The 72,089-nt window shown below is 39.2% G+C and overlaps 2 protein-coding genes across 2 annotated transcripts; one reads left to right on the top strand and one right to left on the bottom strand.

Annotated features, from left to right (window-relative positions):
- Positions 1-29,249: 29,249 nt before the first annotated feature.
- nup35 (nucleoporin 35) lies at positions 29,250-35,517 on the bottom strand. Its single transcript, XM_062431897.1, has 9 exons — positions 35,232-35,517; positions 34,021-34,176; positions 33,802-33,929; positions 33,661-33,718; positions 31,637-31,745; positions 31,477-31,546; positions 29,791-29,919; positions 29,569-29,703; positions 29,250-29,475 (listed from the first exon to the last, which is right to left on the bottom strand). Exons 1-9 carry the CDS (start codon positions 35,242-35,244, stop codon positions 29,398-29,400), a joined length of 876 nt encoding a protein of 291 aa, XP_062287881.1. The 5' UTR covers positions 35,245-35,517; the 3' UTR covers positions 29,250-29,397.
- A 5,364-nt stretch (positions 35,518-40,881) lies between these two features.
- dnajc10 (DnaJ (Hsp40) homolog, subfamily C, member 10) lies at positions 40,882-55,936 on the top strand. The gene is made up of 24 exons (XM_062431605.1): positions 40,882-41,094; positions 41,227-41,389; positions 41,500-41,550; positions 43,259-43,341; positions 43,489-43,620; positions 44,389-44,482; positions 44,592-44,669; positions 44,881-44,924; positions 47,012-47,077; positions 47,340-47,405; positions 47,489-47,578; positions 47,715-47,825; positions 47,898-48,012; positions 48,414-48,541; positions 50,316-50,432; positions 50,533-50,634; positions 51,196-51,256; positions 51,426-51,520; positions 53,399-53,532; positions 54,314-54,367; positions 54,482-54,629; positions 54,835-54,957; positions 55,361-55,468; positions 55,543-55,936. The coding sequence occupies exons 1-24, from the start codon at positions 40,882-40,884 to the stop codon at positions 55,552-55,554; spliced, it is 2,388 nt and encodes a 795-aa protein (XP_062287589.1). The 3' UTR covers positions 55,555-55,936.
- The last annotated feature ends 16,153 nt before the right edge of the window (positions 55,937-72,089 follow it).

Genomic DNA, 72,089 nt, shown 5'->3' with positions numbered 1-72,089 from the left:
GCCCATGCCAACTCAGTACCCACGATACCCACATTTAACCCATGTGGGGCCCATATGTACATCTTGGATGGGACCTGTTTATTTAGTTTTCTCACTCCTCGCTTGAACCGGATGTTGTTCTGGTTCGCCATTTTGACGGCCGCCCTAAGTCTCTTATTTCTGTCCCGAGGAGCGAGAGGTAAGGAGCTATGAAGAAACACGCCTCCAAGTTAGTGTTTTACCAGACGACACGCCCCTGATCAGACTGATATAATACACATCACAACATCTTTGCAGTTTGACACCAAAGTGGAGACAGTTTACAGATTAATGATGTGTTCCCAGTCAAAAATTTCAACTGGAGCGCCCCCTGAAGTCAAATTGCCAACTCGGAAAATTGGAAGAACCTCACCAGCCCCGAGCTCAAAACCCAACATGGCTGCCCCGTGTATCAACAGTGTGAAAGTGGTAGTAATATCCTGTTTATTAGCACTTCTGTCTTATTTGTGTCTCATTAAATCAGTGGTACACATAGCACTGTCCAACTTCTATCTGTGGATATATTTGTATGAGCAGAATACAACTAAATATGTTTTTATTAACTTGTATTGCTATCAGTGGCTAACCTGGCTACAACTGGTTTCCTGACTTCCAAACAGGAACAATTCAAACTCAGGTGTTACGTCATTCCCAGCTCAGAGTTCCGAGTTAAATGTAACACAGCATAAACTCAAGTGTATCACTCTCAGCATTTATAGGCTGTTTGTTTCCTGGATCACTAGGCAGATCAGGGGTGTCAAACTAATTTTAGTTCAGGGGCCACATGAAGCCCAATTTGATCCCAAATTGGCCGGACCAGTAAAACCATTGCATAAAAACCTATAATAACCTCAATATAGTATACAATATATATATGTATAAAATACATGTTATAACTTTACTGTAATAAACCATTTAGGGTTACCCTGGCAAGAGATACTGATAAAATGTGTCCAAGGGAACTTAGGCAAATTTGTCCTTCAAATCTGAATCATGTGGCAAGTCAGTTATTTCAAGTTGGACGTCGACAGGAAGATCAGAAGCCTTGACTGTGAATACTGGCAGTGTGCTTTATTGAAAAACTGTAATAGTTTTCTACAATTTTCATACTACCCAGTGGACTGGATTGGACCTCTGCGGGGGCAGATTCTGGCCCATGGGCCATATGTTTGACACCCCTGATCTAGTTAAACATTTGTTCATTGTCGGTCTGATCGATAAAAGAACCAAAAACAACTTTCTTCATTTATTGGAAAGATTTTTCTCCCTGTTAACTGTTATTATCGATGGATGTAATATGTTATAATTGATCAAATGAACGTAAGGAAGAGTCTGTCTGTCAGCAAGAGACACATGTTTAACTTATTTATATTTTACATCATTTGTTATTTGTCACGTGAGGCTGAAAATTCCTGAGCGTCAGGTTTGACTAGTTATTTCAATTTTTCCTGAAACATTTAAGCCTCATAAACAATTTCCATTGTTGAAAAAGACACTCTGATCATAATCTGTGTAATTAAATCATCTGTGATTGTTCCTCTTGTTCACAAAGTGACTGAAAGAATGTAAACAGGATTACTTTGAATACACCACATGATGATGTACAACACATGTATCAGTGTGTGCAGTGCAGGAGATAAAACACAGTTCCTCTGTGGACGTGCATCACAAGACGGATGGACATATATGATGTTCTGTCCTCCGCTTTACAGGAGGAGATGCAACATTTTTTAACTCATATCAGCTCCTTCCTGCCAACCCCCCCCCCCCCAGAGTCCTTGGTGATGATGTCACATCCTGTCTGGAACAAGAGCCATTGTGCTCCTCGGGAAGTGAACTTCCCTGCCGACAACCTGTTCTTCCCTCTGAGGGTCAATCAGTTCAGTCTGACTATCCAGTGTGCTGTTCTACAGGAAGAAGATTGTACACCCAATTCTATCACATAGATACAGGACTTTACACGCAAAATATGAGCTCATAAAATATGATGTACTTTGACACATTAAACTAGGCCTACTACTATAAAATAGTTACACTTAACCAGCTGCGACATTAAAATGTTAGTCACACATTTGTTCTGACCGTTGTTCTGAAATATGAGTAGCCAATTTATTTGAGATATTTTAAGTACATTTTTTGGACATTATCAGTTCTTTACTTGTACTATAGTCTTTATGTCTCCATATCCCCACAGCCCCCCCCACCTCAGCTCATCATTTTCAGACGGTTCTTTTTGTCTCCACAGAGTTTGGCAGTGTGCTGTAGGACGAACGCTTCATATTTACAGTGGTGTGTGTCTGATTAGATGAGAAGTTCTCTGGTTATGGAACAACAGAAAGGATAAAGAGACTTTTGTTCCCTGTGTTTGATCTGATAACAATGCTTCTCTGTGTCCTGGCAGTACCAGCATAAGTCAATATAGCACTGGCACAATACAGGTAGAGCTGCAACTAATAATTATTTTTATTATCAATAAATGTGCTCATTGTTTTGTCCATTAATCGTTTAATCAATACATTGTCAGAAAGTAGTGAAAATTACCGTCATGGTATCTCAAAGTTAATATCTTTTCTTTTTTTGTTGAACCAACAGTCTAAAAACTCAGATATTCAGTTATGAATGGCAAAGAAAAAACATGACATCATCATCAAATTTGTTGGCATATTTGCTTAAAAAACAAACCAACAATAGTCTAATTATCACAATAGTTGCTGATCTAACCTGTCGATCGACTGACCAAATGATTGACTGATCATTGTAGCTTTAAATACAGAGTTAACTTTACCCAGTACCCATGAGCTAGAAAACGGTAATATCAAATATAAAAAAAATAGCACTATCACAGGGTCAAGTGTAAGATGAATAATGTCATGGATCAAAAGTGTGTTGTGTGATTAATCAGCACACATAACATATTTGTCAGCAGTAGACTCTACAAGATTACACTGATGATGTTCATGTGTAGGTGCATATGCTGTTAATCCCCCTCTCTGATATATCTGTGTATATACACAACACCATAAAGCTGCTGTATCTTCACTAAGTGCAACTCAGACTATTCAACACATCTGCAGATACACAGTACAACATCTGCACAGTAACATTACAACATTTCATGGCATTCTATCCTACAGCTGTGGAGATATTTCATCAATGTGACTATCAAATAAGATAGGATACGATATACATATACATTAACAGTATTGCAGTAGTAAAGTGGGTAGAATATCAATAAAAAGAATAGAGAACAATGAATAATAAGTGCATAACTGCAATAGTAGTAAAATATATACACAACACAGAGATTGTTTACTGTATATAATATTTGATCTTATTCTATTTTATTTTATATTATATGATGACTTTCAACCTTATCTATCTAAAATCTTATCTTATCTTATCTGATCTTATCCTATATACTACTACTACTACTACTACTAATAATAATAATAATACTAATAATAATAATATATAAAGCTTACAATTAGAGTGACCAAAGCAACTTCGGAGCTGATGTTGTTTTAAAATCTCTTCATTGCAGAGAGGTTTCATTAAGGCTCTGATGAGTATCAATATCATTTACCTCATTGTGGTTTCAGTGGTTGCCATGGTCCCACAGTGAGCCATAGTGATGCAATTCGAGAATGAGTAACAGACTACAGCAGATAGCTCTCTCTCTCTCTCTCTCTCTCTCCCTCTCTCCCTCTCTCTCTCTCTCTCTCTCTCTCTCTCTCTCTCTCTCTCTCTCTCTCTCTCTCTCTCTCTCTCTCTCTCTCTCTATCTCTCTCTCCCTCTCTCTCTCTCTCTCTCTCTCTCTCTCTCTCTCTCTCTCTCTCTCTCTCTCTCTCTCTCTCTGTGTCCTCACTGCTGGCTGCCATTAAGTTTACATAGGAAACTATGGAGGGAGCGGCCACCACTTTTTGCTGCCATAAAGTACACATTGTAAAGTTCTAATAAGGACAGCTTCACAATTTTTTAAGTCTGTCTTAAACCCCTTACATACTGTTCAGGTCAAATTTGACCAGTTTTGACATTTGACATCTGTAAAAACACCCCGAATGTTCTTTTACCCTGAAATTTTGTCCATTGAGGCTGTTCTGGGTCAAATTTGAGCCGTACTTATTGACATGTGTTTTAGTGAAATGAATAGTTAATAGTTTGAATAAGATAGTAGTTATGAGGATTTCTTTTTATGATGTAGCAGTGAAGACTGATGGCTCTAATGGTTATACAATAAACCCCACACTTCCATAAAGTTCTGCTCATTTTCACTTTACATAAAATACATTTACATCATTATTGCTTTGTTATATTTTCATGTCTTAGGTAAAATAGGACATGATATTGTGTGATAGGAGATGTTTGTTCTCCATAAATGAGTAAAATACACTCTCTCTGGTCTCTGAAACATGAATCAAGGTTTACTCACATTAATTGATCAGTCAGATCCACTATTGATGCTTTCTAAACACATCTGTGGTTCAAAATGTGGTATAGACACTTTTTATGAGGGGATTTTTAGACTGGGTCAAAACCGAGAACACAGTACGAGGGTGTAGAATATGAACAGTATGTGGGGGTTAAATCAACAATCAGGAGCCCAAATGAATATTGAAACCCATTTTTCTTGCTGTAATCATCCCTCCTGTTCATACTGACCATTAGAAGATTCCTTCATAATGTACTTACAATGGAAGCGATGGAGGACTAAATCCACAGTCCTCCTTATATGAAGCTTCATTGCAATGAAAATTCAAAAACACTGTTTATTTTTTCCTCAGTCTCTGTTTTATTTACTGATGATTGGTTTAAAGTCTGGGATGAATCACAGAAAAATGTGAATTCTTCAGTAACTCTTTCAGGACAAATATTCTTTGTCTGAACTTGAAGTGAACACAGTTAACAACAGCTGTTCAACATTTCAAACCACTTATGAAGTCATTGTTTACTGCGTCCAGACCAACGCTGAATTAAAACAGTGTGAATCATACAAAGTAGCTCTTGTGTAGAATTCACTGTGTAGTGAATATTTACACAGAAGAGCTGAAGGATCAGTTCAGCTCTGATTAGCTTACTGCTACCACAGAAGAAGAGATACATGGTGATATACTAATGCAGGACTTCACTACTGTACTGTAAATCATTCAACTGTTATTCTATCATCATGTCAGTCGAGCTCAACAGTGGTGCTTTGAGCTAAATGCTAACATCAGCATGCTAATGTTGTGTTCCATTTAGCTCGGAAGTTGGAAGTTGGAGCTGGGAATGACGTCACACCCTAAGTTTGAATGGTTCCAGTTCAAGAAGTCAGGAAACCAGTTGTAGCCAGGTTAGCTACTGATAGCAATACCAGTTGATAAAAACACATTTAGCTGTATTTTGTTCATACAAACAACGCAGCAACATGTCCACAGATAGAAGTTGAGCAGTGCTGTGTGTACCACTGATTTAATAAGTGCTAATAAACAGGATATTACTACAACTTTCACACTGTTGATGCACAGGGCGGCCATGTTGGGTTTTGAGGTTGGGACTGGTGGGGCACGTCCAACTTTCCAAGTTGGCATTCCAGTTGAAATTTTCCTGGAAATTTCAACTTCAACTTCAAATGGTACGCACCATGAGGTATGGGGTTTAAAGGATGGGTTCACTTTTTTTTTTTTTTTTGGTCAGGTGCTTAAATGAGCACTGAAACCTGTTTTTCTTGCTGTAATCATTCCTCCTGTTTATACTGACCATTAGAAAATCCTTTCAATGTGCAGTAATACTGTAAAAGTTAAAAGTTTATCTGAAGCAAATATGAAGCTTCAGCTGTCCAAATGAGTCAAATGATTCAATGTTACAGTGTTTTTAGTAGCAAAGTTCCTCTTTTTGTTACTATACTTCCACCACAGCTCAACAGGGAATCACTAAGAGGGAATTTGATGCTAAAAAGACTGTAAATGTGTCAGATATCACTTTATATGACTAACTCACACTGATGAAGCTCAATAGAAGCTGATCATCTACTTTTAAATGACTGTGTGGACACACTGTTGATACAGTCCTCCATCACTTCCATTGAAAACACATTTGAAGGAGATCTTTTAATAGTCAGTATGAACAGGAGGAATGATTACAGAGAGGAAAACATTGTTCACTGTTCATATGAAAACCTAACTGCTGCTTTAAGACACACATGAAACACTGTGAACATATCTTATAATAGACAAAATATTCTCCAGCCTATAATTAGCCCACACTTGGACAGTAGGGGATTAAGAGTGTTTACATCCTTTTAACATGTATTGTATCACTAAGGTATTGTTTGTTCTTTCCACAGTCATTGACAGTACACTACCAGGTCCTGTTGTCATGTTATTAAACTGTTCTGAACACTCACTGAGTTCATTTTTCAGGCTGTTTAATTAACACCTCAGAATCACACGACAGCCTGTATGAACCTTAAATGAACACTGAGGACTTTTTTCTGTCTGTTAACTTGCAGCTTCATTAAGCTAACGAGCGACAATTAATTATGTTAATGAACGGCAGTTAAAATCTCTCCTGGAGGGAAACTGATAGTCTGTTAATGAGCTGAAGGCTGAGATGCGATCTGATTGGCTCAAACAGCCGTTAGAGCCAGGGTGTGTGTGTGTATGTGTGAGCGGTGGTAGTTGTGGGGGGGTTTCATGCTGAATTTTATCTCTCTGTGGCCCTGACCTGCTTATCTCTGACAAGTACACACACACACACACACACACACACACACACACACACACACACACACACACACCCCACACACACACACACACACACAGACACACAGACACACACACAAGACCTTGTCCTTCTTTGGTTCACTGCCAAACAGGAAAAGATCTAGTTCTGTGTGTTTGTGTGTGTGTGTGTGGGGGTGTGTGTGTGTGCGCGTGTGTATGTGTGTGTGTGTGTGTGTGTTGGATCCAGCTGTTAGGTTTCTCTCTGTGACCTCCTGTGGTGTGTGTGTGTGTGGTTTGGGGCCGAGGGAGGAAGTTATAACGGGCTCATCCCTAATGAAGCTCCTGTGTTTGTGTGTGTGTGTGTGTGTGTGTGTGTGTGTGTGTGTGTCAGCTGGAATGAAGTTGGATTTGTGTTCATAGACAATTTAACAGCAGGCTCACGAGGTCCTCATAAACCATTAAAGCCAAAAAACATTATAAAGCAGTATAATGTGTTCATTAGCTAGACAGAGCAGGTGATCTAAACCAAAGTTAGATTCACAACCATCTAATGGCATTAACACTGAAGTTAGAGGATGCCCAGATAGCCTATTGGTTAAAACATATACAGTATAACTGCAACGTCAACACTTCTCAACACTCATTCTATTTATGCACCTTTCTTGCACGCCTCTCTACTCATGTTTCCTGACTCTCTCTATACTTTCAACTAGCAGTTAAATGTAAAAATCCCCAAAATAAAATCTAAAAGAAGAAAAAAGACCCCGTCAAAGTTAGACCCACAATCAATCAATTACACATCTTTGCTGTCATTCATGCTGCTTAGTGCAGAATTCTATCAATGTGTGATCACTCTGCGTCTGTGGCTCAGGAGGTAACCAATTGGAAGATTGGAGGTTTGATTCCCGGCTCCTCCAGTCCACATGTTGATGTGTCCTTGGGTAAGATACTAAACCCCAAGTAGCTCATGATGGCTCCACCATCAGTGTATGAATGTGTGTGAATGGGTGAATGTGACATAGTGTAAAAATCACTTTAAGTGGTCAAAAGACTAGTGCTGTAGTGCTGTAGAAGTGCACTATAAGTACAGTCCATTTACACATGGCTCTCCATTGACTTTGTATGGAAAGGGGTAGCGTCTCATTTTTATTAATAGCATCAAGTCAGAGTTAGATCCATACTGAAGTTGGATCCACAACTGTCTAATGGCATCAACAGTGAAGTCAGACTGACAATCGTCTAATGTATCAGCAATAAAGTTAGACTGCAGTTGACTTTGTATATAGATGCATTGCATTTAAATTATCTTCACATTCAGTCTGAGCAAATGTAATCATACTAACATAGAAGTTATACCTGTAGTCCTGTAGAAGTTAGACCCACACCACCTAATCATTCATCTGTGCCTCAGTTTGCTTCGTCCAGAGCGAATAAATGTATATTCACAACCACTTCTTTCCATTACCATCTCTCTGTATACATAGACTAGTGTGTGCGGTGTGTGGTGTGACTAAATTTAACCTGAGTTGCACTTCAGCACCACAGTTAGACCCACATATATCTCATCACTTGTAGTATGCATCACCTTTAGCAAATGTGCATGTTTGCAACCACTTCAAACTGCATCAACTTCCACTGACTTTGTAAACAATCATACTGAGTCTTCAATTAAACTTCATGTTCATTATGAAAACACTGAATTTTCCAGATATTCTGACAAAACAAACATGTTCATTTCAAAAAGTCTTTTCATTATTATAACTTTTTTAGTTTTACATGATGCCGTTTTTAACCCTCACCTACTGTTCATATTCTGACTCATAATTACTATCTACACCAATTCAAATTCATCAGTCATTAATAAATGTCTGATTAATCCTTCTGTTTGATTAATGTTATAGAAAAAGACATTCATAATTACTATATTATGGTCCAGGAGAACATTTTACAGAATATGATGAATCCAACATGTTTGAATGGTGATTTAAAAAAAAAAAAAAAAAAACTCAGGTCAAACTTTACATTTGCATATGTAAAAATGTGTATCAGCTGCACAAAAATAATGCATTTTATTTCCATTTGTGTATACTGTGGGTCACATTAGGAAAAGTCCAGCTAAAAGGAATGTGTATATGTTGTTTATACAGCTGTCAAATGTAAAAATAGGTCAAATTTGACCCTGAAGGGTTAAATCAACACTGTAGCCCACAACTAAATGTTTTTGTTTTTTTTCCTTAAAAGAACTGGAATAAAAGTCATGAAATAAAAAAAACTGTTAAAAACTGTGGAGGCACATTAAAAACGATGTTTCTAATTATTCCTGACCTTTATGACAAATCAGAGTTTCTTTCCATTGACTGGGATCCTCATCGCTCATCTTATGTGGGACGGGAAATGATGATGTCATTGCAAAGAGGACAGAGACTGCAGTGTGATGTCTCAACAAGGCTTTTAACTGCAGAACACCCCCCCCCCCCCCCCCCTCTCTCTCTCACACGCACACATGCACACACACACACATGCTCACATTAACAGCCGAGTTATCTCCCGCAGCTCTCTGACTGCTTTCCAACTGTTGCTGATTCATTAACACCTCTGCTGGAGGTGGAGTGATGCTTTGTGTTATAGAACTGCTCTCTTAGGTTCCATCCTCTAAAGCGTGTGTGGTTGTGTGTGTTTGTCAGGCGGTATCTAACACACACAGCTGTAATTCATCATGAAATAATCTTATCTGCTCAGAGGAAGTGCCACTGCGGTTGAGTGCAGGCTTCTGGCCACATCTGTTAGCTCATCTTGATCTGTTGTGGGGTTGTTTGTGTCGTGTCAAGTTCAAACTGTCCTCCCAACCAGCACACAAAAAATATGTCATTTAGAACTGCTCTGCAAAACATGACACTCTTATTTGTTGGTGCCTTCCAAAACTGTTACAAATCACCGCTGCAAAACTGCTTTCTGATTGGTCACTGCTATGGTTAAGGGAAGGGAAGGAGGCAAGAAAGTTGTTCACTTTCAGCCTCTTCATACGTGTGATAGAGCCATCTTTTCATTCCTCACAGGTCGCTTTCTTGTAACATCATTATCAAAGTGCTGCTGCTGTTTCCTGCTACTTTGCTCTCTCCTTCAGTGATCATGTGTAAATAGTCTAAATCTCCCAGCCTCACTATGCTGCTCACCAACAGCCAGATGTTGCACTTAAATGACATCTCCATTGGACAGACATTTGGCTCTAAAGTGAACGGTGGGGAGGTTTTCAGTGACTTTGGTCTTCCTATGAAAGAAGAGCTGCTGCTAACAGTGAGTCTTAACTTCCTCACCATCACTGATGTACTTTTTGTGGTTGTTATCTTATTTTAGTGTCGTTCAGTACGTTCAGAAGCTTTCCTGTCTGCTTGCTAGTGTGGCAAATGTTGTGACATGTTCAATTTGATCTGTGGTTGCACATCTTGCTCTCTTGCAGATTATTCTAATTTGAAGAGATGATTAAGATGATTTGCCAGTAATCAGTTACTGCTCTGACTTGTTATACGTTTTCATCTTTACCAGCATGTGCTGAATTAAAACCCAGCCAGCATGTCCATGTGGGCCACAAAGGGTTACATTTGGGCTGCAAATATGGGTCCCAAGTGGGTTTGTCCGCAGTTTCCATGATGGCCCCACCTGAGTTTGTCCATATGAGCTTCAAGTGGATTCTGACTAGTGGTGGCTGCTGGTGTTTTAAACAGGGGAAGCTCACTTTATGTCTTCATCATAAAACTTGTCATATCGAAGTGAGGCAGTTACAAATAAAATAAGTGTTTAATTGAGGCTGTTGTATGCTTCATCTATGCCATAGAACTACAGCAACACACACCTGAAAAAGATTTTCAAAATAGTCGATAATCGCTTTTGAGAAAAAAAGTTGAGCTTCCTTTGTTGTCTCAGAGCAATCGCCCCTGATTCTGACTGGGTTTCAGGTGGGGCCCATCTGGATGAGACCCATGTAGGCCCCATATTTGCCCATATGGGGTCTAAGTGGGATCAGAATGGACCTTAAATGGGGCCCATTTAGCCAGCCCACATGGGCTTCACATGTGGGGACCATGTTACTGGAACCATGGGACCCACAAAATTTGCCCAGTTATAGCCCATGCCCACTCAGTACCCACGTAGCCCACATTTAAACCATGCAGGGCCCACATGGACATGCTGGCTGGAAATATGCTATGAAGTCAAATTAAGCTTAATTTATTTTAATCCTTGGAAACATTTAATCCTCTTATTTCTAGAGTCTGGACTGGACCAGACTGGCATCAGTTCATCAGACACTTTATTTTGATAATCCTGATGCCCGACTCAGAGAAGGAATCGGTCTTATGGTTGGTTGATATGTGTGTTTGGTGTCATCCTGTCAAGTGACCTAAATACCTCCAGGACCTTAAACTTATGACTGAAGTTAGACTGTGGTGTAAGAAGCAGCTCAACAGTGGACTGACCTCTTTCTGCTGTTTGTCCTTCAGGAGTCACAAAATCACATGATGACCTGGATGCAACATGGCTGTCACATGGCGCACACACACACACACACACACACACACACACACACACACACACACACACACACACACACACACACACTCACACTCACACTCACACACACACACACACACACACACACACACACACACACACACACACACACACACACACACACACACACACACACACACACACACATAATCAGATCATGGCCAGTTTTGGGGACATTACATAGATTTAGATTTATTCCTGGAGACTTGGAGACACGGCCAACCCCAATTAACTCATCCTAAGTCTGAAATTTGTCCCCAAAATAGTCTAACACAGATCTCACACACACACTCATACACAGGAACTGCCTCCTGATAAAGACTTTGATCCAGAGCAACAACACTTATCGATCACGTTTCTGCTGTACACATGACCTCTTCATGGACTTCCATGACATTTCCTGAATAGTTGCCTGATGATGATGGTTTCTCATTTGAGGATGACTCCACACCTCACATATGAAACTGCCCTCTTCACACCCCATGAGTGCTCACTCTGGTAAGGTAGCAGGACAGAAGGTCTCGCAACATGAGATGTAGTCTGTGTCTCTCCCTGTTTATTCTCCCAATATACAATCAAAAGCTTCACGATCTGGCTAGTAAATAGTGAAGGAGAAGTAGGCCAAAAATAAACAAACTGAGACACGTTATTGTCTATTTGTATATCATTTTCTTACTAAATACAATACATATAGGTGAAACTCTCAGCTGTGGCCACACAGTATATTTCACATGCCAATGAATGCTGAAATGTCCACAGTGACACAATCTGAGACCAATTCACAAATATCAAGCATGTTTGACAGACTGACATCAGCTCTGTGTGAAATAAAGTAGCCTTCTCATTCATTTGCAAAGATGAAACAGTGAAAATCTTCTGAAGTTGTATATGTTTGTGTATCTAGTGTGTACTACAAAGTTCTGTGCAGTGTTTCAGCATCTGATAAACCTTTGAATACATTAATCTGTGACTCCAATTGAGTTTCGTGGATTATATTTCATTGTCTGGCCAGTATAACACTAACCCACCACCCTGTGCTGTTGTACTCATTATATTGTATTCATTTGAATGGGGGTCTGTTTGTGCGGTGGACTACTCAGGATCATATGGCAAAAACGATGAACCCAGCTCAACTTTTGCTGCAAATGTGACATCATCCAGCATCTGCAGTGGCTAATCACATACATACACACATTCCTGGAGCATTACTGGTGTTGGGAAATGATGAAAAATGAAATACCGGTAATTGGTGCTTTAAAAACTTTACAGAGTTGTTCAATTCTGTCCATGAGTACTACAAACAGAATTTCACATCTCACTGGTACCTGAGGCAACACGCTCCCACCAAAGCAGTTCGTTGTGAACGCCCCACTTCATCTGTTTTGTTCTGATTTTTAAGTTAAACACAAAATTCAACACAACAGAAAAACTTGCATCTAGGTTCAGATGAGTGATGGTTATCATTCGTTTCTCTGTCAAAAGTGATGTACAAATGTTTCTTTATATGGTCAAAAAATGCTGACTGTGTACAGTTGAGGTTGAGGGTTTGGAATTTTTTTTTACGGTTACAGTTTTCCAGACTGAGGAAATATGTCGGAGTTGGAAAAAATTGTATTAGTCACATTTCTTAGAAAATCGAGTAAGAGGTCAAAGGTCACCACGCTTCCAGCTGCTTCCTCTCAGCTGGTTTTGGTTGTCCCCATGGCAACTGTACCACACTTCCTCTTTTTTTGATAGTGAGGTGGAAAGGTTGTGGCACTCGTTGCTCCCGGTGACAGATGTTGGCTCATCTCTTTCCGTCGCTCCCTGTTCCTGTCGTAACAGCGAGTTCCTCCCTGTGAAGACCTCTCCTGTTAAAGTACGTCAAAATTAAAGCACTGATGGATGACCTCTTGTCAAAATCAGAGTTTAGTCCTTAACTTCTGTCGGAGAAAATAATAACATCCTGGATACACACACACCCACAGCTCTCACTTATATTCTCTGGAATGGAGGACAGCTACGGCTCTGCTTCACTCTGATTGGACAACGGAGAGAGAGGGTCGCTGTGACATTGCAAGCTACAGTCATCTCTAGAGTAATGAGGCTGGAAATCTCAAAAACCCAAACCATCATTAATCCCCAAATCATTAAACCTCTGTACAATGTACAATAAAATGTATTAATACAACTCTGAAATGAAGGGTTATGGACAGTGGGGTGATGTGCTGTTTTGGATTGGTTGAGGACCAGACGTGCCACCACATTTTTGATCATCTGCAGAGGTTAGGGTTAGGGAGGCCTGTCAGTGAGTGGTCAATGTATGATATTACATGAGTCTGTACCAGGAGGTTAGGGCTGGGGATAGGGTTTGCTCAGACAGGTAGGGTATCATCCTCCTGATGTTGTACAAGGAAAATCGACTTGACCTGATGAATTGAGTCCATATGGACCTTAAAGGTTAGTTGATTATCAATTATGATGCCAAAGTTTTGGGCAGACATTGTAGGCATGAAATGGGTGCCAAGATATTGGCTAGGCATTTAGAGATGTGTCCAAAGACTGTGAGGTCTTCCAGCAGTAATGAAAGGAAGACATGGGTATCATCAGCATAGCAATGGTATGAGAAACCATGGAAGTAGATGATTGCACCAAGTGAGGTGGTGTATATTGAGAAGATAAGGGGACCGATTCAGGGGTGAGCACTTGGTGCAAGGGCCTTGAGAAACCCCTATGGATAAGTTGTGTGGTTTATGCTCTTACTCTCTTTCTCTATCTCTTCAACTGTTAAGGCTTGTGAGGGTTGAATGAATGATATTGAATTTCTATTAAATGATATCAAGGGCGAAATCTTCAGTCAGACATTGGTGGCGCTATGTGGGTATGGGGTTTTAGGTTTATCTTGGATTATCAACAATTCAAAAATAAAAGTGTCCTGACAGCTCTGATAGAACTCAGGATTAATTCATAAGGGCTGACCTTTATAGAAGCGTAGCAGAACACAGAACGTTAACTACCATCAGATCCTGACTGATCTGATGTCAATGAAGTTATCACTGCTGTGCTTCGTGCGTAAATGCACACTGCCTGTTTTTCAGTTTGGTGACGCACTTATTGTTTCAGCTGCTGTGTGATGCTGCAGCCAGCTGTGACACTCAGCCAGGCGTGGACAACAAACAGAACATCAGTACTGATAGTTCTCCAAAATCTCAAATACATTCACTTACACCTATCCAATCTCAGTCACATTAATAGCTGCATTCTGATATTTCAGTAGATTATGTTATAGTTGTAGAATACTAGAGAAGTAAAAAAAGCAAAATACATGAAACTTGATTGTGGAAGGCTCTGTGTGCACACCTCTAATCTCTGCAGTTTTCATTATGGACCGATCTGTGTGCTGAAATGTGGAAAAAAGTCTGAAACACTGGAAAAAGCTCCACTTACTCAAACAGACACAAAACAAGAGAACATTGCACTCAGCTGCAAAACTTTAAGGCTCTTGAAATGGAGCAGATTGCAGGTGCAAATGCTGCACAATTCACGGTGCTGTTAGTACGCACAATCCATTCTTTGTGGATTTGGCCCGATATCTTGTTTTATTTAATAACTACCAAAATCTCTCCAAATGTATCTCAAATTTAACTGAATTTCCACATAATCTGTAAAGAAAACTTTTTGGAAGTTTCCATCCACTGCTGTTACACACACTGTGACAGTAATGGATGTTACTTGTGGAGTTAGGTCATCAAGATAAACAGCTGGTGGCGTTGATTTCCAGTAAGGAAACCAAAAGAAGAGGATGCAATGAGATGCTGTAAAGAAAATAGCACCAGTCAAAACAATGAAGAAACATGATGGAAATATAACATAGAATAGAATAGAATAGAATAGAATAGAATAGAATAGAATAGAATAAAACTTTATTGTCCACCATGGTGGAAAATAGTTTTTGGCTACTGTACAGATATACAGTAGACAGAAATGACATGAGATCCATAGAATCCATAAACTCCACACAGATCTGACCTTTTTCGTCTGCCGTTATTTTTCGTCTCTCAGTGAAGCAGAACCTTTAGTGGACATTTAAGTCACATGCTTCATGTACGTCATCATATATTCACTGAGGCTGTCTCCACTAGAGCATTTGGTCTCTTTCTGCTTTATTCAGTAATATTTGGATTTCTTGTTTAATTCTTGGCGTTTCCACTCAGGAAAATGTGAATAAAACAGGTGAATGGAAACACACTTACTTTGCTGAAATCAAGCGATTAAAATGACTGACCAGTGCAGGTAATGTAATCATCCACCTCTACAGACATAAATCCCGAAGAGTCCCAATGGAGCTTTACACTCTCTAAGGTTTGCAAAGAGCAGAAGTTATTTAAGAAGGGTCTTTATTTTAGTATAGATCAGTAAGAAAACAAGACTTACACACTTATTTGCCACACTGCTGATTCCTAATACACATACAATTCAATATTCAGTTTGGTGTCATTCATTCTGTTTGTTTTTATTTTTATAACTTCACAGGATGGAGCAGATAATCTCATTAAATGTGATGTTTACCGAATGCTCTCCTAACAATATCTCCAGTGTCTGTCTCTGTTCATTCATCCCTCCCAAACAACAAGCACCCGTCCTCTCAACCAGCTGACAGCTGTATTAAGTGTGTGTGTGTGTGTGTGTGTGTATGTGTGTACAATCTCCATGGTAACAGTTTCCAAAAAAATAAACTAAGCTAAAATAAACAAACAGGAAGTGAGACAGAATGGCAGGAATGGGACGTCCTGTAGGACAGTCACAATATTCACCCCCAATAAGAGACTAGAGCTGTAGTGAGGTCACTTCCTGTCAGCTCAGGGCCCTTGGAGGGACAATCTCAAAATAGTATCTGGTTTCTCTAGAAATAAACAGCTTTCTGATGTCAGAGGTTTCTGATTACTGGAAATACACACACACACACACACACACACACACACACACACACACACACACACACACACACACACACACACACACACACACACACACACACACACACACACACACACACACACACACACACACACACACACACACACTCAAATACACTGATGACCCTGTATTTATGTTAATGAATGTATTCATGTGGTTGTGTGTGTATGACAAAACTGTATCCTCACTGTAGAGACGATGTTGATCAAATGATGTTTCTTCATCATGGTTGCCAGTAGCGATTTTGACATCAGGAAGTAGAACAGCTGGCGTAACTGGAGGCATCGCCACAGCAACGCAGACCCACAATGCCTCTGGAGCAAAACAGCTGTTCTGTCCAGGGGCAAGAGACCTAGACAGAGACAGGCTGTCTCCTGTAGTAACATGATGCTCTGATATCTTCTTCTAATGATAAAAATCTTCACACAAATGGAAATTATGTGGAAATGTAACAAAAGTCGTTATATTTTTTTACTTAAAGTACAGCTTCACAATTTGTCATGTCAGTCTTAAAGCAGCAGTCATGTGTCCATATAAACAGTGAAAGCGGTTTTCCTCTCTGTAATCATTCCTCCTGTTCATAATGACTATTAAAAAATCTCCTTCAAATGTGCTTTCAATAGAAGTGATGGAGGACTGTATCAACAGTGTGTCCACACAGTCATTTAAAAGTAGATGATCAGCTTCTATTGAGCTTCATCAGTGTGAGTTAGTCATATCAAGTGATATCTGACACATTTACAGTCTTTTTAGCATCAAATTCCCTCTTAGTGTTTCCCTGTTGAGCTGTGGTGGAAGTATAGTAACAAAAAGAGGAACTTTGGTACTAAAACACTGTAACGCCATCACTTCCATTGTAAGTGCAGTATGAAGGGATATTCTAATGGTCAGTATGAACAGGAGGAATGATTACAGTAAGAAAAACTCCTGACTGTTGTTTTAAGACACACTTGAAAAAATAACTAAACATTCACCCTTACTTTATCTCTGACTTCTTGTTCCATAATAGTGGCACTCTGACAGAATAAGCTCCGTCAGTCATCAACCTTACATTAAGTACAGCCAGGAGTTTCCTGCCCAAGGATATCAAACTGTGTGCATGTTGATAAGATACAAGTAACTCAGAGATGTAATCTGGGACCAGCCCATGAAGTACTTAAAATGTAAAGAATAGAGTCTTCTAAAACCAACTGGTAGCCAGTGTAAGGACATTAAAGGAAGAGTTATATGATCTGTGAGTGTGTTTGATTAAGTCCGACTGGATAATGTGCTGGAGTTTATCAGTCAGTGGTCAAGTGTGTCAAAGGCAGTGGACAAATCTAACAATTGTAGGATGAAGACAAATTTTCTTGTACACACAAATATTTATCTGTAGCTGTGTTTTAAATGTGTTTTAAAGGGAAGCTAGACAAAATAAAAATAAACACAAATTCCTCTTGATAACTGAGCTCAAAGCTTCACATCTGAAACATGAGCTAAAATAAACCAAACTGATTTATGTCATGATGTGTATTCGGCAGACAGACTCTTTGCCTCCATACTGTCTGCAAGGGGCACTGATAGAAAAAGCTTATAGTTGCATTAAATCAGCTGAGCGATGAAGTCATGAGAGTTCAAAGAGAAACATACACTGACAACCACCGAGGTCAATGTGAAATATGAATCAGGACATACAGTGTGTGTGTTTGTGTACATAAATACCATGTCTAATTAAAGTTCAAATTCGTCCTTCCTGTCCACAGTTCCCATGGTGACCGTGGGAGAGACTAAGGGGATGTTTGATTGTCTAGACACACACAAATACACACACGCACACACACACACACACACACACACACACACACACACGCACACACACACACACACACACACACTGTACATTCACACAAATAGCAGATATAGACTTTACCAGAGAAGACCTAGACCCTTCTTGTTGTATTAAATTGTTTTATTACGCTTTATTTTGGCGGTTTATAGAGATCCTTTTAAAAGTTAAGTTTCAATTAAACTTATGAATAACCAAAGAAAGAAAAATCTAGTAGGAATCAGCATAAAATCCTCTGACATAATGTTTATGTCTCTGTCTCTGTTAGCTTGCTGTCTCTGCACTAAACATATTTAGTGCTCTGCTAGTGCTACATTCCTAATCAGTGCACTGATTAATAAATATATTGTTTTATTTTGAAACAGTAGCCTCATGCTGTTGTTATTTAGTCTTTCTGAGACTACTGTGTGGTTTATTTGATGGAAAAAATGACCCCCTCGCATTTTTTAAACTCCCTGTCATATTAAAAATTGGACATTACTGTGGCGTTACAGGAATGTTGAGGGATCACCATTGTTCAATTCACCTTAAATGGGAACATGAATGTCTTAGTATGGCATCTGTCTGATAGATGTAGATGAAAAAGGAAGCCAGAACAATAAAATGAAATGTTATGTACTGATGTATGAAAACAAACATGAACATGGAGGTTTATCATGGTATAAAGTTGATGTTTTCCAGCTCCAGCATTTAGTCATAGCTTTCTTACTTACAGTGCTGGATAGCAACTAGAAAAAGTTCGATATTTTGGGAATATTGATTATTTGCTTTCTTGTTAAGAGTTAGATGAAAAGATTGCTATCACCCTCATGTCTGTTCATTCATTAAAGGAGACGGTAAGCTTAGCTTACAGGGGGAAATGACTAGTCTGGCTTTGTCCAAAAGTACAAAATCAACCTACCAGCACCTTTAAAGCTCACTAATTAACATGTTATATCTCATTTATTTTATCCATGTAAAAGTGTAAAAATATCAATTTATATAGTATGCAAATATTCTTCTATATTCTTCTTCTTCATACCTCTACTACATTTAAAAGTGTACTTTTACTCCCATACATTTACTAGACAGTTAGTTACTTAGTAGTTTGTTAGATAGTTACTTGTGAAAATACATATTTTTCATGAAAATCACATGATCTGATATGAACAGTAACATTTTAAATATATTTATAGATAATAAATAGTCCAAGCGTATATCATTGTTGCCAAAAAACTCCTTGCTTTAAATGCATTTATAGGGCTTATAAATGTATCGCTTCATGATCTCTAATCACGGATTGGTTTATGTGCAGATTTGTGATAACTTACTTTTGTAATCAATAATGTTCCATAACTGCAGCAGTAGAATCTGAGCCAAACAGGTCAGGAAACAGTAAGATACACAGAACAGTCTGTGTATTGTTAGTGTTTCAGCTCTATTGTTCTGTTGTGTCCTAGATCTGACACAGTTAACTGTATTAATGATAAAGAGGCTTGCTTACACACACGCACACACACACACACACACACACACACACACACACACACACACACACACACACACACACACACACACACACACACACACACACACACACACACACACACACACACACACACACACGCAGTGCTGTGTTTTTAATTGGTGGACAGCAGAATGGAGCTCTGTTGTCACATCTGCAGCTCTCTGCATTTTCCCTCTTATAGATGTCAAGGGTTATTCTACCACTGGGAGGTCAGAGGTCAAAGGTCACCTCAGCCTCATCCTACAGCCGCTCTTTTTCTGTGTCTCAAACTGTAGTTTGTGTTCCTTCTTTGAAGAAACAAAAAACTTTTCCAATCCTGAGCAGACCATTACTCTGCTGACTCAGGAGACGACACTGAGCAGGATTCAGTGTGGAACCCCTCACAGACCAAGTTAACTGTTAAATACACAGACCATGAGCACCAGACACCAATGATCAGCTGGCTTGTTAGAAGTCCTTCTGTGTATCCAGCACCAGACGTTCTTTCATCCAGAACTTCATTTATCCCACTGAGCATGCTCAGAAGATTCACCATTCACCAGCTCCTTCTTTAAATTTGAACCCTTTTCTGTTCTCTAAAAATCTGTCAGCTGCAAAACTCACAGTGACACAAACGTCTCTGTTTGTCCCCCAGCAAACTAAACAAACAGCTGAACCAAACTATCCTCTCAGGACATCAGAGACCCAAAAGATCCATCCATCCAAAACACTCTCAAAGCCAAAAATCATCAGAACAACACAAAAAAACAAATACAAGTCTGGTTATTGAAGGCTTTAAAGGATAGGTTAAAACAATATTCACATACCCATGCACTTTGAGTGAACTGTTGGTCACTTTAATTGTTCTTCTTTTCTATTCTGGCTGCAAAGAGATGCTGTCTTAGAATAACAGTAAATGATGAGGGACTATATTCATCGTCCTCTTTGTGAAACACAGAAAAAAAACATGCAGGTTAGATTAACTGGTGACTCTAAATTTCCTGTTGATGTCAATATCAGTGTGAATGGTTGTCTGTCTCTATATGTTGACATTAGTTTTGACTGCAAAGAGGGATGATTAAATGGGATGTCAGTTGGAATGTAATAATTAGGGATGTCCGATATTATCGGCCCTCCGATATTATTGGCCGATATTCACTTAAAAATGTAATATCAGGAAGTATCGGTATCTGGTTTCTATAACCGATATTGTTCTGTAGGCTTCAGCATTTCCGAGCCTGCATGAACGCAGCATGGGACGTTCACCGTCAGAGTCCGGTGGGTCCTATCTGGGTCCTATCTGGGTCCTATCTGGGTCCTATCTGGGTCCTACTCTGGGTTCTACTCTGGGTTCTACTCTGCTGGAGACACAACAGCTGAGAAGAGCGAGTGAGAGGACGATCCTGTAAAGGTCCCGCCTCCAGAAACGGGGCTTATGGTTTGGAACTATTTCCAAGTGTTCCCTACGGTGAGTAAATTTGTAATTTGCATTGACTGCAAAGCAGCATAATAAATATGGCAGTGCCATATTGGCACTTTTTTCCATAACTTAAGTTGAAGTTGTTCTCTTATTTTGCACATTTGGAAAGCCATGTTGCATTTATGTTTGCATCCAGTGGGGCATCACAATAAAATTAGGCATAATGTGTTAATTCAACAATAGGAGATATGTTATGTTGTTACCTAATAGTTTTGGTGTAAAAAGCCTGCATCGGTATGCAGGCTTTTTACGGGTGATATCGGTATCGGAAATTAAGAGTTGGGGAATATCGGAATATCGGATATCGGCAGAAAAGTCAATATCGAGCATCCCTAGTAATAATACATTTGAATGAAAATACAGAACAGGAAAACAAAACCTGCAGAGGAGTGTGTTTGAAAGAAAAACAAAAAGAATAAAGGAAAACAAGAAAGAAACAGTGTTAGTGCATGTACGTGTGCACAGTATTTATGCATGCTATACCAGTGGGACTGTATAAAACAATGCAGTATCATAATAACTGAGCCAGATATTTATCACCTACAGTGTCAGGCCTGCGTGTGTGTGTGTGTGCTCTCATTAATCACAGCAGAGTTGTTCCTCCAGCGGGATGCTCTGATCTCAGGAGGGGAACCATCTGTTGCTTTACAGCTTTTCTTCTTCTGTGGTGCAAAGAAACAACAGAACATCATCACCAAGTCTGTTATGGGGAAAATACATGATTTTACAGAATGACATGCAGGTTGAATTTTAGCTTCTGGAGATGAGAAAATAAAAAATATGTAAATATGTTTAACAAGATACAACAAATCCAAACTGACACATCTTTCTCAGATATTAGAATAAACACTATACAAAGAGTACAGTACAAAATATTATATGAAAGCTCCAAGGAAAAGCTGGGATGCATTTTTTTCTACATAACTGGATTTAATTGATTTAAATAAGTGTTATTTAAGTGTTTATTTTTTGTGTCTGCACTTTAAAGACAGCATCTCAATTTCTTTGTGCTTTGCACAATGACAATAAAGACTTTCTATTCCAGACCCAGATAGGATCCTAAAATTATTAAAAACAGAGGGATCGAGGTTTGATTTCTTCTTCTAAAGAACTGTTAATAATCATTAAAATAATGGGTCCAACTGTATCAATGACTTTGAGTGAATGACATCAAGGCTGCACGTGGTGGGCTTCATGTGGGCTATGATTTCAGTTAAAAACACAAAGATATGGGTTTAAAATGACTAAAATAACAGTGGATGTCTCTACTGGTATGTAAAACCTGGGCTGGGGGGCTAATTTGTTTCCGTATGTCTAAGACTTTTTTGTTAAAAGAATCTAAAAAGCTCTCACAGGTTTCTTGTGATCGATAAAATGACAGGGGGAGGGGTTGATGACAGAGTCTAAGGTTTGAAATCAAATTCTGGGGTTAGAATGATTTGCTAAAATCAGATTAGAAAGGTTTTTGTTTAACTGCTTTGTGATAAAACCTCATAGTGTCTTTCCACATTTCATAAAATACATGTAGACCTGTCTTTTTCCATTTACGTTCAATTCCCCTGCAGTCTCTCTTTATTTTTTGGGTGGCTTCAGTAAGCCAAGGTTGTTTTGATAATTTTGATTTTTTCTCCTTATAGGGGGCGACAGAGTCCAGGATGGACTTACACGTATGATTAAAAAGGAGACCAGCTCCTCTGTATTAAAATGAGGATTAAAAGCAGTTAAAAGGCGGAAGTAAAAAGCTCAGAGAAGTTGCTAGCAGACATACTGTTAAAAAAGCTGCAGGTGTATTTTGGTTAAAAGTTAATTGGTTTAAGACCACATTGAATAAAACTGCTTTATGGTCGGACACACAGATATCCTTAGTCTCAAATTGTTCGGGGCTGAGACCACAGTGTAAAACCAGATCTAAAATGTGACCCTTGGAATGTGTTGGTTGTTGAACTGCCTGGGTGAGGTTAAAAAAAAAAAAGTCCATAAAATATCAGGCCAAGTCTGTGATTAACAGTCATGGAATAAACCAGACTTTAATCTGCTCACGTAGCTCCAGCTATCTTCATGAAACAGATACATTTGGTTCAGTTTATTAGGTTCATTCTAGGCTTTTAACAAGAGGCTGCTTTACTGAGAAGTAAGAAGTAACATTCCTCTGGTTTGTTTTCAGACTTAGCTTCATCTCATGCTGATCCAGTATTAATGTCAATCTGTTCTGAAGCTCTTTCCTGAAGGTTCATCTTACTGCTGCACAACAAAGGCTATCACTTATACAAATCAAGTAAAATAATCCGTCTTAAAAAGAGCATTATTTTCTAAAAGTGCGCATATCTTATTTTCTTGCTATGAATTCAATGAACTGGCTGGGCTCCTATTGGACATTTCAAAGTAGTTTAACGGCATGTTGCACCTTCTACATCTATATGTTAATTTCCAGCACTTACTATATATATGGGTCAATGACGTGCCTATGACATTTTCAGTCTAACTGCATTTTTTTCAGTTAGAAAAAGGTTTAAATTGATTTAAAAAAATACCATATATATGTAGTACCTTTCCTTTATATGAAATCACTTTAACTTTTCAAATAAAACAAGTTATTAGTAATTTTTCTGTTATTTAAAGTGACAAAATATCATGTGGTGCGACCAATAATACCAATAACTGTATTAAATTCAGAGTAAAATATCACTTTTAATATTAATCACTGATACAGTATGCTTAACTGAATTGTATTTTTAAATTTTTTCAATCATTTTTAAGCAATTTACAGGAAAAATAAGTCTTACATACATTTAAGAAGGCAACTGTGACATAATAGAACATAAATATGAGATTATTATTTACAAAAACTTAAAAGACATGCAAATAATTTGTTTCGAAACACTTAAATTCATTTATTTTAAGATAGATCACGGTCGCACCACATGACTTTTTTAAGGTCAGTTCTAATTCATCGAGATGGGAAAACACATAAAACACCTAATTTACTATTTTCATATGTATTTATGTGTACTCAACCTTTCTTAATGTTTGAATTACTGCAATAGATATTCCCATATTTATTATTTTTAAATAAATCCTTATACGTCATTGACCCATATATATACTTACTACAAAGTTCACATTACAGTGTGCGAAGGGCATATCTCTGCCTTTACATGTCCTTTTTAAATTTTTTTTAAAAGAAAACAAATGAATCCAGGTTTGGTTTGTTGGACTCATTCAAGACACGATTCAGTTTCACAATAAGTTCTGCTTTTATGACGCTGCCACTTTTATGATCCACTCGTCAGATGATGGGTGGAAACTCAGGATGTGTGTTTCACTAATTCTATTGGTCATGTGTGTGCAATTTTACCGTGCTGATGATAGGATATGACTCAGCACAAGACAGGAAGCATTTCAACAGTGGTGTGAACAGCATCATCTTTCATAAGCCAAGAGCATCATTTTAATTTACCTTATGAAAGACTGAATCAGAAGCAGGACAGCAGACTTACCCAGAGGCAGTTTGTATCCTTAACTGCTTAATTACCAATGTGCTTACTCTATTCCCCAAGATAGTCTAATGATATTATTATTTAATGCATTAAATATCCAGTATATATCAGTCTATTTATACATTCAAATACAATACCTATAATGTCAGGTCTCAGGCTATTATAACATCATCTGTACCTCTTGTAGACACTGAACTTGGTAAACTTGGTTTTAAATATTTTGCTGCACATAAATGGAGCTTCAGAAGATTTTAAAACTGGATTCTCGTTTCATTCAAACTTTTTAAAAGGTTGTACTTATGTGTTGGCAATCATGCTTGCACATGTTTCTCTTAATGTGTGCAAATGATTTATTATCTGTATGTGTGAACTTTTTGTGCATAGGTCTCTCTTGACAAAGAGGTTTATATCTCAATGAGACTACCTGGATTAAACAAATAAAGAGAAGGAAAGAGAGAAAAAAAAGTGTTAACATCTCTATTGCACAAACTAACAACTACACATATTTAGGAATTAAGATAACATCAACTGGACTAAAAGAAAAAAAGGTAAAGACAGCATTTTACTCCAGAAAAAGAGCAGTAAAAATAACACCCTGGTTCACATCTGGCTGAAAATACTCAAAGCAGATATTGAACCAACCCTTCAAACTGAACACACAACAATACCTGCTGGAAGGAGTTAGGTCTGCTGCCTCAGAACACTATCATTGAACAAAGGAACCTTAAGTTTAGACAACACCTTAGAACAAGTGACTCTCAAAAAGGTCAATTATTATCATGGGCATTGCTCAAAATGTCGACGCTCTTCATGGTTCATCTGTCACTTTCCAGATCTCTCCTGTTGCATACCCTGAGAAGACTTTCACCTCCAACCATGGCTTTACTGCAAACCAGACCACACTTGTACTACTATCCTGTACTATTGATCTACGAGGCATTCTATTACCGTCCATCCACAAAACATCACCGCCGCTGCTCATAGGCCTCCTGGTTCACCTGCAGCTGTCAAAGTGTTTATGCATGAAGCACCATTTCCCATTAATCATCATAGAATGTGGCAGTTCACCATAGTGTAATTTGTGCCGCCACAGTTTCATACAATACATACATACAATCTAACAATTCCATAGGACTCCATTAAAAGAGCAGTACAAATAAACATCCTGATTCAAATCTGGTGGAAACTATTCAAAGCAGATATTGAACCAACCCTTCAAACTGAACACACACCAACACCTGCAGGAAAGAGTAAGTTCTGCTCCCTCTGAACACCTAAAAAAAAAGGCGACCCTCAGAGCTCAGAGTAAGTTAATCCTGAGTTGAGGGAAACTCTGTGTTATCCGTTCCAGAAAGAGAGGTAACTGAAACTCTGAGTCAGTCACCATGGTAACTGACTCTGTGAACATAACATCTTTAAGAAACCCTGAGTTTCTACCTGTCTCCTCCCACCTGAAGCAAGCTGCCACACATGGGTTGTTCGTTTCTTCGCAATCCGATAGATATCGAGGCAGAATTAATTTGCAATGCCTTATGTTGGGAGATGTATTCAGGGCTCAATTAGGTGTGCTTTCATTCCGAGATGAATATCTGTTAGAACGGTATCACTGTTCATTACACTCAATCATTTCTTAACATTCTCCGGCCATATCTTCCTTCTTGTTAATCTAATTTTTAGGAAGTATTTTATTTAATATTCATGTACACATCGTCACATGTTAGTCTTATAATCAATGACTCCAATATGTATAATATGTAAAATTGTGTTAAATAAAAGTGTTAAAATAGTGTAAAATTTATCTACTAAGCAGGATATTAGATGAGAGGACAGTGTGTTAAACAGCTTTCTGTTGGGGGTTTAAATCACTATGTTGAAATAGCCACTGAATTAATATTTACTTAGTTTAATAGCCTATGTCAACTATGAATAAAATCAAAGCGAGGTACAATCACAGCCAGCAAAATGTGCCTTACTTTTCTGAATTATGTTTTTTTATTTCATTTTTAGCTGCTTCCAAATACGTTACACCACTTTTTCACCTGCATGCTACAATTTTAAGTGAGGTAAGTTAAGTCAGTGGAGTAGTGCATTAAAACGTAAGCATTGACTCGGGGTTGCAGCGGTGTTACTTTTTGTGAAATATATGTTCATATTAACCACAGGCCTGCAGGGGGAGCTCCAGTTACAGTGAGGTGACGTAACTCGAGCTTTTTTTCTCAGTAGTTGCCATGGTGAATCAAGGTATCGGGGCTCCATTGATGATGGCTTTGTATAGTGGTCGCGCACGCGCCAAACTCAAGGTGAACATACTCAGAGTTGATTGAACTAATTCAGATCAGCTGTTCTGGAACCGGATACTCAAGAGTTTCCCATCTCAGAGTAAGTCAACTCAGAGTTCTGGGTTAGACTCAGAGTTTGACATTCCTACCTGGAATACCCCCCTGTGCAGAGATTTTAAAACAGCAGCTGGGAGAAGTCATCCTTCAAATCTGAAAGACTTGGAGCAGTTTCAAAAGAAGAGTGGTCCAAAATTCCAGTAGAGAGGTGTAAGAAGCGATTGATTCAGTTATTTTTTCCACAGGCTGTGCTATTAAGTATTAAGTTGAGGGTGCCAATAATTTTGTCCAGTCCATTATTTGGGTTCTGTGTGGAATTTTATCAGGTTTGATTTTTTTTTCTCAGTTTTTTGTGTTTGTTCAATGCAAACAACAGAAATACACATGTGAACACCAACGCATTTGTAATTACAATACAGAAGTGCAGGGGTGCCAACATTTTTGGCCATGACTGTAGGTAAAATAAAACAGTAGAAACATTAATGAGCACAGCCTGTATATCCACACAGGCAGACTAACATTGCTGCTGACAGAAGACAGCCTGAGTTCTCAAGTTCAAACAAGAGAAATTCCTTCACCGTGTCCAGAAATCCTCCAACGCACAAATGAGAGGAAAACTACATCCCTACAATGTGGGAGAAAACCAAAGAGAAAACATAATCATTCATTCCACTTAGTTCAATCATTTCATGTTTGGATTGTCCTGTTTTAAGTGTATTAGTCATGATGTGATGACTAATACACTTTATTAGTCATTTTGTTATCTGGTGGGAACTTGAACTTGAAGATGGAGCTTTTCTTGAAGCTCTATCTTTGAAAGCCTTAACACTTGTAGCCAAACTGTATGCACGTTCTCTGCTTTACATTCAGTGTGTAATATTAAAACACACTTCCATAAAACTGTTAACATTGGTCTCTGCATGCTATACTATTTTGCCAATTGCCTAGACCAACTGGAAGAAGGTTCTTTGGTCTGATGACACCAAATGGAGTTTTTTGGCATAAGACTAGACGCTATGTTTGGCAGACACCAAACACTACACATCACCACAAACACACAATCCCCACCGCGAAGCATGGCGGTGGCAGCATCATGCTGTGGGGAAACTTCACAGCTGCAGGCCCTGGAAGGCTTGTAAAGGTAGAGGGTAAAATGAATACAGCAAAATATAGCTAGGGAAATCCTGGAGGACAATCTGATTCATTCTGCAAAAGAACTTTGACATGGGAGAAGATTTATTTTCCAGAAAGATAATGACCTGAAGCATTCAGTGAAAGCTACACAGAAATGGTTTGAAGACAACAAGGTGAAGGTTCTAGAGTAGCCGAGACAGAGCCAGACCTCAATCTAATAGAGAGTTTGTTGCGGAACTTTAAATAAAAGGGCTGTTCACGCCTGATCCCTATGCAACCTGACAGAGTTTGAGCAGTTTTGCAAAGAAGAATGGAGTAAAATTGCAGTGTCCAGATGTGTAAGCCTGACTGAGATTTATCCACACAAACTCAGTGCTGTGATTGTGGCGAAAGGTGCATCTACTAAATACTGACTTGAAGGGGGTGAATATTTATGCAATCACTTATTTTACATTATATGTTTTTAATCAATTTACATTACTTTGTAGAATCTGTTTTCACTTTGACATTAAAGAGGGTTTTTTTGTATTTTTTTTTTTTAAAGGCCATATTATATAGACCATAAGTCAATTTATAAAAGGGAAAACATCCAAGTGGGTCTATACTTTTAAGGCACTGTAGCTTGCCATAAGGCTATTAATTTTGGGAAAAGCCAAACATATGTGTTAAATTGGCTGGTGTTGTTCCACAGCGATCACAGTTAGGATTGATGTTTGGTGTAAACTTTACTTTGTTTTAAATAAAGTGAAGATGAGTGTATCGTATCTAATGTTGATTGTCATTTGTCGTAATTCTTCTTCCCATTAAAAAATAACTTTTCCCCCTTATTTGTATTGGTAGTTTATGTTCATAATACACATCCATACTTTACACATTTGGATACCTGTGTGTATGTGTTTACTACATGTATGCCAAACTGCTGCTCTGCACACAGAAAAAGCAAAAGCCACCAGTGTCTTAATTTCTACTGTCATTGTGTAGTTGATGCATTGTGTAGTTTCAAGAGTTTTGCAAGTTATGTGTAAGGTTAAGTGGTTAGTGTCTAGAGTTTTACAAAATAGCCTATAGTTTCAAATATAGTGTCTAAACAATCAGAAAACTGTAATAGTTTGTATCATTGGCTGGGCAGTGATCTCCTAGTGAGTCATGTTTAACTATCACACATACAGCAGGTGTACAGTGCCACCGTGTGGCTGCTGACAGTACTACACCACTCACTTTAGAACAGAAAAACTTTATTGAGACAGAAACAGTAAAAACAGATTATAAAAGAAGGGAGACACAAAGACAACCAATCATTATCAGCATACACTCTCTCTCTTACTCTTACGCTTACGCACAAGCACACACGCACGCACACGCACACACATACAGTGTAGTGAGTCTTTAGGCTGCATGTCACCAGCCAAACATGTATTCCATCGCCTTGGAAACAAAACTGTCGTCCTTCCTGGGGGTCTGTCTGTCTGCTACCACCTGAAGACACACACAGATGTTTCTTCAGTCAAACACAGCTCAGATTTGTAAGTAGATTTAAAGTGAATGCTGATGTCAGGGATGAAAGGTCACCTGGTAGTCGCTGCCGGAGCTCCTGTAGGCAGCGCTGAGCGGTCTGATGGCTGAGCGAGGGGTGGAGGGGAGGAAGGAGGAGGAAAAGGAGGAGGAGAGGGGAGAGGAGATGGCTTCACTGCAATCCATCACACTCTGATAGAGAGAGAGACAACATCACACACCTGATGTGAAGAACTTATCAGACAACATACTGACAGACAGGCAGATTGAGGTACACACCTTGTCTATGCAGGGTTTCACTCCCACCATGATGGCATCACCAAACACTTTCCCATCTTTAGACAGAGCTTTCCTGGCCTGAAGTCTGGACTGATACTGAAGATGCATCCAGTTACCAGGAGACGCCATCTGTCAATACATCATCAATACAAACAACATCTATAATAACTAGTTTCGTTATACTGGCCGATAATGTTATATGTACAGAATATATACATTAACACACTGTTTTTTGTCATGTTCCCTCAAATGTGGTTATCAAACACACAAAGAGATGTTATCGAGGAATGACATTTTACAGTCTAACAATAAACTTTATTGTATGAAATGACATCAGTGCACTGATATAGTAAAAACACAGCTGGGAATTTAATCAGTATAAATAGCTATGAATACAAAACACACAGAACAAAAAAAAAATACACATGTTAAACTTGAATTAAGAAAAAGGATCAAATATACCTAAAATGCTGTTTATATAACTTTATATTTTTTTTAAAAATGTAATAAAAATCTGCCAATATTGGACAACATATTCACTGAAACTAATATATCTGTGAAAGGCCAAAATTGGCTGATAATATCGGCTGACTGATATATCGGTTGGGCTCTATTAATGTAATAAAGACAAACATCTGTAATCTGACACTTTAATGTAGAATCCAGTATTTATTTTCAATTGAACCAGAATCTGAAGAGCAAAAGCATGTGTAACATTCAGAATACTTATTGTCTGAACTGTATGTGTATATGTACACAAGTATATACGCTGAATATATACTACCTGTCCACACTGTCCAAACCCACAATTCATCAAGTCCATAATCAAATCTCAAATGTACTTCCTGCAGACTTTCAGAGAGTCTGCTTGGGTGCATATTTCACCAGACTTTGCTTGGAAAATTACCCATAATCCTGGGTTAATTTATATATAATAATTAAAACTAAATAATTGTCATAATAATAATAATAATAATAATAATAATAATAATAGCCAATGTAAAATATAATGATGACATTTGTTTTTTAAAGGTTTGTTATATAAATTGATAAACAGAATAACAGGCTTATAGGTTTAATTTCTTCATTATAATCTAAATTATATGAGGTAAATGGTACAGTGTGAAGCACAATGAGGATGTAATGTGAATATATAATATTAACAGTGTTAAGCAGCTCACGTAAAGACAAAATCTCACTAAGTGTTCTCTTCACATTTGTTGACAGTAACTCAGCCGACACAGCAGAACTGTCGGGAGACCTTCAGAAAAACACTAGGGTCAGGAATTTTAATTTATCTCCATGGAAACACTGGAGGTCTTTAGTCTGTCTCAGAGCACAATTTATCACAGCCCAGCACCTTTGCAGGTTCAGAGTAGAGCATCTTTCTAAACAACCAGTTTTGATCAAATTCTTCTTGTGTTGAGAAACTCCAGCACAATGTTCTGATCCAACATTTGTCTCAGTAATAAAAACCACAGCAGTTAATGTGTAATATACAGTCTGCTGCTTGTATTCATGTAACTGAGCCTTCATTTTATTTAACACTCATGTCAACATGAGGTGGAAGTTACTGCACACACTGATTCAAAAAGACAAAAAGGCCCACTTTCCTAACATCACACTGTGAAGAACAGGACTGTGTGTGTGTGTGTGTGTGTGTGTGTGTGTGTGTGTGTGTCTCACCGTGTGTTTGAGGATGTTTCCGTACTGAGCGAACTGCAGGAGGATGTAGGAGGCTGAGGCTGGAGGAAAACTAACAGACACACAAACACACTGTTGGTATATATATATATATATATATATATACACACACACAGTATCAGGAGTATATGAGTATAAATACCCAAACACAGTGACCCAGGTCTGGTCGAGCTGATCATCAGCAGACAGAGACTCTCCTTGACTGTAGAATGGATCCACCTGAGCTGGAGACAGACACAGCTGCTGCACACCTGGACACACACACATACACAGAGAGAGACAGGTAGGTGAATACAGGCAGGGGGAACAGCTGTAATCAGGTGATCACAGAGACTGTTTGACCAATCAGATCACGTGACCCGAGTGTGACACTGACATGTTTTAAGAAAGAAGTTCCTGACTGTATTTCCCAACCAGAGGTATTATCATGGACATTACGTTATCATTAACATACAATACATACTATATCATACATATTATTCATATGTGTGTGTGTGTGTGTGTGTGTGTGTGTGTGGGGGGGGGGGGTATGATTTAATAAATTAGTCAGCTGTAATATAAATGCTTCAAATATTATCTTAAAATATTTGATAAATAGTTTAAGCAGCTAAAAATAATGCATCAATAACTGAATAGTAAGGTAACAGTAATGGATGAGTGGTTGATGTGTAAACCTGAACACTGACAATCCAACTGTGTGCAATATATATTAGAACAATATTAACTTTCATTTAGTCAAATGATGTTGAACTATAAATCATGCAGTGATAGAGAATAGTGTACAGGAAGTGTATAGTCACATTTGAGATGAGAGAGAACATTTCAGCAGTAACATCATTAATATGAATTATTAGAATGTTCTCCTGACATTTGTCATTTTAACCAGCAAACTAAAACTCACTAAAAATGTTCACATGTAAAAATTCACTGATGAGGAATTTCACTGATAATAATGTTCTGACTGTTTTTGCCAGCAGACATGCTGAGTGGTCAGAGCAGGAAAAACACAGGTTTAATTAACACCAGTAATGATGACTCCATTCTATTAACTGACCCATACGTGAGCATGTTCAATATCACAGCAGGAAGTGTCTCACTTAAATATAATACAACCTCAATAAGGCTTCATTATTTACACCTTTAAAGTCAGAATAACCAATCATATTATTACACATGTAAACATCTGAAGATGATGATAAATATATATATTTTAGATGAGACTATGACTGTAATTTTAACTAAATGTTTAATTTGCTGTTGTTTTATCGTATTTATTTGTAACTTTGAGCTCCATGCCTTATATATATATATATATATAAAATGCTCTATAAATAAAGTTTATTATCATTATTATTATTAATAATAATATATCTAATCTCCTTAAGTGACAGACTGCTGCATCCAAAGTGTGTGAGGGAGTGATAGCACAGCTTCTTTCTTCCAATCAACACTGCACCCGGTAACACACACACCTGACAAACTACACTTTCTAATATACACTACTGAGCAATTTCAGTATTTCAGGTGTAATATTACTTAAGTTCAACTGTGCAGTATATGTTTACTGTTGATCATTTATTCTTCTTTATTCTGACACTAATAAAAGACTATCTTATCTTATCTGCCACCTGTTTATTGTGCTGTTAATTACTGCAAAGCAAGTGTAGGATGTGATTGATCCTGAGCTGCTGAACTCACTGGATGAAGGTTCAAACATTCATCCTTCACACTTTACTCTTTGCTGTGTGATGTGGTGTCTCTGCTTGTTTCCACTGAAGCTCACATATTACATCAAAGAATGGTGAGGTTTTTTCTGATGTTAGTGAAGGAGCTCTTATATCATTTCAGGCGAGGCGTGTCACCTCAAATTATGATACACTGCTGGAAAAACTTAGATCAGCTGTTACCTCTAAATTGGGAGGAACATTATTGTCTAAAATATCTTTGTTGCATTGTGTTGCTGGAACTTCAACTTTTCCTTTCAGCCCAAAATCAAACTACTGGAATAAACCATTCCATCCTACTTTAATAGGTGCCTTTATATTTAACTACAGTACATCAGCATCAGTATCAGTGTTGTAGAATCAATACTACTACTAATACTATACCAGCAGTAGAAAAGCCAGTGTTAGTAGTGTCAGTACTAACGTTAGTATGAGTGTGTACCTGTTCCTGGTGTCTGGGCCTGACGTGCACACAGAGGAGACTGCATCATGGGAAAAGCCTGGAGACAGACAGTGATAGAGAGAAAGATATAAAAACTGTTCTCTCTTTATTAACCTTCACATCTTCTGCCTCTGTACTGACCTGTCTGTGTGCGCTGAGAGGTGTCCCTACATTAACCAGGTCGTCATGGATACTGCGGACAGGCGGGGCTCCACTTTTATCCTTAGGGGTGGGGACGACGGGCTGCGGGGCGGATCCTCCTCCTCCCCCTGATAAAACAGAGAGTACAGTATAATCAGAATACATTGATACATCTATAGAATGAACAGTATCTATCAGCAGGTGTGTCTTCCTGCTCACCTGTGCTCTCTGTGATTGGCGAGACCAGGCTGAAGGGGCGGGGCTGCGGGCTGGCCGGAGCCGGCAGGTCACCCATCAGGAAGCCGGGTAAGAACTGAGCTCCGGGGGTCGGTTTAGGAGAGGTGGGAGAGCCCAGGGTCATCGGTTCAGATCCCACTGAGAGACAGAGACAGTTAGAGTGGTTTAAACAGGTCAACTGACAGACAGCTCCAGTCTACACTACTAGGCAGCTGTATATATTTCTACTACTTTAAATACCAGGCGCTCCTGGACTGCTGGCTTCTCCTTTCCTCTCTACACTTCCTCCCAAGTTACTTCCTGGCAGGAAATCAGACTTCTTCCCAATCCAAGAAGTAGCCACATGCAGAGGTGGCAAATCTCCATAAAACACATAAACATGTTCCTGTAAATCAGGGGTGTCAAACATGTGGCCCGTGGGCCAGAACTGGCCCGCTGAGGGGTCTAATCCGGCCCACTTTCCTTCTTGTCTTCTTTTCCTTCCTGTCTTCTTTACCAACCTTTCTTTCTTCCTTCCATCTGTCCTTCCTTCCTTGTTTCTTTTTCCTTCCTTCCTTCTTTAAATATTTTACTTCTTTACATCTTTTCCTTCCTTCTTTACATAATTTCCTTCCTTCCTTTACATCTTTTACTTCCTTCTTCTTTCTTTTCCTTCCCTCTTTTTACTGGTCCTGCCCAAATGAGGTCAAATTGGGCTGTGTGTGGCCCTTGAATGAAGATGAGTTTGACCCCCCTGCTGTAAATGAAGATAAGACTTTATGAAGCATCATGAGATACTTGGTTGTAATTTTCACTATGTACAATCTGAGCAAAGCTTTAGGTCAGTTCTGGCTACAGTCTTTATAGGATTAAGAAATACTACTCCTATTATTTTTGGCAGATTGTAGAAATAGCATGAGAACAGAGTGAGTGTTAAAGCAGCGTGTGTGTTATTAGCAGCAGTTATTATTCACTTCTCACTGGTGCAGTGTGTTATAATGTGTTTCAGTGAGAGTTCACAGCTACTTTAACCTACTTATAATCTGCTGTGTGATTTCTAATAACACGTGTCACATTTAATACAACAACCGCAGCTAACGAGCTAGCTCACAGTTAGCATGCCGGCACAGTGGAAACATGAACATATAAATAACAACATATCAGTAGAATGAACGAATGAATGAACGAATGAAGGTTTATAAATCTCTACTTGCCTTGTAGCTCCATATCTGCTTCCAAACTTTGTCGCCGCGATTTTCAAAAAGTAGGAAGTGACGCCAGGCTAACGGGATACGTTAGCTAACGAAGCTAACGCGGCTAGCAGTTAGCAAAGCTAGCGGAGTTTTCACTAAAACGTACTGATAAAGAGTTAATACTCAACCAGTGTTATGCTAGCTGAGAAAACAACCAAGCAGCTACAGTTACGTGATGTTGAACAGGGTATTTGTCAGTTCTCTGCAGTGTGTTTACAGCTGGGAGCTGCCGGTGGAGGCTGACAGCGCTGCAGCTAACACTGTCAGTGTCGAGATGCGTTCAGAGGACTTCAGGATATAATGAGTAGCATCAGAGTGAAACTGATCAAAAACTTCAGATTAAAAGATAGATTCACGTGTTACCATTTCCATGCTCAGATGGGTTAGGGTTAGGGTCAGATTAATAATTCAGATGTACACTGAATTAGTTTTTGGACGCTGTAAAAATTCCTGCTTTTTATACTGGCAGTGAAGTCTCATACAAAAATATCTGTTTGTGTTACTATCCTTCTACAGTAGCTAAAGAGAGGAAAGTAAATACATTAATATATATTTATACATATTTATAGATTCAGTCATTTTTAATGAGGGAGGAAGGAGAAATGTCATTTTAAAGTTTTTTTTAATAAGATAATGTAACTTTTTTTGAAACCACAACAGATCATTCAACATACGTCTTAAAACATGTCTGGAGTGGATCTTTAAACTCGGTTTTAAGGTGAACTCAGAGAAACTTTCAACAGATGAATGTTGAAAATAGCATTCTATTTAATTTATTTAAACGTTTTATTTGTATCATGCATTTCATGTATCCAATTCAATTCTTAATTCATTAACTAATAAATAAAAGAAAGAAAAAAACAAGCAGTAAGCTGGAGGAAGTCCACACACCAATAATAACAGAGAAAAGGAAAAAAAGGAAAGAGACAGAAAGAAAGAAAACATATTCTAATGAGACACAGCAGTTAAAAATAGCATTCTAATGTTAAACTGTGCTCACACATCATTCTGTTCTGTGGAGCTCACACAAGAAGAACAAACACATTTTAAGTGAAAGGGAACTTTATTATTATTATTATTATTATTATTATTATTATTATCATCAGACTTAAACATATAATAAGGGACGTGCTCGTGGAATGTTTGTTATGTGAACGTGCAGTCTAGAATGCATCAAACTTTACTTCACGCTACGTCATGACAATGACCAATGAGATCTATTTTTTTTTTTATTAAAAATGGGTTGGTCACATTTTTTCAACAAGACATCATCACTCTGCTTTCTCCAACATGTGCGCCTCTTCATGTTGGCGCACATTTTTAGGGTATATTAGTTAGAAAATAATATTATTTGACTAATGAAATGCTTCACAGGTTTTTCATGATTTTACGATTTAAACTTCACTGAATGTGACAGTCATCTCTGTTTGCAGTTCTATTTGATTCATTTACTTACTATTTACACAAAATTATGTATTCACAAATCCAAATAAGCAGACTTCTCAGAGCTGACTGTCCACATCAAAATATACATCTCTTTAATAACTGAATGCGCAAACAAAACGATGTTAAAATGTAAGATGTAAGACATTTATTTAACCTTTCATGATTATGATTATGATCATGATTATATTTTATTATAATCTTTAGTCCAGCCGGCGTGTTTGTGATTGTGGGCGTAAGATTTGTACACCGGCTGCTGTAAATGTTTTCTTCACTTGTTTCAATAAAGCTGTTTCGAACAAAAGAAGGAATTTGATAAAGGTAGCGCAGACATCACGGTAGATGTGATTATCCCGCTTTCAAAATAAAAGCACAAAGCCATCCAATCAAATTTTGAGTCGTAACCTGACAGATGAAGTTTTTGTAACACACTATCATGATTTACATAGAGATACACTCTATCTTCAGCTGCGTGTAATAATCTGTGTTACGCTGTGCTGCTGAGCTGAAGCTTTACAGACATGACTGCTGAGCGGATGTGAAGCGTTTCATTGCGTGCAGCTTGATACCGCCGATGTGAGCCGGTCAGCCGGACGCTCACAGCTGCAGTCAGTCACACTTTAAGAAGTTCAGACGCCTTTAAGGTAAGCAAGCTGCTGTTTCATGAACCTGTCTCAAACAACGCTTAGCAGGATGTTAGCTTTAGCCTCGTCGCGCCACAGAAAACTGAATGACACGGTGAAGCTAAGCAGCTAATCAGCTAAACGTTAACTAGCAAGTTAGATAATTGCTGCTGGTAGCTAATTTAGCTTAGCTTAGAGAGAGCTTCTCTGTTGGGTCTGGGGAACACGCAGAGATTTGCATGCTATTTACAGGTTTTGTCTGTCTGGGTCTCATGTAATGTAACTTCACCTGCAGTTCTATTCACATGAAATGAAGCTGTTCACACATGCTGCTCACTATGCTCTGTAATGCATGTTTTCCTTCATGTAATACATTTCTAAATGCTGACATTGCTGTGATTCACAACCGGCAGTTTATTTTGAAAGTGGTTTCAAAATGCTGATATGCTCGAGGACTAAATATTGCGTTTGTGTTTCTGGATTGTTTTTGGCATAATTGGATACGTTTTTTTGTTTGGTTACACTTAAAATAATATGATCATAATCGAAGGTGTTGGTCCTTCCCTGGTCTCCTTATCCAGCCACACAGCTGCATTTGACTCATTTGTTACAAAAGGGTCTTTATGGATACATTTGTTCTGGTCCACCTTAAAGGGACTCTACTATGCTTTTCCTTATTTTCATTATTATATATAATGCTATAATGTCGGATGCTCATATTAAACGTTGCCAAAGTGTCAGATAATGAGATGAACAGATGTAGAAGTGATCCCTGGAATCAAAAAGCGCTGGCTTCAGACTGCTCTAAACGCTGGGTTTCCAACGTTTTTTCTACTTTCAGCCTGAGCTGATGTCATTTAGTGACACATTTCTCTATACTGCTCCGTTCTGCTAACATTATTGCATTTTTTCATTGTTTTGGGTGTAATCACACTGAGCCATGACTTGAGTTCAGCTGGTACGCTGTGAGTGTTTTACCATTACACAGCACAGCAGGAAAATAAGTTGTTTACATCTGTTGGAGGTGTGCTGGTCATCTTCAGCTCTTCATCAAACATCATCATCATCATCACTGTGGCTGTTTCTGCTGGTAGTCTTCCTGCATTACTTCTAATTGATCCTGTGAGCTAATATCAAACAAACATCTCCATTTATCATTGTTTTAACTTTTTTTGTGTGCTGCTAATGTGTTCTTCACGTATCCGGTGAAGAACACGTTTCACCATTCTTCACAATAAAAGTCTCCCATTATCGACGGCAACTCAACACGACTCTGATATGACTGCCCCTTGGCAATTTCTGGAAAACTGGCCAGTCAGAACAGAGTGGGCTCATCAGGATGGGGGCTTTAACCCTTACATACTGTTCATATTTAGGCATTTCACAGTATCTCCGCATAATTAGTCTCTATACATAATTCCCAATCCACAGATTATTCATGTGTACCTCATCAGTCATCAATAAATTGGTGATTCATTCTTAATGAAGCTTTCAGAGAGTGTATAATCTTTAGTTTTTATGTTTTTTGTTGATGGAAAAAACATATTTACAATCACACTATCACTGGAGAACATAACACTTTCAATGACTGATGATGATGATGATCAATCAATCAATCAATCAATCTTTATTTGTATAGCGCCAAATCACAACAAAGTTATCTCAAGGCACTTTACACATAGAGCAGGTTCTAAACCAAACTCTTCAGGTTTAATTTTAAAGAGACCCAACATTCCCACATGAGCAGCACTTAGCGACAATGGCAAGAAAAAACTCCCTCTTAACAGGAAGAAACCTCAGGCAGAACCAGGCTCAAAGTGGGAGAACATCTGCCTCGACCGGTTGGGGTAGAGGGGAGAGAGAGCAAGAATAGGAGGGAGAGAGAAGCACATAGAAAATAAACATTGAAGCTAGAAGGTCCGGGACTGGAGTCTGTCATCTGGACGTCTACAGGCCCAGATTACCTGTGAGATGAGAAAGCACAGACAACTCCGGGGAAGAAGTGTAGGTTACTGAATGCATTAATAGTACATGAATGTTATTGGATATAGATGGATGGATAGAGAGAGAGAGAGGGAGGAGGAGAGAGGAGCTCAGTGCATCATGGAGGTAGGAGTCCCCCGGCAGTCTAAGCCTATAGCAGCATAAACTAGGAGCTGGTCCAGGACAAGCCTGGCTGGCTCTAACTATAAGCTTTATCAAAAAGGAAAGTTTTAAGCCTACTCTTAAAGATAGAGAGGGTGTCTGCCCTCCGGACCCAATCTGGGAGATGGTTCCACAGGAGAGGAGCCTGATAACTGAAGGCTCTGCCTCCCATTCTACTTTTAGAGATACTAGGTACATGATGATGGATAAACATTATTTTTGAATGGTGGTTTTTGAATTTTTGAATAAATATGAGGCAAACACTCCATCATAGTCCAGGTTTGTGTACCATCTCCACAAAATATTTTTAGAAAGTTGAAATATTTCCATTTCTGTATATTCAGGGTCACATGAGTTCAAGTTATCAAACTTCTGACTAAAAGGAAAGTTTTTAAAGTGTTTTTTCTTCTCTCAATTGTGAAAATGGGTTAAAGACACACGAGCTAAAACTGCCTCTTAGAGGCAGAGGCTGAACTCAGAGGCTGCAGAAAGGGCCAGCACAAGATAAATAAGGAGTTATTTGAACTGTGACTCACACAAAGCTACTCTAGTGGAGTGAACCCAGAATACAAATGAAAATGAGCAGAATAGATCCTCTTTAATAGTTTTTTGATGGCTGTAATTGTTCCCCTTGTTGATAATGGCTTTACATTTCTATGTCCAAACAAATCAAGTATCTTTCAATGTTACACTATTTTTAGTATAAATTTCACTTTTTTTATTGGGACAGTGTTTCCTTGTTAAGCTGAGGTGGAGAAACAGTGACAAAAAGAGAACATTTCATACTAAAAACACTAACTCTTGAAGATACCCACTTTTTTTTGGTCTAAATTGATTGGTTAATGCTCATCAACTTCAACTCAACCTTAGAATGTATTTATACAGTAGGAGGACTGTGGGCTTTTCCCCCTCAAGAGACAGAAGGACTACAGTCACTAATAACTAGACTTGAAGTATCTGGACATAACATGAGAATGACATAACACAGGAAGTTATATATTTACAGTGAACCTGAGCCAACATGTATGTACGAGTATCAGGAGATATGAAACCAAAATACAGTCAGTGGCATATCAGGAGGGAGTATTAGGACGTAGTAGGCAGCCCCTCCCATACCACAAGCCAATAAACCAGTGCCACATAAGCATGGAGACACACAGAGAACAAAGTGGAACCCAGAGCAACTAATGCAATTAGGAAAAGGGTTGTAAAATGTTTTGCTGTTTGTTATCTTCTGTCTTCCATCTATCTATCTATCTATCTGGCTGCAGGGTTAGGTGGACTACTAGCTGGTAGCAGTGACCTACACAACAAGAATAGAATAACGTTTTTCCTGTGTCTTCCAGTTGCTGCTCCTCTGGAAGTAGCTGGTTACTGCGGCTGGAATGGGAGGACTGGGGATGGGTGACAAGTTTGCCCTAGGGGTCCGGCGGCCTCGTCCCATCCATCTTGCGCTGCCACTTCTGCTCCTCCTCGTCATCACGCTGGTGGCGGTTGGGGCGGAGAGCCAAGACTACTACGACCTGCTGCGAGTCAGCAGGGAGGCCACGACCAGAGAGATACGACAGGCCTTCAAGAAGCTAGCACTCACCATGCACCCTGACAAAAACCCTGTGAGTCACACACATTACAGACTGTAACAAAACCCTCAATGTACCCTGGAATATGATACTACCCCTGATAGCCTGCTAACCTCTCTGTCAGCCTTTACAGAACCCTAACTCTGATTAAAAACTGTGTTTCAGGGAGACTCCTCGGCCCATGACAAGTTCGTGCAGGTGAATCGTGCCTATGAGGTTCTGAAGGATGAAGACCTCAGGAAGAAATACGATAAATATGGAGAGAAGGGACTGGACGAGCAGCAGGGAGGACGCTACGAGAGCTGGAACTACTACCGCTACGACTTCGGTGAGTCTCCATGGTAACCAAGCACACCTGTTAGTTGTCAGAAAGCTTTGTTCTTACAACTTTGTGTATTGAAAACAGTATCTTGAATTGAACTCTGTCTTTCTGTCCAGGTATCTATGACGATGATTTGGAGGTCATTACGTTGGACAGTGGAGACTTCGGTGAGAACCTGGTCTTCATCTTTACAAGTCCCCAAAAGCGTTTTATGTACTATCATTGCTCTGGAGCCTGTAATTCTAGTACTACTTCCTTACTACCATGTCATTTACTAGTTAATTACACCTCATTGAAACAGCAGCAGGTGTTCATACATGATGCACCATCACAGAGATCTGTGGTTTGATTCTCTGGGTGTTCTTGTTGTTCTGGACCAACAGTCCACAACTTACAGAAGATATTCACACATAAGAAGCTGCAACCAGAGGATTTTAGCTTTTTTTCTTCTTAAAAATGACTCGAAACAATTAATCGATTATTAAAATAGTTGGCAGTTAATTTTCTGTCAATTGACTAATCGATTAATGGGCTTATTCTTGCAACTCTAATGCCGACTTTTAGTCCCTGGCATGTGTCAAGCTCCAAAAACACTGGATCCTACATTTCCCATAATGTAACTCAATAGTGTTTTTTTTTTTTTTTTTAAACAGCCCCACTCCCTCCTAAATGCTCACCTCTTTCAAACCCCACACTTCCAGTTTATAACACATGCTTTTTGTTAGGATGAGATAGTCGGTACAGTGTTACAGCAGCAAAGTGGATAATAAAAATAGAAAGAGCATCATAAAAACCAACAAACAATAAATATTAAGGAAAAAAATCTATATAAACAATAGGAGACAATAGGAAATACTGTATATTTGAAACATTTGAATAAATAGTTAAACATTTGAAGTCTAAGCTAACATTTAAAAAAAAATCTGATGATGTCATCAGTGTTATTTTTTCAAACTGTGGAAAGTTCAGGTGATGTTATATATTTTCACTGTTAAAGCAGGACTTCTTGTGACAAGTAAACTGAACCTCTTGTAAACTTGCTGGGGTGTCTCTTCCACACCTTAAACACATCACCTTTAAAAAAAACAACATAAAAAACTTTATTAGTATAGCACCTTCACATGAAAAGAAGATAAAGCAATGTTAAAAAAGAACAAAAAAGAAAGATGAAAAAGTTCAAATACTACTGTAATATAAGATGGAAAATAAAAATATTACATAGTAAAAGTAGCTAAAAAATAGAATAAACATACCATAACATGGCCAAAAATCTGTTTATGTCGTTTTAAAGGGGCCCTTTGTCTTGTGAACAAACATTATGTTAACATAAATTGTTTCTGACCAAACTTATAGTGTACCCCTGAAATCTGACAAACAAATTCATTTCCTTCCTCATAGAACATTTGCAATGCAGATTTTTTGCTGAATCCTGCTTTGTTTACATCCTGTTTACTCGCCAGCACACTTCTTTGTCACTGCCTCTGCCTGCACATTGCTGCATTTCGTGGCACATTACATGCATGCACACACACAAGACAAAAAACAATTTCATAGGGTACCTTTAAGTTTATATACAGGTGTTCAATTCAACAGAACATAAAGCAACACAAAAACCAGTCCCTGCATAACCAGCCATTTATTATATCTTTATATATAACTTTCACAACCATTTCTGCATTCCCTTTTAAACTTTCCCTACCACTCTTCCACACATTATATTTACCTCTCTGGCTCTATCACTGAGGTTTTAATGGCTGTGAGGTGACAGCAGAGGCAATAAAAACACGAGAGCTATGTGTGACATGGGAGACATGACAGGTAGATGGGTAAACAGGCGGTGACTGGTGTGTGTGTGTATGTGTGTGTGTGTTTCAGAATCAGCAGTGAATTCTGGAGAAATCTGGTTCATCAACTTCTATTTCCCACGATGCTCACACTGTCACCAGCTCGCTCCAACGGTAACATGACACCAAAATACACACTCACTTGCAAATTAAACACACACTAAATACACCAAACACAGAACATCCGCCTGAGATGCTTTAAGCTCATTTTCAGTTCACCAAATAAAACAATATCTGTCTACGTCTCTGTGTGTCTCTCAGTGGAGGGACTTTGCAAAGGAGATGGATGGAGTGATGAGGATTGGAGCGGTGAACTGTGGCGACAACAACCATCTGTGCAGGAGTAAAGGCATCAACAGCTACCCCAGTCTGTTCATTTTCAGAGCAGGACAGGTTTGTGTCGTGTGTGTTATTCTAATGAACTGATGTGATTGAACAGTGGACCACTGCAGTACAGAGAACTGCACTGGAAATGGTCAGTGAAGGTAGAAGACTGAAAGTTTTATCCAGCATGTGTGTTGTGTCAGCGCCATTTGAAAGCAGTCCACATCTTGCTGAGTTTACACATAGTTATAACATCCTGGACCGCCATTTCCAGTTTGAAAAGTGGTCCGTCCCCTTCTGCTACATAGCTAAGATGACTGTTTGACTGTTTTGAGTGCACCATCTGGGTACTCATGTCAGTGTGAACACGCTCATGCACTCAAAATATTAAGAGTAAGTGCAGAGAGATATTTGAAACACAGCATAGGTTAAATGATGATGTCATCATGTCAACCTGCCTTGTAAAGTGATTTGAATTTGAATGGATAACTGATAATGTTGAAGGTTTTTTTTTAACACAACAAGCCAACTTGATTTGGATTGAAATATCAATATTTATTATATGACGTGAAACTTAGTTTAGACACAAAACTGCTACACTGACAATGAATTCAGCAGAAAGAGAGACTGATGAGTTTGTATCGAATAAATAGATAAATCTCATTGAGCTGAATTCTGATAATTCTGCTATCATCAGAGGCATTTCCTTTGGTTATTGTTCCCAGATGGATCAGATTCAACTTAATCCCCTCATGCTGCTTTCAGTGCTTCTTGTACATTTCAGTTTCAGAACCATTGATGTACCTCATGATGACTCATGACTTTGTTCTTCTGCAGAAACCAGAGAAGTTTAATGGGGAACGTTCTAAAGACAACCTGGTCCGCTTCTCCATGCAGTTCATCACAACAACCATCACTCAGCTCTGGCAAGGTAACCCTGAAATGTTCATAGTGTTACAGTTTACAACTAACCTGGTTACTATAAATGGCACTTCAGTCTGATTATGAGACTAGCTGATATCAATCTATGTGGTTGCTAGGTAACGTGTTCAGCGAGATAGAGACTGCGTTTTCGACAGGCCAGGGCTGGCTGATCACCTTCTGCTCTGACACTGGAGGTAACACACACACACACACACACACACACACACACACACACAGACACACACACACACACACACACACACACACACACACACACACACACACACACACACACACACACACACACACCTATATATGATGCCTAAAAGTGTTGTCTTATTTGCATACATGGTCTTGTCTAGCTTGTTCTGTAGCATTAATGGTTGGACTTTGTATTTCTCTCAGATTGCCTGGAGCCAAGAACAAGACAAAAGCTGGCTGGAATGTTGGTGAGAAGACACGTCATATTATCACACAGCTATTTCTAGCTGAGTCGGGCCTCCTCCATTTAACTCTAGATGTCCTCTGCTATTAAAAGAAGAAATGACTACTCAGCTTTCGTAACTGAAAATGATCTGAGATGCTATTTTACACAGCAAGTGTAATATATTTAATGAGTGAGGAGAGACTGTCTTGTAGAGAAGTGGTTTCTAAGTGTTTTGGCTTGTGACCAATCAAAACAAAGCAGTGTCTTTTAGCTCTTCGTCAGTTAAACCAAGAGTATTTTTTTCTTTTGCTATATTTGAATAATTTTACCTGAAGAAAAAGTTTATTCCATTTGAAGAATTTAGATATTGACCAGCATGTGTAGCTCTGTATTGATCTACTTTATCAACACACCTGCAATTTGGTCTGAGCAATTAATTGAAGTATTTTCTGTGCGGCTGGCTTTATTTCAGAAGCTGAGGGTTTTTTTTCCACCTGCAGTTTTAAGCCATGTAATTGTGTGTGTCCAGTCAATTTCATGTAGAAAAAACCCCCAATTCAAATGTCAGAGAAACTACAGCTGGAGGCAGGTGCAGATGAAAAAGAGCTGCTATAGAAAAACGTTGCTCTGGAGGGCACTTTGGCTTCAGTGGGGCAGAGAGATGAGTGTTTGTCACCAAATAAATGCTACAGCTCTTTGAGAATGAGTTCTGGAGCTGAATATATGGACTGGAGTTATCTACACCTTAGTCCTGGACAGTGTTATTCATATAACAATTATTTAAATTAGATTAACGATATAACAATGATTATTATCATAATAGTCAGAAGAGATGTGAAATAGAGCATATTTTACTTGAGTTTGCTTTTTTAACAACAGATTATTTAACATAAACATTACTCTTCTACTCTTCGTCTTTATGATTTTGTTCAGTATTCAGTGTATTAGACATTACCAAGATAAGTATGGCAAATAATCACAATGTCGATTGTTGACTGTTTGTCTAAAATAGAACATGCAAGCTCAAAAAATAGATTTTTTTTAACTTAAATTTTATTTACTTTTTATACACATTTTCATAGAATTTAATTTCCCTTTACAGCTGTATATAGTCTTTATACATATATTCAATTGTTAAGCAAGAAGGAAGAAAGGGGAAAAAAAGAAAAGGCAAACCAAACCAAAGGGCATACGTATCCACTCTGACATGTAACATATATATATACATACATACATGTGCATACATACATGCAAACACATAGTCACTCATACATGTAAAGCAAACCCATCAATGAGAAAAAGAAAAAACAAACTGTCCTCTCCGAGGTATAATAGCTGAGACAAAGATACAGGTGCAATATTTTCTCTTGCGAGAGATGGCACAGAAAATGTTAGTAGGTAAAACTTAAGCAAGCGGACCATGAACCTCATTGTAAATGGTAATTGGCCTGTACTTATATAGCGCCTTTCTAGTCTTTTCGACCACTCAAAGCGCTTTACAATACATTTCATTCACCCCATTCACACACATTCATACACTGATGGCAGGAGCTACCACGCAGGGTGCCAACCTGCACATCAGGGGAAGCTAATCATTCATACACATTCATACACCGTTGGCACAGCAACGGGAGCAATTTGGGGTTAAGTGTCTTGCCCAAGGACACATCGACATGTGGACTGGAGGAGCCGGGAATTGAACCGCCAATCTTCCAATTGGTGGACGACCGCTCTACCTCCTGAGCCACAGCCTTAATAAGGTTGTGACAGGACTCCATCGTTTAGTAAAAGTGGATTTTTTGAGCCTTAATGAGGATGTAATTTGCTCCATCTGATGAGGATCCCATACTTTTTGAATCCATATATTATAAAAAAACAGATTTGACTAAATTTAATCGTGTATTTCTGTATTTTAAAGAAAAAGCTTTTCATATTGTTTTCGCTCATTATAAATCATCTTACCTTGTTTCGATTTGTATGGTACATTATGACATTATTAAACATCTAAATCACCACTATCCGGTTCTCTGTTGAACATGTCATAGCTGTGTTAGTGTTTATACAATAAAATAAATGATCCTATCCTATTGTGTGTGTGTGTTTGTGTAGGATGGTCTAGTGAAGGTGGGATGGATGGACTGCACCTCACAGGAACAACTCTGCGAGAGTTTCCAGGTAAGGCTCTGCACTATTGCAACACTACTGCAGTAGTACTGACACTGCTACTGCAACATATTTTCATATTACTCCTCATGTAAATAACCTGAAAAACTGAATAGACTCCCAGGATCCTTTGCAGCCAGTTGCTTTTATGTGGAAGATAAGAGAATCATCTGCATATTGGCGGATACTCGGTTTTGTTTCTGACCACAGATTAGATTTATTTTCACTAGTAATGCTTCTGGTATTAATGTTTAATCATTCTTCCATGTTTCAGGTAACCAGTGGGGCCACTGCTTTGTTCCCACCTGGAAGTTCTCTGGATCAACATGGCAGTGTTCTGGTAGGGCGCACAGTATATTGTAGCTGTTTATAGTAATATTGTGTATCATACTGCAGCACTGACTCAGTGTTCATGTATTCCAGTGGCTGAATACTCTGGACAGCAGAGAGATTTACAATCAGGTCATCAGTCATTTGCCTGATCTGGAGCTGCTGACCAAGGAGAACTTCGAGGTTCACACATTACACAATTATATACGCAATCTACAGAACACACACTCAAACATGCCCTAGAGCTTTTAAATTCAGATGTGCATTACTGCTGCTCAAATATACATCTAGTTAAATATATGTAACTTCTTCTTTCCAGAGTAAGCTGGCCCGTCACCGCTGGTTGGTCAGTTTTACATTTGGAGACAGAAGCCCCGCCTCCAAGGAGTACAAGAAGCTACTTGCCTTCCTCCGAAACGACCACATACAGGTACCTGTCTGTCTGCCTGTCCCTCCGTCTCACTGCCTGCCTGTATATCTCACTGACTGTCTTTCTCTCCAGGTCGGCAGGGTTGACTGTACAGCAGACTCTGAGTTGTGTCAGTCTATCTACATTCACAAACCCTGCGTTGCTGTCTTTAAAGGATTAGGAATCCACGACTTTGAGATCCACCATGGTCAGTGCTACAACTGAACAAGACTTTACTATTTTATCTACCGTGCACCGTTGTAGTCATGTCAGCAGCATATATATCTAGGTCTGTTGCTCAGACACTTTGGTCCAGACTGAAATATCTCAACGCCAGATGGATTGCTAAGATAAACATGATACCTGCTTATCATTAGCTTGTTAGCATTACTATCATGAGCATGTTTCCATACCAGCATTATCTATTCTTTCTTCAGCAAACCTAATGACCTGCAGTACTACCACTACCAAAAAAAAATCGTGGTCTGTCAGTTTATTGGTTTGATGATGAGAAATTGTTCTGCTGTTGATATGTATAAAGTGTGTCCCTAATCCTTAATACAACTCCCAACCCTAATCCTAACCCCTAACCCTTGTGTCTGTTTTTAGGTAAGGATGTATCATACGACATTGTGGGTTTTGCAAGGGACAGTGTTCGTGCTCATGTGACGACTCTGAGGCCGGACAACTTCCCCTCAGATAGAAAGGAGCCCTGGTTGGTGGACTTCTTCGCCCCGGTGTGTAACTAGATGCTTTAATCAGACAATTTATGATACATACACACATGAAGGGGCGGCTGTGGCTCAGGAGGTAGAGCGGTCGTCCACCAATTACAAGATTTGCGGTTCGATTTCCAGCTCCTCCAGTCCACATGTCCATGTGTCCTTGGGCAAGATACTTAACCCCAGATTGCTCCCGTTGCTGCACCAACGGTGTATGAATGTGTTTATGAACGGTTAGTCTCCTCCTGATGAGCAGGTTGGCATCCTGCATGGTTGCTCCTGTCTGTCAGTGTGTGAATGCTTGTGAATGGATAAATGTGACATGTAGTGTAAAAGTGCTTTGAGTGTTCAAAAAGACTAGATAAGTACAGTCTATGTACCATTTATCATGTATATATCTGTTTTAGCCTGATATGATAGTTCAGCCATTACTTAATGATGATATCTTGTTCTCTTAATCTAGTCAGACTGTCCTGTAGTATTTGGAAATCAGTGTGACCATTCTCCTGCACAGAACGTTACTTTCACTATGAAAACATTTGAGCGAAGTCTATGTGAAAAAAACTCATAGATTTGAGAGTTTTTTTCCTAGCAAATCTATCGATCATGTTCCCCTAATGACCCCAATGTGCCTTCGAAGAAAATAGAGAAGAAGAGAAATTAACGGTGCATCTGTGTGTATGTGTGTGTATTTTAGCCTTTATATATATCCATTGCAGATAGAGTAGGCCTGTATATAATTATTATAATATATGATTATTTATACAGTTTAAACACGTAGCCAACAAATCTTTTGCAGCAACTTTACCACTCTGCCACTATCATGGCAGATGAGGAAGAAAAAGACAGGGAGGGACAGGGCAGCAGACCTGACAAAAAGAAGAGGGTCCATGTCCCCCAGAAGTTTTTGATGAAATATCAATAACAGTGGCCATGGTTCCGACCCTCTAAAGTCCCATATCATGCATTTTACACAGTGTGCAATTATGATGGACATAAGCCACCAGGGAGCTGCAGGTAATATATAAATTAGCCCCGGTGATGTGTGCTTATGTGCTGTAAGCCAATTTAATTATAACATTCTTGAAAATAAAAACACCTATTGCAATATACAAAATAAATTATTACCATTTTAATTAAATAACTATTGAAATAGTTCAATGCAGTTAACTTGTGGCTGTCAGCACAGCTAAGGCACTGTGTGCAAAGCAATGGAGTTGCAAAAGTCTGCGAAAAAAGCCGCATGACACAAGTGGTACTCAAAATATTTTGCCAAGGTTGGCAGGTCTGTGACAGTTAGCCCAATGTGTCTTGGACTTGTGGTCTTCACTAGCAGTGAAGAACAGGAACAGGAAATAATGTGTCATACAGCACACCCTCCTGATATATAAACAGATGGGAATGCGTGGTCAGTACATGTAAGGTTGATTTAACCTCAGATAGTTTTATACGTCAAGGTTTGATGACCCAGCCTATCTGAATCCTGTTTACCTTCAGGGCTGGTGATGGTGTTACACCTACAATACAAACAGTGACAGGTAGAGGCAGACACAAATGAACTACTTTGTTGCACACAGGTACAGTGAAAAGGGGAGAAAATAGCCACCTAATGTGAGCTGAGTATGTAAATTACATGTTTAACATTAAACACAGTGACAGGCAAGAGAAGGGGGGGTCATTGTCCTATTAATCGCAGGTATAGCAAAGATATGTCCATGTGGTGAAAATAAATGTAGTGACATCACCTTGTTAGATACTGATTTTATAAATATGTGATTCTTGTGTGCAGTGGTGTCCTCCATGTCGAGCCTTACTTCCTGAACTGAGGAAGGCTTCCATCCAGTTGGCGGGGCAGATGAAGTTTGGTACTCTGGACTGTACCATCCACCACAACCTGTGCTCTATGGTTAGCAATATATATGGACCATACCATTGATTATTATCTGGAGACATGTTGACACAACAGACAGGTTGATAACTTTCTTCTCTCTCACTCTGTGTCTCAGTATAATATCCAGGCGTATCCCACCACAGTTCTCTTCAACGGTTCCTCTGTTCATGAATACGAAGGACAACATTCAGCTGATGGCATCCTGGAGTTCATACAAGTACTATATGCTAATACTACATAATACTCATGACTAATATTGATTTTTCATTTTTCTTCTGATTCTCAGTTTAAAAACTTGAAAAGGAAAGTCAAAGTTCATGTTAAATGGGACATATTCTGTACATTTCAATCCTTGTTCTCGTTCCTTACTCAAAATATCAACTTCTTAAATCCATCCATACATGTTTGAGCCAGAATCAGATCTAAAATATGAATGTGGACGATGCAAACAACATATGAAAAGTTCTTAGCAACCACCTTAGCAACAAAACCATCATCTGCAATGTAAAAAAAACAGTGTAAAGAGCAGGTTTTGGCTGGCTTTTCACCTGCAGGGAGCATTTCTACTTACATTAACCTCAAGTTTTGGAACTATATTTAGCCATATCTGACATCACATCAGTATATAAATAACAGAACATTTAAAAAAAGGTAATATGTCCCCTTTTAAATTGTGCCATGAGCAACCTTACTGGGAAACAAACATGAACACAGTTTCAACAAACAATAGTCGTCATCAACCACACTGGACTGAAAGAGCTTCTTTGTGTCTTTGTAGGATCTGGTCAGTCCATCTATGGTCGTCCTGGATCCTACTAGCTTCGCTGAGAGAGTTAAAGGTAAAACTGGTTCTGAAAACACTAACAGATAGACCAGGGTCCAGTGGCACAAACACAGATAGTTAAATTCATCGAATTGCACAAAACCAAAATCTCCTCAAACTATATAACAACTGAGCAACCTCTCCTCTCCTCTTTTTTTTCTTCTTTTCTTCTCTTGTGGCTGCAGGTCGCGATGAAGGGAAGATATGGGCAGTTGATTTCTACGCTCCGTGGTGTGGTCCCTGTCAAGCTCTAATGCCAGAGTGGAGACGCATGGCCAGGGTACATTAACACACAATATGAACACACACACACACACACACACACACTGAAACAGCCTGGACTGTACAACAGACTTGGAATAAAGAGTAAACCTCAGCATGTAGGTGTAGGGACAACCAGCACCGAGTAGACTAACTGTCTGACTTTTACAGTCTACTGCAACATAAACTTAGTGTCAACTGAACCACACAACATTCTGCAGAGGAATGAACACACACTGAAGCTAAACTCAGGAAAATACATCATATGACAGATTCAGAAAACCCTACAGTACACTGACATTTATCAAAACCAAACCAAGTTATAAAAATCACCAGAGCCGATCAGAGAAGAGAAACACAGCACACAGGACTGACCTTCATATCTTAATGATATACGGTTGTTTGTCTTTACGGATTACTGCAGTAGTGGAATATGGGTATTTGCTGTGTACCAACACTACCTCAGCACAATACAACTGATGGTCTCAAATGCATTCCACCAATTCACTTTTGACAGGGAACATCTGTTCATTGAAAACCATTTCAGATGACAACATGCTAAAGCTAGTTAAGACATTGCTAGATTTGAATCAGCATTGTAGTACATAGTCAGTGCCTTAAACTTCCAGGGTGCCAACCAAAACAAATAGTTTTTCAAGGCTATCTTGAATTTGAACATTTTGCAACTGGTTGTTCCAAAAGTAAGAACTGAATTAGGAAAGAAAGCTTTTAGGTTTCCGGCACCTGATGCTTGGAACAATCTTCAATGTGAACTTTTATCTTCAAAACCTCGTACCCTTGATCGAATTTAAAGATTAGGTGAAAACTCTGGAGTCCAGGCCGTCTGTATGCAAGTGTTTTATATAAGTATGTATTTTTTTAATGCTGTAACTGTGTTGCTGCTATTTTGGCCAGGTATCCCTTGTAAGAGATCCGTGATCTCTTTAACCTGGTTAAATAAAGGCTAAATAAAAAATAAAAAATCAAAGCATTGTGACCAAGTTATGTACTGAACAGACATAAAACTTGTCAGTTCTCTCTGATGAACAGACTATGTAATGGAGACACTGTTTCTAAATTGACATTTATTGTTAATTATTGGTTGACATATACAGATCAGTGACAAATAAGGGTTGGCAAGATGGACAATTCAAAAATATGTTAAAAATATTTTTAAAAGCAGCATCAGGTTTGTTAAAATGTACATTTAGTATTTTTGTTGGTTTTATATAATTTGAAATGACATTTGCACCATTTTTTTTTAACCAAAAGTAAGACTGAATGCTCCTGAAAATGTCAAATGGTGTAACCACAAAAGGATGATACAAATTATATATTTTATCACCTACAGTGTATTTAAGTGGACTTATACTAATAATGACTTCATTTAAAACATTTAAATGTTTCCTGATCTCCATGATTCCCCAGATTAAATATAATATTTAGAACAATTGTATTCCATTACTTTTATTTAATATAAAAGTTATAATGTAAGATCATGCCAAACTAGTTGATATGGTGTTTTATTGAGAATTTACTGTTTTTAAGCAAGTTGAATTATTTGATACAAAGTTTTTATGGTTACACCACTTAGACATTTTTGCCATAATCCTCTAATATATTCTCTCAAAATGGATTAAAAGCAGAAATTTGATGCTGGGTCCACAAAAAAAGAATGTGTGCAAGTTATTCATAGGTTTATTTTCACATTTTAACCCTTTAAATTTGACTATGTGGACCCTGTGGACACAAAAAAAAACCTTTGGCCCATACACTGATATTTCTGCAATAATCTTAATGTTCGTTTGGCTCTTGTCTATATAGTGAATGATGATGCTTCTGCTAGTGATTAACAGAGTGTAACCTGTCAATCCTATATGTCTCTCTCACCATGCAGCTGCTGTCAGGTCAGATCATGGTTGGTTCGGTCGACTGTCAGCGGTATCAGATGTTCTGCCAAAGTCAGAATGTGAGGGCGTACCCTGAAGTCCGCCTGTACACTGGCAACACCAGGCAGAAAGATCTTTACACGTATGTACCACACTGTAAAATACAAAGGAGCACTGTCAGATAAGAAGATAGAAAAGATGGTAATCAGTTTCATCTCTGCTAACCCAGCACAGCAAGGCCTTAGCAAAGCACAAGACAGGAAGCACAGGAATACTGCTTGCCTAGCCTCCATCATAAGAGAAAAAATCCACCTTAAAACAACTCCTAATTTACACTTTGAAATCTATCTTGTTTATTGATCAAGTGTAGAAATAGAAATGTTTAAAGGAGACGTAAAGTTTTTAGCAGCAGCTCGAGCTATTTGTTGACTAATAACCTTCAGGTGCAGTATATAAACAGTCAGGTTTGACTTCTCAACTAAACCCAGCTGACTACAGGATGGATTGATGAATAGCTTATTAGCTAACAAGATACAACATGTAAATCATACAGGTTTGGAAGTATTGGTATCAGTTTCTCGGTTTTCAGCCTTTGTTCTTAGAGAGATGAAACTGATATCCACCTTCTCCTCTGACTGTGGATAAGATGGAGAGATTTTCAAAAATGTTTGAAGGTTTAGAGACCGTAGTGAACGACTTTATGATTTTGAAGGGTCTATCTTCAGTGCTGATTAGCTGTGGCGTTCCTCAGGGTTCCATGTTAGGTCCTGTTCTCTTTGCATTGCTTGCTCCTGTTGGGCCCCATCTTTCTTGAATTGGAGCGTTAGTACTTATTTTAAATATTAACATCAGACTATTAACTATTAATCCTTTTGATTCAGCTTATTAATCATGTTTTCCTATTGGTCTGTCTGTCTCTTCAGGAGTTACAGTGGTTGGCACAGAGATGCCCATTCACTGAGAGCATGGGCACTGAGGTGAGACACAAACTGCCATTCTGTCTTTCCTTCTTTCTTTCTTTGTGTTTCTGTATTTTCATCAGTGATTGGATTAATGTGGAGTCCTACAGATGAAATATCTTTTGTGTGCAGCTCTCTACCCAAGGCGTCAGTGGACCTGACCCCAGACTCTTTTAGGTCTCTGGTTCTGTCAGGTCAGGATCACTGGGTTCTGGATTTTTACGCCCCCTGGTGTGGACCCTGTCAACACTTTGCCCCAGAGTTTGAGGTCCTGGCCCGGGTGAGACACCTTTTCCTTTTACTGCTACTACTAACATATCTTTTTATCCAGTAGCCTTTGTTCTTTGACAGTCCAGGAGAGACAACTGACAAACTAAGCCAGACTCTTCCAGTTGTTACAGGATGTGACATGAAACATAAACTGACATGTTGTCAAAGGAGAGTTTCTCTTTGCTTGAAAGGGATTTTCTTTGTGTGACTGACAGATTCTTAAAGGGGAGGTTCGGGCAGGGAAGGTGGACTGTCAGGCTCATCATCAGGCCTGTCAATCAGCTGGAATCAATGCATACCCAACCGTCAGATTCTACCCGTACCTGGGAACAAGAAGGGTGAGGACACACACACACACACACACACACACACACACACACACACACACACACACACACACACACACACACACACACACACACACACACACACACACACACACACACACACACACACACATACTTTGGTCAAGTACTATTCCACTGTTTAGCCTGTTTTAATAGCATGTGTGAAGCTGTGGTGACAACAGGAACAGAGGGGTTAAAATGCCTACCATGAACCACAACTCGCCGGTCTGAATCTTGCCAGAGACCTTTGTTGCATCTCTGTCTCCCTTGATCTTTGTCTACTTAATAAAGACAGCAATGTGCCCTAAAATGATTTAAAAATCAGTGAAAGATGGATTGTACACTGGTCCGTGGTGGAAAAACATTTCTAATTCTATGACGTGTGTGTTGACAGCATGCACACAGCGGGGAACAAATCAATAGCCGGGATGCTAACGTGATCGCTGACACCATCAGACAGCGCCTACAACAGTTGACGCCACAGCCACACAACAAACTGAAGGTAAGTAGCTCCCCTCAAATTCAAAGGATAATCAGCTGGTGAAATACAGTCTGACGTCCATCTTTTCCCTGCAGGATGAGCTCTGATGGTTCGGGGTAGAAGCGTAAAGAGAAACAAGCTCATCTGGACTAATGGGATGGACAGAAATGGATTTGATTGGTCCAGCACAATGCTCAGACAATAAACACTCCTTGACAAGATCATAGCTGGAACACTACTACAGACTGGACAGTGTTACCCGCTGTGCTGAATGTACTGAATACTTTTTGCCTTGTTTTTATTTGTTTTTATTTTGTCTCCATTGTTTGTATTTACTCTATGAAGTAAAACTGTGAGACACTGTATACTGAAAGTTACTGACTGACAGACACACATACACACACACACACACACATACACTCGGAGCCAGATGTTGACAGTGTTGTATTTTATTGTTCATGTCGAAACTGTTAGACCTTCAGAATAAAACTGTGTGTTTCTGTTAAAATATTTCAGTTTCGTCACTTTTACTGCATTTTTAATTCCACTTTTATTATGAAACCTAACTATTTTGATAATTGATTGTTTCATTTTGATTATTTTTAAAGCAAAAATGACCACTTTTAGCACTTCCAGCCTTCGAATTTGAAGATATGCAGTAATTAATTGACAAAATACTTGATAGGTTAATCAATTGCAAAAATAATCATCAGTTGTAGCTTTAAAGTCATGTAAAGTTACATCTGGAATTCATCCATCTGTCATTTGTTGTAAACACACATTCCCTTCAGAAACCCTGTGTAATTATTGATTAGTTATTGTCATCAATAAAATGTTGTTTATGATGACATAGTGTTTAATAACCAAGAAAAGTTATGTTGTATGTCTATAATGTTGCCAAGAACAAGTAGATGTCATTTAAAAATGTGTAACTAGATTATTGAACTGTTCTGTTGAAAAACTACAACAGACACATTTATTTAAAGTATTTTTATGTCTTAAAACATGTCAGGAAGGGACCTTCAACTTTTTCCAAACTATTTCCTATTTGACCAGCAGGTGTCACTGCTTACTCAGTTTATCCTCTGGTAGAGAATTCTGCAGGGGACTAGATCTATATGATCACAGTAGGCAGGACGATTGTAAGGGCCTGTGACTTGACAGGGGCCCTAAATATATTAAAACATAAGCTAATGTTTTTTTAATGAACTTATCATACTTAAAATATTCTATTAATGTCTTTTATTCACAAGTACTCTTAATCAGTGTTGCCATGTAACTAGTTCCATGTAATGGCATTACATAAAAAATTTAAGTGTAATCTGTTACAATTACTGATGAAAATGTTGATTAAAAAGGAGGTTACATTTTTCAATATTTAATTAAGTCACTGAATACATATATTGTTGTTTTTAATTCTTTGAAATCAATATATTTTTATATTTAGTAAATAACTCATGACGTGGGCTTATTTGGAGCACACATGAGCTTAAATGGAGTCACAGTACCAATTAAACCCACTTTATTCATCAAATATCTTTATTTTATATTCTAAAATCTACATGAACTAATGAATACATTTTCAAATGAGAGATAAATGTTGTTTTATAAGAAATGATCTCTCTTATAAATCATGTCAGTATCCATGAAAAACAGCTGAGCTTAGATTTTGCTGCTTAGTGGGAACATTTACCCCAACAGCTGAAACATTGGTTAGAAAATTAGAAAAGTCATCAAATGTAATAAGTTTTTAAAAATTACTTTTAAATAGACTGGCTGGTAACACATTACATTATCAAAGTAACCTTTCCAACACTGCTCTTAATGTTATTAAATTATCGCCTTATTTTTCTTGTTTCTGGCAAAAAATGAACCATCCAAAGCCTCTGTATTGCCCAAATACCCCCCTCTATTTACATGACTTATATACCCCCCTATATTTACATGATGGTTCAGTCCTGTCCTCAAATAAGGTGCAAACTTACAGGAGTGCAGCATGAGCAAAGTGTCCCAACAGCTTCATGAAATACACCAAGGTTCCAAAAAACAAACAGAAAAGAAAGACGTCAGAGGAATTAAAGGGTTTTGTATGAAAATGTGGGTCTCGTCCATGAGCAGTGGAAAAGAACCTGTTAGCTAAGTTTAGTCCACAGTGAAACAGCCGTTTGCTTCCTAAACAATAGTTACTGCTAATTATATAGAAGCTAGTCCTGAAGGAGGTGCGGGCTGGTGTCGAGGAAGAACGGACCAGTAGAATGGTCGGCATGCAGCAGCAAGGAGCATGGACAAGGAGGGGACGGGTGCACTGGACAGGAAGCTGTCCTGGAGAGAGATCTGGTATGCAGAACCCGAGCGTATCAAGTTCATGGTCCAAGCGCTGTATGATGTCCTGCCTATCCCAGCTAATCTCCACCTCTGGGGTAAGAGTGACTCTCCAACATGTCCTCTGTGCCTCAGGAAAGGTTCCCTCGAACACTTCCTGAGCAGCTGCCCAATAGCCCTGGGGGATGGTCGATACCGTTGGCTGCATGACCAGGTCTTGAAGACAGTTGCCCTCCCCAAGGCCGTGGTCAGCAACAATAACAACTAGCCACAACGTGGTAAGAGGAACATCGCCTTTGTCAGGGCTGGAGAGGAGCCGCAGTCAAAGCCCAAACCTGCAGCTAACCTTCTCACCTCTGCCTCCGACTGGGATCTGCGAGTTGACTTGGGAAGGCAACTCAAGTTCCCAGACCACATAACAACAACTTTCTTGAGGCCAGATATAGTGCTGTCATCAGTCTCTACGAGGCAGGTGCTCCTTATAGAGCTGACAGCTCCCTGGGAGGACCGTATCGAGGAGGCAAATGAGAGGAAGCGGTCGAAGTACCAGGAGCTGGTGGAGCAATGCCAACGGGTAGGCTGGAAAGCACGCTGCGAGCCCATTGAAGGGGGGTGTAGAGGCTTTGCTGGCCACTCATTGTGCAAGGTCTTTACACTACTTGGCATCAAAGGGGCTGCAAAAAGGAACGCCATCAAGTCCACCATGGAGGGCGCAGAAAGAGCCTCCAGATGGCTGTGGATCAGGAGGAGTGATCAGTGGGCCAACGCTTCTGGGACACAAGCCAGGGTCTGATCAGCCCTGGCTGGGTCGCCTGAGGGAGGGTGCATGATGTTGAAAGACCCGAAACACCCGATGATCTCAGGTACAACACTGAGTTTGTGTCCCAGAGCGCATCCTAGGATTTATCTTTCATTAAGAACATTCTCAGTGTTTGCATTTCACTCCTCTTTTATATGACATGTAATCAGTGCAGGTGAACTTTTAGCAAGCTATTCATACTAAATCATTTGTCCTTAACCCTGGTGCCAGGACCAACAGATGCATCTTCAGGCTCAGCAGACCTGTCCCCCCATAATAATGAACCAGCCACTCTGCAATCTGAAGCAGCATTGTGTTGAATGACATGTCACTTAACATTACAGAAAGGGGTCTGTGGGAATTCATTTTTATTATTATTATGATAAAAAGAAGAATGATTAAATACTTTTCAATGATAAGAATTGGATGTATACTTAGTTAGTATGTCTTAGTTCAAAAAACTGCTGCTGATTTTATTATTTTGTTCATTATGTCATTCTATAGATATCATTATTTAAGAATTTTAACATTAAGATTACATTTAGACTTTAAAAGCTGGCCTTCAGCACATTACTTACAGAGGGAATCGGTCTTGCATTAAGTAGTGAATTCCACTGTATGCAAAATGTAACATGCATGTCTGCACAGTGTTATATTTTCACAGATAAATAACAGTAACTGTTGGACAGTTACTATCGGACTACAGAAGAGTTGCAAGCCTTCACAGGTAGAGGTGTGGTTACAGCAATTGTGCATGGTTAGTGTGGCCTGTGTGTGGTGGTGGGGTCCAATGTGATATCTTTTCATTGGGCCCAAAATCCCCGGCGGTGCCCCTGAAAATAAGTAATAAATGCAAATAGCAATGTGATAATTCAGAAGAACATGAAAAAGTAAACAAGAGATGCTATCTATATTCTTGCGTGCTTGGACTGGTTTGTAACTACCTTTAAATGAGCTCAGGAACATCTCCATCACAGTAACACGGTAAATGTAATTAGTATTAGTGGTGTAATGTTGTGGGTAATGCAGCTTTGTACTGGTTTGTAATGTTTGTGTGTTTCCAGTTGAACCAGCAGGTGTCACTGTTGCTCCTCTCTTCAATCATCCCTCTGGGGAAAAAAGTTAGCAGGAAACAGGAAGTACTTGAACAGTCTTAGTTACACTGCAGGTGATTAACAGTCAGAATGCAGCTCTGAGCACAGTGATGAGAACATTCACAGTAACTGTGTATCACGACTGCTGCTCCACTAACCACCTTGTAAGAAATAGCTCATGTAGTCTGTTGATTGTTGGAAGGAGTTCAGTAATGGACAGAGCTTAAAGATATAGCACACCGGGTCTGTACTGGAATTCTGATGGGAAAAAATATATATACAGGAACAATGCCAAAAGTCCAAGACGAAACGGTTCAGTTCTTTATATTCTGTATGTGTAGTCAGCAATAATATCATTCTCATCTTTGAACACTGCACTCAAAGCATAACTGTGATCTAGTAGAGTATCCTACACACGCTTTGAAGGAAATGTGACAGGCAGGTTGTGTCTTATAAAATGTATAATTGTGATCTCACAAATGTCATCTGTGCCTGGAAAGATAGCATGTTAACCTGTGGCAAAACCAGCACTTAAATCTAATATTTCTAAACAGCTTATCTGACATATGTTCAAACAAAGAAGAACAGAGTGTAAACCTTTAAACAACACAACAGTTTTTTTTAACCCTCCTGTTGTCCTCGAGTCAAGGAAGGAAGGGAGGAAGAAGGAAGGAAAGGAGGGAGGGAGGAAGGAAGGAAAGAAGGAAGTAAGAAGGAAGGAAAGGAGGGAAGGAAGGAAGGAAGGGAGGAAAGGAGGAAAGGAAATAAGGAAGGGAGGAAGGAGGGAGGGAGGAAAGAAGGAAGGAGGGAGGGAGGAAGGACAGACGGAAGGAAGGAAGGGAGGAAGGAAAGGAAGGAAGGAGGAGGGAAGGAAGGAAGGTAGGAGGGAGGGAGGAAAGAAGGAAGAGAGGAAAGAAGGAAGGGAAGAAAGGAAGGACGGAGGAAATAAGGAAGGAAGGTAGGAGGGAGGAAGGACAGACGGAAGGAAGGAAGGGAGGAAGGAAAGGAAGGAGGAGGGAAGGAAAGAAGGAGGGAGGGAGGAAGGAAAGAAGGAAGAGAGGAAAGAAGGAACAGTCAACACAGACGGGGTCAATTTGACCCGGGAGGACGACAGGAGGGTTAAACCCACATAAATCATGTCTTCAGATGAAGTACCAACAGAAATACAAGGACTACCTTCATAACTATTTGCATAGTGTTGTGTGAATACATGCTCTTTAATTTGGGCTTGATATGGAAATTACCCTTACTTAGAATTCAAGACTCAAATGAAGACCATAAGAGGCAGTGCTGTAACATCACAGTGCCACCACCACGTAATGCAGTGTCAAGAGGTCATGGTCATTTCATTTTGGTGAGATCAGGTTGACGCACATTTCAACACCCCAGGTTGCCAGATGTGAAACAATGTCACGCAAACACATCATTCTGCAGCTGGAAGCAAACAAACTGGATCAGCTGAGATAGATTCCATCTGATCTAAAAAAAAAACTGTGAGCTTTGAGTCTGGGGAGTAGGGGACTTTAAAACAACTAACTAGACTAAGTCTAAGACTAGACTAAAAGTCTACTACCATGTTAGCAGCTCTGAGAGGCTGTACTTGGACACAGTGGTGCAGTGGTCTCCAACCCTGCTCCTGGAGAGCTACTGCCTTGCATGTTTTAGGTATCTCCCCACTCTAACACAACTGATTCTAATAATGAACTCGTTGTCAAACACCTTGACGAGCTTCAGCTGCTTGATAACCAGATAATAATTGTATGCTTATCTGTACCAAATTCTATAGCAATCCATCCAATAGTCATAAAAACATTTCACTAAATACAAAAAATATCAACCTGATGGTAGTGCTAGATAGAAAGTCCAGGTGATCATCAAAGTTTTATCTCCTAGACACCATGAAAATCTGTACAAACATTCATGATAATCTGTCCAGTAGTTGTTGAGGTATTTCAGTCTGGACCAAAGTGGTGGACCTATGTAAACCTAAAAGCTTAATAAAATGATTCAAAACAGAAGACTAAGTCATAATTAACCTCTGTTATACAATTGTTTAGTCAGGAGAAAACCATGTACCTACTGGATTAAACTGTTAAATATTTTGAACTCTGTAGTTCAGATTTTATGAGTTTAACGTGCAGAATCTGCAGAAAGACTTGAAGCTAAATCCATCCATCAGACAATCTTAGGAGAGTGGAAATGCTCAAGTAAAAGACCAGCACTTAGAAATGTTCTCAAGGTACTTTCCACCTCTTGAGTATTATTACCAGGACATTTCTGAATACCGCTCCCTCTCTCCCTCTTTCTCACTCTCTCTCTGTTTTGTGGGCAGTTGGAGGTCACCATTGACGCAGCACTGCTCCATAAACCACTGGAACCACTTACTGTGTGTGCGTTCTATTGTTTCATGATGTGAAATGGAGCAGCAAGTTGGACAAACACTCACTGAGGTATTGTGGGAACCAACCTGGCAGTACTGTGTGTGTGTGTGTGTGTGTGTGTGTGTGTGTGTGTGTGTGTGTTGATGATGATGTCAGATTACTGTGTTGGATTGTTGGAGCTTTGGCTGTGCGTGTTTTAAGCTGGAGAGCAGTGCTTCCTGTGACGCTGTACTCTGATCCACAGATGTAAAGTTTACCTCTGCTAATCACAATGATAAACTCGTAAAAGCTTCTAACACACTGGGTTTGTACATTTTAACCATTTCATTTCAGCAATAAATGAGAGCAGTAGGAATAAAAAAAAAAGTGTTTTTGTTTTTCTGTGAACACTGTCACATGTCAAGTACTCTTGTTTTCAAATGCAGGGGTATGGGCCAATAATTTAATCATATTTTAATACATTTTTTGTCTTCAGTGCCGTCTCTTACAATATTTTTGTGGAGCTTTCAGCCGATAAAACCTTCATCACAAATATTTTCAAAGATGAAAAACTTCTAAAACTTCATCCACTGAGGTTTGAAAAAAGCTTGCACCTAGGTTTGAATTGTTTTGTCAGTCTAAATTATTTTTGTTTTCCTTGCAAAAAATAAATACAACAAAGACAAAAATAAAAACAAAAAGGAAATTAAGTCTAATATTTGTTGTTTATGTGCTTTTTTTAAAGACATGCATCATTTTGATTGTTAGTTTTTAAATAATAATAATAATAATAATGCATTTTATTTAAAGGCACCTTTCAAAGCACTCAAGGACACCTTAAAAGGCACATAAAACACAACAACAGTACATCAAACAATATAAATCAGGTAACATTTAGTGCAAAGGTAAAGAATAAATATGAATGTGACTATAAAGTGCATCAGTACAATAAATAAACAAGAACGTGATGCATAGTTAGTGTGAGACAGAGTATGCCACTCTGAATAGGTGCGTTTTCAGGCGGAATTTAAAGGTGGAGACAGAGTCAGAAGTGCAAATGTCTGGTGGGAGAGAGTTCCAAAGGCAGGGGGCAGATCGGCTGAAAGCTCTTGACCCCATGATGGTAGTTAAGTTGTCAGATGGAGCAGAAAGCTGGTTGGCAGAGGAGGATCGGAGAGTTCGGGAAGGTGTGTAGATGTGAATCAGTTCCGACAGATATGATGGTGCCAGGTTGTGAAGGATCTTGTAAGTGAGGAGTAGAATCTTAAAGTCAATGCGGGATTTGATAGGGAGCCAATGAAGTTGCTGCAGGACAGGAGTGATGTGTTCAATAGAGGGGGTTCTGGTTATGATACGAGCGGCTGCGTTCTGTACCAGCTGGAGTTTGTGAAGAGATTTCCGCGGAAGACCAAAGAGGAGAGAGTTACAGTAGTCCAGACGAGATGTGATCAGGGTGTTTACCAGGATAGCGGTGCAGGTTGGTGAAAGTGAGGGACGGAGACGATTAATATTACGTAGATGGAAGTATGCAGTCCGAGTAACGTTATTGATGTGGGCTTCAAAAGATAATGTGCTGTCCAGGATGACACCCAGGCTCTTTACCTGAGGGGATGTAGGAACAGTGGAATTGTCGATGGACATGGAGAAAGTGTTGAGTGTTGCTAGGGTTGATCTGGTACCAATGAGGAGGACCTCAGTTTTTTCGCCGTTGAGTTTAAGGAAGTTGAGTGAGAGCCATGATTTAATTTCCAGTAAGCAGTCCGATAGGGCGATGGGTGGCAGAGTGGAAGAAGGCTTAGTGGAAAGATAGTTGGGTATCATCAGCGTAACGGTGGAATTGAATGTCAAATTTCCTGAGAATGTGACAAAGAGGCAGAAGATAAATAATGAACAGGAGGGGGCCAAGGACAGAACCCTGGGGAACACCACTAGAGACTGGAGAGGAGCCGGATCTCAGGTTCTTGAATTGAACAAACTGTGTGCGGCCAGAGAGATATGATCTGAACCAGGCCAGAGGGATGTCAGTGATTCCAATGGAGGATAACCTGTCCAGGAGGATTTCATGGGAAACGGTGTCGAAAGCTGCGCTCAGGTCGAGGAGAACCACAATGGAGAGAAGTCCAGAGTCAGATGCCATCAGGAGGTCATTGGTAATTTTCACTAGGGCTGTCTCGGTGCTGTGGAGGGGACGGAAGCCAGACTGAAATTGTTCATAGAGATTATTGTCAGATATGTGTGTGTGGAGCTGGGCTGCAACAGTTCTTTCTAGTATTTTGGACAGAAATGGCAGGTTTGAGATGGGACGGAAGTTATTCAAATCATTCGGATCGGCGCCAGGTTTCTTGAGTGTTGGTGTTATTGCAGCAGTCTTTAGTGATGATGGGACAACACCAGAAGTCAGTGAGGAATGTATGATGTCAGTTATTAACGCGGACAGGGCAGGTAGGCAGATTTTTACCAGGTGGGTAGGTAGGGGGTCTAACTAGCAGGTAGATGGCTTGGATTTATGAATGACACCAGTTATTTCGGAGACAGTTGGCAGTATTAAGCTGGCGAGCAGAGAGCTGAAGGACGATGTAGGCCAAGAGTGCAGAGAGGATGCAGAGTTATTTGTAGCAGTCAGTGTCTGGTGAATATTTTCAATTTTGGCATTGAAGAAGGTCATGAAGGCATCACACTGTGTAACTGTGAGTACGTGAGGTGGTAGAGCATCAGGTGGTTTCAGAATATTGTTGAGAGTTGAGAATAAGGCTCTAGTGTTCCCATCAGCTGTCCTGATTAAGGTTGAGTAGTATGTGGTCTTGGCTGAAGAAAGAACATATTTGTATTGAAGTATGTGATTATAATACATTTCTTTGTGAACTTTTTTTGCAACATTTGACTATTGGACCTAACTATGACTAAACATCACTGACTATTTGACCAAACTATGGCTAAAACATCATTGACTACTGGACGAAACGATGACTAAAACATCACTGACTATTGGACCAAACTATGACTAAACCATCACTGAATATTGGACCAAACTATGACTAAACCATCACTGAATATTGGACCAAACTATGACTAAACCATCACTGAATATTGGACCAAACTATGACTAAACCATCACTGACTATTGGACCAAACTATGACTAAACCATCACTGACTATTGGACCAAACTATGACTAAAACATCACTGAATATTGGACCAAACTATGGCTAAAACCTCACTGACTACTGGACAAAACTATGACTATAACATCACTGACTATTGGATCAAACCAAGGCTAAAACATCACTGACTATTGGACCAGACCAAGGCTAAAACATCACTGACTATTGGACCAAACCGGGGCTCAAACATACTGACTATTGGATCAAACCAAAGCTAAAACATCACAGACTATTGGACCAAACTATGACTAAAACATCACTGAATATTGGACCAAACTATGGCTAAAACCTCAATGAATATTGGACCAAACTATGACTAAAACATCACTGACTATTGGACTAAACCAACGATAAAACATGACTGACTATTGGTTCAAACCATGACTAAAACATCACTGACTATTGGACCAAACTATGACTAAAACATAACTGACTATTGGACCAAACCATGACTAAAACATCACTGACTGTTGGGCCAAACCAAGGCTAAAGCTGTTTTTAACATGTGGCCTTACGAACTCGATGAGTTGATGTAATAAATCAAGGCTCCTAGCTGTTTTTGTTTACTTTCTGCCCTCTGGTGTTGAAAAATCACTTAATGCAGAGCTAACTTTAACAAGGTCAGTCAGTATGAAAATATTCTGTGTGTCACTGTTTGCCATGTCAGCACTCAGGAACATGAATAGAGCCACTCAGCCTCGAGGAACAGACTACACCTTATACCAACACCAGGTGTGTTTTCAGTCACGCCGTCAGCTGAAATAAACATGGAAGAGTGGAGAAGGATAGAGGAGAGAGAAGAAGAGCGAAGAGGAAGAGAGCAGAGGAGGATAAGGAGGTGTAATAGCAGTAAATCCATGAAAACATTTTCTCTTCTCTCTCATGGAAAGTGCAGCTGAGAAAACACTGCTGGAAATTAGTAGGCAGGAACCACTGGAAGTATGCCTACACACACACACACACACACACACACACACACACACACACACACACACACACACACACACACACACACACACACACACACACACACACACACACACACGCTGCTGCTGCTGCTGCTGCTGCTCTGTTTTGTTAAACAAACTTTACTCCCATCAGTGAGAAACATTTGAGGTCTAAAGGTTCAACTTCTCTCCTCTTCTAGTTTGATACTTGATCTTGATATGTTGGTCTATTTCAGTCCATATTGACACTAATTTAAGATGATCAGGCAGCTCAGTCATTTTAATAGAGACTAAATCAAAAGCAGTGTCTGGAAAATCACTCTAAATGCACTATATTTAATATCTGCAGTTTTGAGTGTCTACATTCTGAGTGTGTACATTTATCTTAAATAAAGTGCTGTCAAAAATGTCACAATGGAGCAAATGACATGTACACTTTCTGACAAATATATACTGCATTTAATGTGAAAATTACAGTTGTTAAACTCAGTGATGACACAAAATGATGATGATTAATAAGTGTCGAAATTTCATTTTACTGCTCACTATTGAGTAAACCATTGAGTCGCTATTGCATAGGGACTAATGAATGAGGGAGTGATTTTAAACAACTGCCATAACTTGAGGAAAACCAGTGAGCAGAAACCTTAACTGGAAATGCCACCAATAAATGCTCCACCTCCACCTCAGCTGACACTGTAAACTAAATCAATCACTGTTTTACTCTTATAAGTGTACTCGTAGTCAGTTTGACTTATAGTACTTTTGATGTCTGGCGTGTGAGTGTTGATTGACAGCTATGATTGACAGTTGGCTCACCTGCTGCTTTCCCTGCCTCCGAGACTCACACTGTTACTATAATTGGACTATTGACGCAATATTTCACTAAGTTTAAAGTGAGTTGATTATGATACCTTACCCGACATGACGGATGATTTGTTACACAGAACCATCTGAGAAGTCATCTTTGGAAACTGTTTAGAAAAGGGCAGCACAGAAAACATTTAGCTGGTGCTTGGACCAATCATCTGTCTATCATAGTCCATCGTGCTGTTGTCATACCTAAACCACACCTGTAGGTGCCAGTAATTCTTCATAAGATGCTGATTGGTCCGAACCACTGCAACTTGGCCACAAGTACATAACTTGAATCTTGACAAGATGAATTCTTGCTTGATCCTGTGATCTCCTGAATCTAGCTGCCTCACAAGCCAATATGACACAGTTAGCACAGTTTAGTTAAAATAGCTAACGTTAATTTCAAGTTCCCAGTAAACTAGCATAAACTGTGGTCCAACGTAGCAGGACCCCACAAACCCCTATTTGGAAGCTCCTTGTTCCAAACTGAAAAGATGTCACTGACCATAAGCAGCAACTTGGCTTCAAAGCAGCTCCAATGAAACCAATGGATGATGTCACAACATGCTATGTCCATTTGTAGATACAGACAGACAGAGTCAAAATGACATGCTAGAAGAAGAGGCTTGCAACAAGCAGATTGCATCAGCACCTTGTAAGTTCAAACTTGTGTATTAAATCGCTAAATCACTTCACAATCGCTAACATACATTTCTTGAAACCTTTAGCTCTATTCTCAAAACTGTGAACACAAAACCGTTGACTCTTCTTGCAAAATCAAACAATCACCTCAAAACAGTTTTATCTGTGCCCAAAATCAAGCCGATTTTTCAGATCATACACAAAGCCAGTAAAAATAAAAACACTACTGAGCATTCATTACACACTACATCAAAGAATGGCAAACACAGTGTTCAGGGCATGTAGCTCCAGAAAAAATGTTTATTGTTTAGAATACAGTAAATGCAATTTGCGTTTTCCAAGAGAAATATTCACAACTCAGTAACACAGTTTTGATAATGCATAGTGTAACTACTGCAAAAAAAAAAAAAAAAAATACAGTAAAAATAAAGTACTGCAAAAGGCCAAAGGACAAAGACAAAATATAAATGAAAATCACAATAAAGTACACTCTACATGTAACTGCAAAATCAAAGTCAAGAAGTGATTAAATTGGCCTCAGCATTGTGTCTTGGTGCCAGGTCAGGCCACAGGACTTCTTCTACATCACAGGCAATGCTCTCCCTAGCCAGGCAACAAGGGAAAAACTCTCTGGTATGCTGGATCCAGCCTTGGCAAGACTTCACACCTATATTACCACAGGCCAATTCCATGTCCTGTAGGAGATTTTCCCTGATCATAGACCTTCCACCACCATGCAGAGAAAACTCTTTTATTGGGTTGAGGAAAGGGGAGTGTGGTGGAAAACAAACATTTCTGAATCCCTAGTTGATGTTGAACCACTCCCATATCAGGACACCATGGTGAAAACTATGACATAGACTGGATTCTTTGCTTGCTCATGATCCTGCAGCTTATGCCAAAAAAGACATCTCAAAGACCACCCAGAAATGTAAGATGTCGGGTACTATATGGCCCCAAAGTGGCATGACAGTGGAAAACCCCACCATTACTTCTGGCTGCACAATGTATCACATTACCACCACAATGGCCACGGACTTTGACAATGGCACGCTGGCCACTAATGTTTCATCTCAGACTGAACCCAGCTTCATCTACAAAAATATATTTGTGGGGTCGTTCCAATTCAAACACTCTATGCATACAAATAGATCTAACTTTGAAAGTGCTACAGAAAGACAGACCTATGCTGTAGAGTGTATGCACGCATTATTTTCTTTATATACAATGTAGTGCAGCTGGACAGTAGTATAGTATTGTGCCATCAACAATCAGCACTAAATGTGTCTATTTGAATGTACACTTACTTGCACATACTGAAATCATTGACATTTGGCCCTGTCTGAGTTATGCTCAAAAGGAACTCTGTACAACTGCTTCATGCACCCTGTTGTGTTGGGTGCTTGAAACAAAGTGATGCTCTTAAACATGTGTATACAGTAAATGACAATGACCAAAACAACCCCCAAAAATGACCTCTTCTCTGAGTCTCCTGATTATGGTGATCACATAAAATTGGCTGAGATTGGGTTGTACTCTTTGTCCTGCTTCCCTCATTGCCATTCCATGAACAAGAACATGGTCTATCACCGTTTTCGAATTTCATCTGAAATTACTGCTCTTGCTGCTCTTGGTTCTTCTCCTCCTCCTCCTCCTCCTCCTCCTCCTCCTCCTCTTCCTCCTCCTCCTCCTCTTCCTCCTCCTCTTCCTCCTCTTCCTCCTCCTCCTCCTCCCACTTCCTCCTCTGCCTCTCAGATATTTTCCATCCGTTTTTGGTATCAACCTTCACTTTCAGTGCCGTCTGTGCACTCTGAACTGGCTTATATTGAGTTCACCACATCATTAGCAACAAGTGTTACCAATTTAGAGTCGTTGTTTGTAAGCTATGACATCTGTGTTGTAATTGGGTTTAACTTAGGTCACCTGTGGTTACATATTATGTTTAAAATTGTTTAAAGAGGACTTATTATGCTCATTTCCATTACAAATTTTATTATTTTTTTACTCTTCACTAGAGTAACTTGCGATGATTCACAGTTCAACAAATGCCTTATCTTTTACTGACTCTTGATGCAGCCCCTCAATAGCCTTTGTCTCTTTACGGTCAGTTTTAGCTCCTGTCTCTTCAAGGCCTCCCTCCTATTGAACCTACTCTGTTCTGACTGGCCAGCTTTATGTATCAGAATTGTGTTAAGTTACTGCTGATGCAAACACAACATTTCCTTGGAATAGTACAAGCAGAAACAGCCAAAGTGAATGAATGATGTTTCGTGAAGAGCTGCTGGTGACCAGCACACCTCCAACAGGTAAACTACTTATTTTACTGTTGGATAGGATATTCTTAAAGTGCCACCACTGAAAAAAATTAACTCAGACTTTTGGATGTTGCAACAGGATTTATATGATATGCGCGTTTGTGTGTAATGCTTTTACTGTGAGTGCAACTAGAGGTAAGAATTAAGAATCAGACTACAGCAAAAACTGAGTGAATAATTCATCAAAAGATGCTAAAACTCCAAAGACAATAAAAGCCAGAGAATAAAACTTACAGTGCAGTACAAGTCTTTAACGTTTAAATTAAGGGGACCAAGAGTGCTGAGAGTTTGTTGGGAGGAAAAGGGAGAGAGAGACCATTCTCCTGCTTTATTAAAGTAAAGCTGTAAGAACATTTAAATTGGTTGAAATCATATGATTATTAAATATAATTTAACAATTTTATATATACACTACCGGTCAAAAAGCCTTTATTGAAATTCAAGCAGTTCAAGTCCAATGAATAGCTTGAAATGGTACAAAGGTAAGTGGTGAACTGCCAGTGGTTAAAAAAAAAATGTAGGGTTGCCCAAAACTGAAAATTATACAAAAACACTTAAAAATGTAGGTCTTTCCTACAGAGAAATTGCAGAGAAAGTCAAGGTGTCAGTGAGTACAGTTTCCTCCTCAGAAACTGGGGGAAACTCTGAAAGGAAGAGGTCTGGCAGACCCAAAGCCACAACAGAGTCAGAAGACAAGTTTCTGAGAGTCAACAGCTTGCGTGATAGGCGGCTCACAGGACAACAGCTTCAAGCACAGCTTCATAGTGGTCGTAGTAAGCAAGTCTCAGTTTCTACTGTGAAGAGAAGACTTCCAGTTGCAGGTTTGACAGGTCGAGTTGCAGCTAGAAAGCCATTGCTAAGACGTCAGAATAAGAAGAAGAGGCTTGCCTGGGCCATGAAACACCACCAATGGACTACTGAAGACTGGAAGAAGCTGTTATGGACTGATGAATCAAAATTTAAAATATTCTGTTCATCACGCAGGAGTTTTGTACGCCGTCGAGTAGGCGAAAGGATGGTTCCTCAGTGTGTGACATTAACTGTTAAACATGGAGGAGGAATCATGATGGTCTGGGGCTGTTTTCTGGATCCAGGGTCGGCTACCACAGCATTCTGCAGCACCATGCAGAACCCTCTGGTATGCATGTAGTTGGTCAGGGGTTCATCCTACAGCAAGATAATGACCCAAAACATAATTCCAAGCTATGCCAGAACTACCATAGGAAAAAAGACCAAGATGGTAAGCTTGAAAAAAATTGGGGTGTTCTAAAACTTTTGACCGGTAGTGTATGTTATCATGACAGGATCGCAGAATAGTGAGAAAAAGTGTGAAAAAACTGCTGATGTGAAGGTGAAAAGGTCAAACCATAGTCACTTGTTCCCAGCCAGGTTGAGTTATATTGAGACCAGTGGTTTGATTTTGTTGATTTTGTCTCACTCTGCACTGGAAGTTGGAATGACTGGTCCAGGCATAAACCAGACACCCCAGTCCAGGGGTGGAGTTGTGGGAAGGATAAGGACGCACACATGGCAGCAATGGCAGCAATGATGCCAAAGCAGCCATTACAAAATGTGCATGAAACCCACATTTGTGCAGGTTATTCAGTGTGTGCAGGGCAGTAATGAGCTCTTGCCAGATTTTCTTCAGTGGTTCTTCTTGATATGGGTTACACATGCTGGAACAAAATGAGAGGATGACAACCTATTTGCTGTTCAAACTTTTCTACAAAATTTAAAGGCACACATTGTAGCAGCATACAAACTGTGTCAGAATGGCAAGACAAGGATTGGAAAGCACAGGGTAGCTCTTTTGCAGGTCCTAAATATATGATGCAACAAGTAAATATTGATAACACACGGTGGGCAGGCAGCAGTTCAATGATGTAATAATAATAATAATAATAATAATAATGGTAACTTTATTTATATTGCATTTCTCAAACCACGCTTTACAATAAAAATAGAACACATCTAAAACGCAATGGTTTATGCAATGCTGAATTATTGGATTGGATAGTGAATCAAGACTGTTCAAAATGTGGTTGTTTGCACTATCTTGACCTATGATTAATATTTGTGTCTTATCAGCATTTAGCTGCAGAAAATGTTGTGACGTCCACGTGTGGAATTCATTTAGACGATTTA

This window comes from Scomber scombrus, chromosome 13 (genome assembly GCF_963691925.1).
Source record: "Scomber scombrus chromosome 13, fScoSco1.1, whole genome shotgun sequence".
Classification (NCBI taxonomy): Eukaryota; Metazoa; Chordata; class Actinopteri; order Scombriformes; family Scombridae; genus Scomber; species Scomber scombrus.
This window is presented reverse-complemented; position numbering and strand designations above follow the sequence as displayed.

Bases quoted from the DNA above. Each gene is read 5' to 3' on its own strand.
- nup35 (XM_062431897.1), bottom strand. The intron at 33,719-33,801 runs GTCAGTACAGAG...GTCTGTCTCCAG, and splicing joins CTCTCAGCGCACACAGACAG to GCTTTTCCCATGATGCAGTC. The intron at 31,547-31,636 runs GTATTTATACTC...TGTGTCTGTTAG, and splicing joins ACCTGGGTCACTGTGTTTGG to TTTTCCTCCAGCCTCAGCCT.
- dnajc10 (XM_062431605.1), top strand. From the start codon at position 40,882: ATGGGTGACAAGTTTGCCCTAGGGGTCCGGCGGCCTCGTCCCATCCAT. The intron at 43,342-43,488 runs GTAACATGACAC...TGTGTCTCTCAG, and splicing joins GTCACCAGCTCGCTCCAACG to TGGAGGGACTTTGCAAAGGA. The intron at 50,635-51,195 runs GTACTATATGCT...GTGTCTTTGTAG, and splicing joins GCATCCTGGAGTTCATACAA to GATCTGGTCAGTCCATCTAT.